This window comes from Silene latifolia, chromosome 7 (assembly GCF_048544455.1).
Source record: "Silene latifolia isolate original U9 population chromosome 7, ASM4854445v1, whole genome shotgun sequence".
Taxonomy (NCBI): domain Eukaryota; kingdom Viridiplantae; phylum Streptophyta; class Magnoliopsida; order Caryophyllales; family Caryophyllaceae; genus Silene; species Silene latifolia.
In genome coordinates, this window is record NC_133532.1 from 24,784,517 (window position 1) to 24,855,694 (window position 71,178).

General features: G+C 38.7%; 6 protein-coding genes and 1 long non-coding RNA gene across 9 annotated transcripts; 2 read left to right on the forward strand and 5 right to left on the reverse strand.

Moving 5' to 3' along the window:
• Positions 1–11,490: 11,490 nt before the first annotated feature.
• LOC141591981 (uncharacterized) lies at positions 11,491–13,858 on the reverse strand. The gene is made up of 2 exons (XM_074412510.1): positions 13,546–13,858; positions 11,491–12,190 (listed from the first exon to the last, which is right to left on the reverse strand). The coding sequence occupies exons 1-2, from the start codon at positions 13,726–13,728 to the stop codon at positions 11,648–11,650; spliced, it is 726 nt and encodes a 241-aa protein (XP_074268611.1). The 5' UTR covers positions 13,729–13,858; the 3' UTR covers positions 11,491–11,647.
• Positions 13,859–14,596: 738 nt separating this feature from the next.
• Positions 14,597–16,252, reverse strand: LOC141591982 (GATA transcription factor 16-like). The gene is made up of 3 exons (XM_074412511.1): positions 16,006–16,252; positions 15,750–15,914; positions 14,597–15,283 (listed from the first exon to the last, which is right to left on the reverse strand). Exons 1-3 carry the CDS (start codon positions 16,021–16,023, stop codon positions 15,014–15,016), a joined length of 453 nt encoding a protein of 150 aa, XP_074268612.1. The 5' UTR covers positions 16,024–16,252; the 3' UTR covers positions 14,597–15,013.
• Positions 16,253–31,266: 15,014 nt separating this feature from the next.
• On the reverse strand, positions 31,267–34,073 carry LOC141591984 (uncharacterized). Its single transcript, XM_074412513.1, has 3 exons — positions 33,259–34,073; positions 32,384–32,755; positions 31,267–31,975 (listed from the first exon to the last, which is right to left on the reverse strand). The coding sequence occupies exons 1-3, from the start codon at positions 33,671–33,673 to the stop codon at positions 31,614–31,616; spliced, it is 1,149 nt and encodes a 382-aa protein (XP_074268614.1). The 5' UTR covers positions 33,674–34,073; the 3' UTR covers positions 31,267–31,613.
• Positions 34,074–34,728: 655 nt separating this feature from the next.
• LOC141591983 (importin subunit alpha-1-like) lies at positions 34,729–40,293 on the reverse strand. Its single transcript, XM_074412512.1, has 11 exons — positions 39,859–40,293; positions 39,060–39,156; positions 38,207–38,298; positions 37,995–38,126; positions 37,400–37,585; positions 37,143–37,306; positions 36,985–37,063; positions 36,690–36,818; positions 36,421–36,548; positions 35,736–36,103; positions 34,729–35,149 (listed from the first exon to the last, which is right to left on the reverse strand). Exons 1-10 carry the CDS (start codon positions 40,060–40,062, stop codon positions 35,737–35,739), a joined length of 1,578 nt encoding a protein of 525 aa, XP_074268613.1. The 5' UTR covers positions 40,063–40,293; the 3' UTR covers positions 34,729–35,149; position 35,736.
• Positions 40,294–40,657: 364 nt separating this feature from the next.
• LOC141590984 (uncharacterized) lies at positions 40,658–43,272 on the forward strand. 3 transcript variants are annotated; one of them, XR_012520576.1, is made up of 6 exons: positions 40,658–41,193; positions 41,950–42,031; positions 42,113–42,185; positions 42,285–42,393; positions 42,676–42,773; positions 42,892–43,272. It is a non-coding gene; the product is annotated as an uncharacterized LOC141590984 (long non-coding RNA). The 3 variants fall into 3 exon arrangements; XR_012520575.1 differs by having other exon boundaries at positions 40,661–41,193; positions 41,950–42,005; XR_012520577.1 differs by lacking the exon at positions 41,950–42,031 and having other exon boundaries at positions 40,662–41,193.
• Positions 43,273–50,028: 6,756 nt separating this feature from the next.
• LOC141591985 (uncharacterized) lies at positions 50,029–55,238 on the forward strand. The gene is made up of 9 exons (XM_074412514.1): positions 50,029–50,114; positions 50,606–51,448; positions 52,090–52,281; positions 52,535–52,615; positions 52,716–52,868; positions 52,955–53,562; positions 53,754–53,894; positions 54,011–54,127; positions 54,231–55,238. The coding sequence occupies exons 2-9, from the start codon at positions 50,641–50,643 to the stop codon at positions 54,945–54,947; spliced, it is 2,817 nt and encodes a 938-aa protein (XP_074268615.1). The 5' UTR covers positions 50,029–50,114; positions 50,606–50,640; the 3' UTR covers positions 54,948–55,238.
• Positions 55,239–55,341: 103 nt separating this feature from the next.
• LOC141591987 (vacuolar protein sorting-associated protein 2 homolog 3-like) lies at positions 55,342–61,014 on the reverse strand. The gene is made up of 11 exons (XM_074412515.1): positions 60,722–61,014; positions 60,479–60,523; positions 58,293–58,327; positions 58,127–58,177; positions 57,867–57,971; positions 57,700–57,771; positions 57,234–57,305; positions 57,074–57,154; positions 56,563–56,598; positions 56,418–56,473; positions 55,342–55,744 (listed from the first exon to the last, which is right to left on the reverse strand). The coding sequence occupies exons 1-11, from the start codon at positions 60,753–60,755 to the stop codon at positions 55,693–55,695; spliced, it is 639 nt and encodes a 212-aa protein (XP_074268616.1). The 5' UTR covers positions 60,756–61,014; the 3' UTR covers positions 55,342–55,692.
• Positions 61,015–71,178: the final 10,164 nt, after the last annotated feature.

Below are 71,178 nucleotides of genomic sequence, written 5' to 3' on the forward strand. Positions count from 1 at the left end.
GAAATTGAAGAAGCTAGATCATAATGATCGGATCATTACACAACTGTTGGCATTCGTTGTAAAAAATCCTAGGAATCAAGAACATAAAGAATAAACACAAGTGAACATTAATAGCAATCATTAAACCAAAAAAAGAAATTATAAAAATGGTATTCCTGGGATCATTTCCTCTCGTTTCACTCTACCTTGATTAAACTCACAATAATCCCCAAGTTTGATTGACAATTACCTGAAACCAAAACACAAAAACAACGAAATAATCACATAAGCTAAAAGATAGCAATAACTACAGCGAAAAAGAGGTAAAAATAAACAAGCTAATACGTCAACAGTAACAAAGATAATTACTTACTCAACTCAAAAGAGGAAAACCTAGTAATAACAGCATATCGGCTCTGGCATTGAGGCTTTCCGCCGACTTTAACAGCCTGAAGTTTAGCAATCATATTAAGAGGAAGCTTGGAATATAGCCTAATCAGACAAACAGAACGAATTACAGGGAATCAATAGTAAAAAAAAAACAAATGAAGATTATGAAATAAAATAAACAAAATAAGAAAGATGGATGAATTGATGAAGTTAAAAGGGGAAAGGGTAGGAGGGGATACTAAAGAAACAAACACGGTAAGTGCAAAGCTCAACCTGCAGCCACACCAACAACAACAGTAGCAGCAACTACACGTCTAGACATAACAATCACGCATGGTTCCTAGAAAGTACTTCTGCAAAAGAGAGGTGATGCTGACTTGTCAAATTAAAACAAAATAGGAAAAAGCATAGCGAATGCGCTCACTCCACAGCACTGCAACAACGACATCGACAAGATAAAAATATATAAAAGTTTAAAGAAATCAAAGGAAGACAATAACTCAGATTACCTACTGCAGTCTGCCGCCAAAAACCCCAGGAATACAATAATAGATCGATGATGAGAGTGAGTGGATAGATCGATGATGACAGTGAGTGGATGAGAATAGGCTGGGTTTAGGAAAGGATGTTGGATAGATCGATGATGAGTTATTGAGGAGTGAGATGAGAGTGAGTGGATGAGAATAGGCAGAGAAGGTAAGGTTGTGAATTAAGGAGAAATGGAGGGAGAGGATTAAAAGAGAAACTCCAACGGTAGGAGGGAGACTTGGCTGTGCACTATTCATTGCTACAGTGCAGCCAAGTTCTCCCTTTTTAAGAAGTAAGGATTCGAATATTTCATCCGTCTTAATCAATTGTTTACATTTTATTATTCTTTGTTCGAGGTATTTTAATCAAAAGTAAATAAATAAATGAACCGAGGGAGTAATTTTTATTCAATTGTACATGAAGTTTTATGAAATATATCTAAACCATATAATATGATAGACGGAAATAGAACTCGTAAGCTATTTGATGAGATATATTGAGATATAATACGAGACGTCGAGACCGAGTAGATCAGTAGAACATTCACAAAATGCAATTAAAAGAAAAGAAGACTAATCAGCGATTTACATTGACGGTAATGTCAAGAGAGACTGATTGTTTTGGTAGTGGTAGGGATTTAACAATGTCAAGAGTATTTCATACGGAGTAATAACTTTCTTTTGGATGGGACGGAAAGCAATTATTAAATCGGTCCTTGAAAGACCATGAATATTTAAAAGGGGTTCGGTTGAATCTCTTGAAATGGATTTGATCGATTATTGCAATTCAATGTTTGGTTGGAATATTCTTCGTAATCCTTCATCTCTTCTTAGCCGTACTTTAGGAGTACAGTTGGGCCTTGATTGGTCTAAGTGCATCTTTGCGAAGAACATTTGCCTGGAATGTTGGTCCTGAGTCAAATATGAACGTCCGGAATACTCCTTGGGTGGATGGTTTGATCCCTATCCCGAAACACTATGACCTTTTTGCATATTGGTCTTTCTCCTTATAATTTGAGAGTCAAAGATCTTATTACTGCGAACAATACTTGGAATCTTGACATGGTGATGAGCTTCTTTGAGAATTCTTACATGTACTGCTAAAATATTGGCTATTCCAATTAGTCACGAGGTCAAAGAGGATTATGTTTTTTGGACTTCGTCGAAGAATGGTAACAACTATGTCAAAAAGGTTATTCTGAAGCTCGGCAAGATCATTGGAATTTAAGGATCTTTTTCGAACGTCTTCGGTTTGTAGGGTCTTTATTAAGAAATGTCTTTGGCACCTTTCTCGCCCTAAAAAATGGATTCTACTCCTTTGAAGAAATCTTACCTAGCTAGACAGCTAGTCTTTGCCTATTGGTCTTGAATTCAAAAGAGGGGTATTGAATTATGGATGATTGCTTTGTTTGTCACCTTTGTGGTAAGCAATATGTAGCGATGTTATCGTGTCGTGTTTTTCGTATGTAAAATGATTTTTGAACAAGAGTATCTTTAATCTTTGCATCGGGAACTTTATTAGCGTAATTCAAGAGTTGATGGTGCAGCATGCATGTAATCCTTTTTTTAGTTTACAAGTATTAATTAATTTGGTACCAAAGTGTGCAGAAGCTTCTTATTGTAAGACAAGAGACAGTAGGTTGAATGTATGAATGAAAGTTGTATTGAGAATGTGTAAAGGTACAGTTTATATAGTAGTCCTAGGTTAGCTATTTGAGGCAAATAATAGGAGCCTCTTGATATTAGAATATTACACTATACAATCATTCTATATTTACTAAGATTGTGCATCCTTGATTGATTTTCTTGATATGGAAGATATATGGTTAATACGCCCCCGCAAGATGGACGTTGAGGGAAGAAGTCCAATCTTGTCTCGTAGATCATGAAATCGATGCTTGAGTAGAGGTTTGGTGAGGGCATCCGCCAATTGATCATTGCTAGCAACATGCTGAATGCGGATGTGGCCAAGTTGAAGCTGCTCGCGAACAAAGTGGAAGGAAAGTGCCATGTGCTTCATTCTTGAGTGAAAGACTGGATTTTTAGCATATAGAATAGCCGACATGTTGTCACAGTAGATAGCTGGTGGCTTGGTAATGGTGATATGTAGCTCAGTGAGAAGATTCCGAAGCCAGAGTGTTTCAGTGGTAACTGATGCAACTGCACGAAATTCGGCCTCCGTTGTAGATAGGGCAAGGCCACGTTGTTTTTTGGAGGACCAGGATATTGGGTTTCGACCAAGGTAGAGAATATACCCAGTTATCGAGATGTAGTTATCTTTGTCTCCTGCGAAGTCGGCGTCACAGAATGCGTGGAGACATAATGGATTGTTAGAATAGAGTTGAATGTCGTGATGTTGAGTTCCTTGAAGGTAGCAAAGTAGACGTTTGAGTGCCGACCAGTGTGTAATGGTGGGGTGATGTAGAAATTGCGCTAGTCGGTTGATTGTAAAGGCAATATCAGGTCGAGTTAGGGACAAGTATTGTAGGCTGCCTACAATGGCGCGATAGTCCGAGTGATTATGGATAGGTTTGTTGTCTTCTCGGACAAGATGTATGTCAGGTGTTATCGGAGTGCTAATTGGTTTTGCATTAGACATGTTGTATTTGGTGAGCAAATCATGTATGTATTTGGATTGGTTTAAATGAAGGCCAAGTTTATTTGGTGTGACTTCAATTTCGAGAAAATAAGATAACTGTCCTAGGTCTTTTAAAGAGAATCGGTTAGATAAATTGTCTATGAAGCTTTGCAAATGGTTTTGATTTGGACCGGTAATAATAATATCATCAACGTAAATAAGCATGAAGATACGAGTGGTTGTGGTGTTGTAAATAAAGAGTGAAGAGTCCGAGATTGATTGCTTAAAACCGTATTGAGTAAGATATGTTTTAAGTTCCGTATACCAGGCGCGTGGAGCTTGTTTGAGGCCGTAAATGGCTTTGTTTAATTTACAAACATAATCGGGTTTTGCGCTGTCGACAAAGCCTTGTGGTTGACTCATAAAGACATTGTCATTGAGTGTCCCTTGAAGAAAGGCATTGTTGACATCAAGTTGTCGCAGATGCCATGAGTTGCTAACTACTAAGGATAAAATTAAACGAACAGTGGTTAGTTTTACAACCGGACTGAAGGTTTCTGTATAATCGATTCCGGGTCTTTGGTGGAAGCCTTTTGCAACAAGGCGAGCCTTGTGTTGCTTTAGAGAGCCATCGGGATTGTATTTAATCCGATAGACCCACTTGCATCCAATAATATTTTGTGAGGATTGTTTGGGAACTAGTGTCCACGTGAGGTTTCGTTCAAGGGCATCAAATTCATCTTGCATAGCGGTTCGCCATTGAGGAGAAAGGAGAGCTTGTTTGACGGTGGTAGGTAGAGAGTGTGGTGAGGCGGAAGTGTGAGCAAGGTTGGCATATCTTGGATTGGGTTTTCTAATATTGTTAGCTAAGCGAGTTACTACTTTGTCAGGTAATGGGTTTGAGGGGTTTAAGTTAGTTGATGGTTGGGTAATAGGCATGTTAGAGGTGGGTTGGTCAGATGTATCCGCTGTAGTGGTTTCAGGCTCGGGTGAGGGGTTCGAAGGGGTTGAGGCTGCAGTAGATGAACTGGGTGTGGAAGTAGGTTTGCGTCGTTGGTAGACTTGGGTGATTGGATGGCGTGATTGATGAGGAGGAGGGGGGTTCGAAGTGGTTGATGGTGGAGGAGTGGTAGTAGATGATAGTAAGGGAATAACGAGAGGACACCAATCATTAGGATCGGTGTTTGAATTGGTAGGAGAGGCGGTTTCGAGAAGACGTGTGTAAGGAAAATCATCTTCGATAAATTTAACATGTCTCGAGGTGTATATGCGTTTCGTTTTTGGTTTAAGACAATGAAAAGCGCTTTGAGTTGATGAATATCCAACAAAAATGCAAGGTATGGAACGATAATCTAGTTTGTGTTTGGTATATGGTCGGAGCCATGGGTAGCATAGGCATCCAAAATTATGTAATTTTGTATAATTAGGCGGTCGATTGTGCATTTTGAAATACGGGGTTTGACCTTGTAATGTTTTCGTAGGTAAACGGTTAATGAGATATGTAGCGGTGCTAAAAGCGAAGGGCCAAAGAGTAGTTGGTAATTTGGCATGGGCTAGAAGTGCTAGACCTGTTTCGACAATATGACGATGTCTCCGTTCGGCATATCCGTTATGTTCTGGGGTATGCGGGGGAGACGTAAAATGACTAATGCCATTGTCAAGTAGGGTGTTAGTCAATTTTTGGAATTCTCCACCATTATCGGAAAAGAATTGTCTTATTGGTTTTTGAAAATATTTCTCGACAAGGGCTTTGAATCTAATAAAAACTTGTGTTGTGTCGGATTTTCGTTTAAGTGGAAATAGCCATATGTATTTACTAAAATGGTCAACAAATATAACATAATATTTGTAGTGGTCATGAGAATAGACGGGACTAGTCCACAAATCCGAGTAAATTAGTTCGAGTGGTGCATTGGTTTGAAACGATGAGGTCGTAAATGGTAATTTCGTACTTTTGCTAATATTGCACGAATCACAAGATGAAAAATCGGAAATAACAAATGGTAAATTTTTATTCATTAGTCTCATTACATCAATGGTTGGGTGACCTAATTTATGGTGCAATGAGATAGGAGATGAGCCTTTCTTCATAACATATGCGGTTGGTTGCGACGGGCTCAATTCATAAATTCCATCCTTAGCTCGGCCCTGGAGTATCGTCGATCCCGTCAACATGTCCTTAATATAAAAAGAATTGGATGAGAAAACAACGTATGCATTATTGTCTCGACATAATTGCGAGATAGATAAAATATTACGCGAAATTTTCGGAACGTGTAACACATTATTTAATTTAAGAGACGATAATTGAAAGTTACCTATATTAGCGATGTCAAGGCCGGAACCATCGCCAATAATAAGGTCATCCTGACCGAAGTAGGGCGAGTGAAAGGCTAGGGTGTCTAGGTCATGAGTGACGTGGTTGGATGCCCCACTGTCAAGGAGGTAGTTAGGGTTTGGGTTGGGTTGGTCACGGCAGAGGTGGCGGTATGAGCGTGGGGTTGTTGATGGTGGCGGGTTGGAGGGTCAGGGAAGACTATGTTAGGAAACAGCTTCCGAAAGAGAGGGCAATCGGCTATGACGTGACCCACTTGACGGCACCACTGGCAGCGACCTTTGAAGGGCCGTGGGTTTGGGTTTGTGGTGTGTACGGGTTGCTGTTGGGTGGCCGAATTGGTGTAGGGAGTGGTGGTGTTGGGTTGGTATCGTTGGTTTGAGGTGTGGTGGGTCGAATAGGGTTGTCTTTGGTTGCCATAGTAGCCACGATTTTGGCGATAGGCGGCATGGACAGAGGGGTTGAACATGTCAGTTTCAGGTTGTTGTTTTATCAATAATTCATGTTGAAGGAGTTTTTCGTGCAATGCTTCAAATGTGATCGGGTTGTCACGGGCACGAACCGTGTCTATTACTGGTTTGAAGGTTTTGTAATCAAGACCTCGAAGGACTTTTGATATGACATCTTCGGGGTCGATAATTTTACCCATCAAGGCAAGTTGGTCGACACATGCCTTGAAGGTGTTCATATAATCGGCTATTGATTGATCGGAGGTTTTGACAACCGAATCAAGGCGGTCTTTTAATTGTAAAATATGAGCACGAGAAGGGTTTGCGTAGGTTCGTGCAAGGATATCCCACGCTTCTTTTGAGGTTTTTGCGCAGATGATGAGGGCTTGGACGGTTGATGAAAGAGTACCCATAAGAGCACCCAATATCAACCCGTCTTGTTTAAGCCATGTAAAGTACGAGGGGTTGGGTTTTTCGGTTTTGTCATCACCTACAATGGTTGGTGATGGTGCCGGGTGGGATCCATCAAGGAATCCAAGCAAACTAAAGCCAAAGAAAATGTTAGTTAACTGAAAATACCAAGACGTGTAGTTTGTCGGCGTGAGTTTCACGCAATGATTCAAATTCAGCGAGGTAAGAGGTGCGGCTGTTTCATGAGGGTTGGGTACGACGACAGTTTCTTGAGTGTTGTTCATGGTGGAGGCGGGTTTGGGTTGAGTGAAGGTGTGGCGTTTGAAGGTCGTTTTTCTGGGTTGAAGGAGGTGTTTTGCGGATCGTTTGGAGCTCTTTGATACCATGTAAGACAAGAGACAGTAGGTTGAATGTATGAATGAAAGTTGTATTGAGAATGTGCAAAGGTACAGTTTATATAGTAGTCCTAGGTTAGCTATTTGAGGCAAATAATAGGAGCCTCTTGATATTAGAATATTACACTATACAATCATTCTATAAGATTGTGCATCCTTGATTGATTTTCTTGATATGGAAGATATATAGTTAATACTTATCAGGTCAGTTTGACAAAATCACATACCAAAAAAAACATCCAAATTTTAGTTTATTGATCTCATTTACTTTACACACTGATTTCTCAAACGATACTTTGACCATCGTTTAATACGAAGTATAACCCTTTTTTATTGAAAAAAAATGTTTTTTTACGATAGATTTTCTTATAACAAATATAACTATGTGGTCCGTAAATAGTTGTTGTTGCTATAAATAAGGTGCATATATAACATAAGAGATAGAATCATAAGATAAAGTCGTCAAGACGACAACTACCCACAAGTTTAAGTTGAGTAATTGTGATGTTATCGATCATAAATATAAAAATTGCGAGAAAATCACTCCTTGTTTTCGTTTCAATTTAGTTCTAGAGCTTTTTGGAATATGACATGCTTTGAATTCTCAAGCATGCCAAACAAAACTCGTAACCTTATGTCTAATCTAGCTTCTTTTTGACAGCTTCGTCGTTCAGGCTCTGTTTAGATACAGACAATTAGGGAAAGGCATAGGAGAAACGTATAAATGGAGAAAAACGTTATCAATAATATTACATAGTCAATCAAAATACATTTGGAGAGCTGAAAATGAATGTACAAAAGAATATATTATCATTATACTTCAAATTTCGACACATTGAGATAAGTGCATAAATAAATTCGAATATACTCAGTTATATAGATGCCAGCTGAGCATACCAGTATACTTCAACCGATAATAATTTTAATTTAAACGTTCTTGTAGGTATAGTAGGTATACACAAATATATACTCCGTATTAATATAAATATATTTCCTTTGTTCTAATCATTTTAGACGGAATTTGTAAGTATCTGAACCAAATGATTTGGTTAACGGTTTGATTATTATGGAATATTGTTCCCATGTTTGACAACTTGGGTGTCGGGGTGGTCGAACTCACACCCGCAACAATATGCCTTTGGATTAAGCCCATCAGAGTTGTGACAAATACATTCTGGACAGAGCAACGTAGGCGGTGCTGCATTATTAAATTCACACAAACTTAATCAGTAAAAAAATAAAAAACATGATAGTACCATAGGATAAAATCAGAAAAGATTAATATATCGATCAAGCATCTTAAATTATACTCTATTTTTTTTTTGTCAATAACACATATAAGTATAAAATTATTATCCGATAATTAGGGGCGTTCTAAAACAAATGCAAGCTCTATGCACCACAAAAAAAGATGAGGCCTCAAGTATGAATGCACAACAGTACAAGTGTACTATATTTCGAGGGTTGTTTTGAATTTCATCAATAAAACATGTAAATTCGGTGATCAAAATCAAAGGTTTAGTTCCTGCGCCTGTGGCTGCACATGGCCTTGGAGGTTTGATTAAAATTAGTTTTTGGTTAGACCAATGACGTAGCCAAACAATTTCATGTGCGGGGTCTTGAATATAAAACTCGAGAACAATCAATAAAAGTCTGGTCTTTTGTAGCAATGGTTAAATTTTGTACTCAAAATTTGTATTTTAGCCCGCAAAACTCAAGAACACGTGGGGTTTGAAGACCCCACGCTCTTAGAAATACTTCCGCCATTGATGACCAGGGACGGAGCCAGAATTTTCGTTAGCGAGGCAAAAACTTTAAGAGCAAATTACCAACACTAAACAAGGTGAAGTAATCCCTCTACCTTGACCACTAGATAAGACCGTCTTATACTAATACAATATAATTCGACCGAACTCAGTTTTAATCCCACCTATAAACCCATTGAATCACCACATAAGAAGACTTTTACAATTGTAATAAAATTAGTTTTTGAAATAAACAAGCATTACGTGTTTAATAGAGATACCGTGATAACGCCTCGCGTCACACGTTAAAAGGACATAGATGATAACAAGTGAGATCATTAGGATTGCTTTAATGGATTTAAGCTTAATTGCCATTTCTGTAATTTGATTAGGGAAGTTTTGTTGTTGATTTCTAAGAGTAATACATCTGCTTTTTATAGTCTCAGTTAAGTATCCTGGTCGTAGTTCAGCACTTCAACCGTATTAATTAATTAATTAAGGCACATTCTATACGTCGATTGACAATTAGTGCATGAGTTGACTTCATCACGGTCAACTTATAAATGTTTCCAATTACGCCCTTTTCTTTTCGGCTTAATTTCAACTCACTTCAATTCAATTTATTTCAACTTTATTTATCTTAGTAAATTTTGATTCAGTTCAGTTCAGCTACATCCAACTCAAAAGAATAGGGCCAACAAGGAAAATGGAAAAAGAATACTTTTTCTATCTTATTAAATAATTTCTTTTCAATTTTACATGAATTTTTAATTTATGTGATCTAATGTACGTATTGGATACGATTGATAGAAGTGAAATACTCTGTTACTTAAGTTATACAGTACTTTGTAGTCCACTAGTCCGTATGATGAATTAGAATACGTAAACTATTTTATGAGATGTACCTACATATTATAGGAGACCGAGTAGATTAGTAGAATATTCACAGAATGTAATGGAAGTAATAAAGGAAAAGAAGACTCTAATAAGTGATTTACATTGACGACAATGTCTAAAAAGATTAGGTTGTTTTGGTCATGGTAGGGGATAACATTTGACAATGTCAAGAGTATTTCATACGGAGTATTAACTTTCTTTTGGATGGGATGTAAAGCAATTATCATATCTCGCCTTAAAAAGTATATTCTTCACCGACACTTCACTTAATTTGTCGTGCACACGTGTTTAATATCTACTTGTCTGATACCTGAAAGAAGATCAATGACTGCCTTTCTCATTAACAGAATAAGAGTATTTATACAAATTACAACCTCATATGAATGAGATATTCTAGGCTAATATTATGTAACTAATTATACACTAAATAAGGAAATGTAAATATTAACACATTTACATATATTCTAACACACCCCGCATAGCTTGGAACGGAGGACTTGAACGTTTAAACCGTCCCGAAAATCATCAAACAAAATCAAGGGAAGACCCTTAGTAAAAATATCGGCAATTTGATGACGGGACGGAATGTGACGAATACGAGCTTCGCCACGCTCTACTTTCTCACGGACGAAATGGATATCCATTTCTATGTGCTTTGTCCGTTGATGTTGAACCGGATTGCCAGAAAGATAGATAGCACTCACATTGTCGCAATAAACCAAAGTGGCTTTCGGCATTGGAATTTTCAAGTCCACGAGTAAATTTCGGAGCCAACAAGATTCGGAGACGACATTTGCAACGCCTCGATACTCAGCTTCAGCACTAGAGCGTGATAAGGTTGGCTGTCGTTTCGAGGCCCATGAAATAAGATTGTCTCCTAAAAAGACACAATATCCGGAAGTAGAACGACGTGTATCCGGGCAGCCACCCCAATCAGCGTCGGTATAAGCCGTGAGAGCAAGGGGAGGTGAAGGACGAGAATGACCCACAACGGGTACTGATCATTGTCCAACCCTAGTGTGACGGTGACGTGATTCTTGATGTTATTCACAGTAAGAGCGGGATGGAATGAAGATTTAGCATTCGCATCCGGAGCCATTTGTGTGTGACGAGAGGTCGAGAAAAAGAAGAGAGAAGAAGGAGAGGCGGAAGCGTATATTTGAATCGGATTAAAAACCCTAAGCAAATGATACCATGAAAGAAGATCAATGACTGCCTTTCTCATTAACAGAATAAGAGTATTTATACAAATTACAACCTCATATGAATGAGATATTCTAGGCTAATATTATGTAACTAATTATACACTAAATAAGGAAATGTAAATATTAACACATTTACATATATTCTAACAATACCTACGTGCCACGTCAACATTCATTTAAGACCAAAAAATTAAAAAATTCACACAAAATAGCCGTATCTAACACTCGACACGTCTCGAAGAGTCAAGGTAACACAGCTTGAAAGACTGTGAATATTTAAAGAGCGTTTGGACGGGTCTTTCAAAATGGATCAGGATATTCGGTTGGGGTATTTTTTTTTTTATTTTATATTAAGGTTTATAAAAGGAACATTAATAGTATCAAAATATAGTGTCGGTCTAATTAGGCAATTTTAGTTGAATAAACACGCTATAAAGCCGATTTTGAGTGATAATCGTTATATTTGCCGGCCAATCCACGTTGGTTGTAACTTGGATCGATTGAACTTGTTTTTGGTATTTGCATCTCAAGGTAGTTCAAGTGTTTCGTGTTGGTATGGTTAACAAGACGATCTTAATCTTACAAGATAATTGATGAAACTAGCACACATGACACAACGAATCACTCGAATACAAAGAGCTCGTCTTAAGCTTAATACGTCTCAAATAAGATTTTACGTTCCACAAACTATACCCAAGTACACAACATCAACGACACGGTGGAAAATTGGTTAAAGTCACCAAGATTCACCACAAAGTTGCCTAAGAACCCTACCATGAGGAGAATCAGGGTCACCCCTCATTTTATTCCACTTCCATATTTCAGCAGCCCTCAACAACGCTTCCTCCGCGGTATCCTGTTGTTCCTCTTTAAACACTATTACTCCCTCACTCGTGTTAGTATCCGTCGCTTGTGTTATCGGCTTTCTTGTATCTGCAAACTCTATTTCCGACAATGGTGACGCCTTATGGTCTTTGAAGTACTCCTTGTTGTCCTCCTCTTGCGCTTTATTTTGGGCCTTCAGGTTTTCTTCATTGTCGGGCCATGGGTCTAAGACAGGCCCACTGCATATGATCTCGGTCACGGGTTCAGGCGGGGTTTGGGTCTGGGCTGATTGGCTGGATGATTTGCGTTTTTGGTGAGTGTTGGGCTTTGAGGATAGGCCCACTTCTGTGTGCTCCAGCTTTGGTGATGAGGCGATTGGTGGTTTAGGTGGAGTGAATGGTTCGGATTCAGTTTGGGTTGTTTTATGTGGGTCTGACCCATTTTTGACCTCAACCTGTTCACACGGATAATTAATAAGCACGTAACTAACACTAGGAAAATGTGACAACATTCAATAAGGTTAGGCATCGAAAATCTGATATATAGGCTCAATTAATATCAAGAATTGATCAACAAATCTTGGATTTATTATCGAGTCAACAATTTCGAACATCAAGTCTTTTGATCGTTTCATGTAAATTACTCCGTACCATTATTGAAGAGGATGTTTTTTTTTTTCGGTTGAACAAAGCTTAGTCGCATTACAGTAAGAGGAGGGGGGAATCGAACCTGAGACCTATTGTTCATAATAGTTCCGTCTTAACCACTAGACTAACACATTTTCGGTATAAATCTATTTTACAAAATTTTTATGTTAAGGCCGTTATAAAATTCGGAAGTAAGGCCACCTCGACCTCACCCAAGTAGTGGTATTTAGACTTGGCAAATCGGGAATGGGTTGGGCCAATTCGGGTCGGGTTATTTTGGGTCTCTAAAATATTCGGGTTAGTTCGGGTTGGGTCATTTCGGGTTTTTCAAGTCTTTTGGGGCCAATTAAAGTTATGTTTTATCGGGTCATTTTCGGGTTGGATTTTTTCGGGTCGGGTCATTTCGAGTCAGGTTAAAACGGGTCTATAAAAGATCGGGTCGGGTTAATTCGGGTTTCGGGTGTCATTCGGGTGCGGCTGTTCGGGTCAATTTCATGTCTCGGGTCGGGTTGATTTTGCCAGGTCTAATTGGTATTCTTTGAAAGTACAGCTTGGATCTTGGTTGGACCAAATCAGCTTTATAGCTGGATAGTTCCAGAGTTCAGAGCGGTCACTTCTGTTCTTAACAAGTACAATGGCCTAATGGGCCCATTAAGGTTCAAATTTATGAAACAAGATAGATCTAATTAAATTCAATTTCTGATTATATTCACGTTATTTTGTACCGGTTAATAATGAACCTTACTTCATCCGCAACCCATCAAGTCATCAACTAGTACCTCCTTATATCTCGATTATTTATTTATCTCGGTTAAAATCATCCAAAACTAGATGGCATCCATGGGTGAAACAGGCTCGTTACCCGGGTAATTTTTCTCAAAATAGATAACCATAATTAGAAATATAAGTAAGATTATCGCCCCCAGGTAACATTTGATCCTAGCTTCGTCTTTGGTATCTTAGAGTACAATCCTCTTATAACTAAGACAAATCCTCATTTGTGACGCATCACAACTCATAAGCTTATAACATCTCACAACTGATTCAAATAACGTTAAAAAGGGAAGATGATTGTGAGATACTGAAATGTAACAAGTCACTTTTCATCACAAGTAAGAATAGATGTATGATTTAAGCGGAAAAAGAAGATATAAATGCATACCTGAGGATCACTAGAATGAATAGCAGGATCAGCAGTACGATTAGTAGGAATAGGAACATAACCTTGTGTATCACCACTTCCTTGACTTGCTGAATAACCTCTTTTTATTAATATTCCCAAATTACCACCACCACTTCCCTTAATCCTTCCACTACTAACTCTTAACAAACTTGTTTTCCACATCTTAATTACCTTCAATGCTGTAATTATGTGTTAATCAATGTATAATAATGTAACTACCGCCATTGAAGCTAGGTTGGTCCATAATATAATATGTAGAGTATCGACGTGGAATATTGTTCGAGCGATTTCTGGAATTTTGACTACGTGTTACGTGTCTCTTTTTTCTGCCTTTTTTGGGTGTTTTGGGCTCTGGATCAATTATTTGGGCCTTTTTTCAGGTCTATTGACTATTATGAAGCTTATCTAAATTTGAGCCGATTCCGAGTTTAGTAAGGCTCGATTTATTCAGGACATATATAACCCATTCGGCCTAATTTATCTTAATTCAGAACTGTTGAAGCCGGTTATCTAATTCGTAATATAACCAATTCGAATTCGTAATACCAATACGCAATTCGCTCAAAATTGAGCATAATTCGATAAAATTATAACCAAACACCATAATTCGATGTAATTCGCAATTTGCAGTCTGGTTGAGCGAATTAGGTAATCTTGGTCGAAGCCATATTGAGAGATGTTAATGTCATCATGTATTATGCCCAAATCCGTTAAATTCCAATCGTAAAGAATGAATGACTTGTAATGAGTCGCTTTCACAATTGCCTCCCTAACCGTCTAACACTAATATTATTAATCAATATAAGCAACTACGTGACCATAACTCTATGAATTACATCGCACATTACTGGTACAACGATAGTACACCGAGTTCAGATTTCTATTCTAGTTTCATGTTTCACCTTATATCACACACGTCATTAGAACGATTACGAAATATAAGATGAAACACGTAAATGAAACACATGAACTAACAAACGTTACCGCCATTGAAATAACGCAACAAATGAAATTTAAATTTCAAAAAAAGTAACAAAAATGGGGCAACGCATTTGATTAAGAAAACTCAATTGGTCCGGTCCCTACATAAGTTAGAAATATCGGCTACTATCTACTCTTGCCTCTTAGGCTTTTGACTACTATTCCAAATTACAACCATGCCCTAGTTAGAACACCCTTCTAAAGGCCAAAACTGTTAAAACCCTAAAATTAACAAGGGCAAAACTGTAAAATCTCAAACCAAACCAAAAATACAGCTGCGCACTACTCCATCAGTACATCGAACAAATAAATTAAAGGATAGGAGAAGAAAACGGTAATATTGTGTGTTGTCGTTGTCGATGCAGGGGCAAAACTGGAAACTCAATATATTCTCTCAAATCATCTTCATCTCCATAATCATGATTCACCGATTCTTGTTTAAGACCGTCTTAACTTAAAGACGTGATTAAGCATAAACAGAGCCATAAGACAGCGCCATTAATAACAAAGCAGCTTGTTCAACTTCACCAAATTTATTATTCGTACCGCTTTTTCGGATACCAGATTGCATTACTTTAATCTTTAATGGCATACCAATATTATTGTTGTTATCATTATTGTTTTTGATAATAGTCTTCTTCTTCAATTTGTTGCTGTCGTCTTTTTGTTGCTTGTTTATTCCCAAAAGTGCCCTTCTCTTTTTGTGGAATTTTATCCCGCATGCGTTGCATAATGTCTGACACATAAAATTAAATTAAATTAATTACCCCGAGAATGTGCAAATTCAAACACAAATTAATTAAACTATTGAATAAAACAGTCTTATACTTCATTCGTCCTAATTATTTATTTATATAAAGTTTAAATGATCAAAATAGATAAACAAATAATTGGAACGAAAAGAGTATATAAAAGGATAAGACGGGTTTACACAATAATTACTCAAATTCAAATGATCAAAAGTGAAATGGCCAAAATGGGTCTGGTGGGTAAAAAATATAAAAAGTTCTATACTTTTTCAGTCTCAATCATTTGTTTATCTTTTGATTAAATATAAGATAAATAAATGATAGGAACGGAGAAGGGTTTACAAAAAAAGAGAAAGGGTTACACAATAATTACTGAAATTTAAATGATCAAAAGTGAAATGACGAAAATGGGTCTGGTGGGTAAAAAAAGTTGAAAAAATAGAAAAAAATTACCTTGGGACCAGCAGGACCGCCTCTCCAAAGTGGGGTAGTAGTAGTTTGACAGTCAGAACATTTTTTAACTTCACCATTGTTGTTAATGTTACTGTTTGAGTTACCATTACTGTTTGAGTTACTGTGGTTGCTGCTGCTGCTTTGAGAATCAGATGGAGAAGCACACTGAAAAACACCAAACCAAATCAAACATTAGAAAACGGAGTCGACTAACATGAATCATCATTTGAAACACGAATAAACAAAGAATACTTACATCTTCAATGAGATCCATGAGTTAAGAGGGATTAGAGAAGAAGGGTAAGATTGGAAAATAAATGTGTGATCAAAGAAAGAAGAGAATGATCAAAATATTTGGCGGGATAAAGAGAGGGAGAGAAGAAGAAGGAAGGAGAAGAATAGGTTGCGGCGGGTTGAAAGGAGGAATTGAAAAAAGAGGGAAGAGAAATCAGGGTATTTAAAGTAAAGGGTATAGTGTGATGTGTGTTTGTGTTTTGCGCTTCTTTTTTCAAGGGTTGGATGTTTTAAGAGACTTTGATCGCCGAACCCTAGTATGTTTTGGGCTTACATTTTGGAATTACTTAAATACCCTTGGACCTTTGTTGATTTATAGGAGTATTTTTATTTTTATTTTTGAAAAATATCTTGAAAGTATTTGTTTCTTTGGAGCAAATATGGTATTTTTATCTCTAGAATATTATAAAAAATAAAAAAAATACGTGGTTTATAGCATGCAATACTAAAACGAAGATAATACTCTGTATTTTGTGGAGTTGCGGATTTGTGGCTGAATATGTCAAATTTGTAACGTCTGTATACACGTATTATATCTTTTAGAATCGTGAATCGGATTGACAGGGAAATCATGTGTTATATGCATTGAATCTTGCATTAGAACTTAGAAGATCCGTGTGTATGAGCACGTTGTTTTCACATTTGCTCCTTATTTGGTAATAGCGTTGACCTAGATAATTCTGTTTCACAATTTATCTTGTGTAAAACTTCGTCATATATACTTGAGCCTTTATTGGTTATTTAAAAGATTTTAATAATAAAATGCAAGACACATTAAATATATTATTAATGGATTTACATAATTATTAAATAAATTTGAAAATATAAATTATACTTGAGAAAATGTCTTTGATTATGTAATTAAATATAAATTATACATAGATGTGAAGACAATAGAGTAGATTCTAATTTTATGGCTTTGGGAATTTGTATGCTTAGACAAATACTAGCCATTTAGTTTTGTAGTAATGATTGATTGATTTTTTTCCTCCTCCATTGAAATGCCAAAAAAAAATTGTCGTTATTATCAGCATGTGATAGTATTTGACCCGTTTTAAGATTTAAGACGGATATTCCGTTTCAAACTAAGACTTGCTATTACTTAAAAAAAATGTCCTTAAACCTTTGACATTTTCTTAGATATATTGTTACATTCATATTCACATTGTAAATGCAACTACAAAACTAGAAATAGCCATATGTAATATCTTAGGTAGGGGTAATTTAGTCATTTGAAATATAAATACAAATGTTGATTTGTGTTAGGGGACTTGGCACTATGGCAGTCAGGAAACTAAACAAACAACAGTCAAATGTAAAGTTTGACCAATTTAATTAGGGTTAGGTTAGCATGAGTTTTACATGTTTTCTATTCATTTTTTTCCTTGGAATTGATGATCGAAATGTTAAGGGTATCCCCTTAAACGAAAAGGCAGAGCCATAATAAATAAAATACAGAGTACAATGTCGTAAGTAGGTGATGCAGAGTATTTTTCTTAGATTTTCATCTTCGAATAATTGCTTTCACATTTATTAATCATACATTGATTGATTGCAGTAACTAAAAATCATTCGTAATAATCCGTGATATGATTCATTTCATTTAATTATACTCGGGGTAGTAAATAGTAATTGCATTGGATTAGTGAAATAGAACACTCCCTATAATCTACTATAAGTCTATAACAATTTGTCAATTTGTGTCGATGATAAATAAGCGAATAGAGTAACGGCTTCGGTATGTTTCATTTTGTCTTAATCATTTATTTACTTTTATATTGTGAAATAAAGGGAGTAAAGAAGTGACTGAAATAGTGCATTAAATCACGAACACGGCACGAGATTTAATTAGTCGCGACTTTTTCATGATCCTCTATCACATTTATTATTTTTAAAATTTCCAAAATATTACATGAGACGAAAACACGAAACAAACCCAACACGAAATTAATAGGTTTGAATTGAGGCTTGATAACTCATTTATGTAAGTGAGTCGACACAAGATTTAATTGGGCCGGCTTTAGATTGAAGGGTTCATGAGCTTCTTACATGTGACCTGAACATAAACACAAACTCAACACGACTCAATCTATTTGCGCGGTCAAATGCACGTGGTAAATCGAACGCAATTAGAATTTAGAAATGTAAATAACTTTATCTTATCGCTAAAATTATGCGTTAGAGAGTTGCATTTGACTTTTAAATAAGAATATTACTTTTGAGTGAAAGATTTTAATTTTGCGTAAGTTTTGCCTTTTTACTTTTTGTTTTTCCTTTTATGTTCTGCTTTTGTTGTATGAGCTAGTTTTTATCAAACTTTGATTCTTCATCAAAATCATCACATACTCCACTTTTTATGTATTCTATCACCAGGGAAAGCAAAAATTGCTCAAATTAATGATCTTATCACATTGGAACTTCATATTGAAGTTTTAAGTTAGGTATTGGAAATAATCCAAAGCTTATGAGTTATGAATAGTAAAATATGAGGGGAGTAGAGAGTCTCTTATGTTAACATCATGTTGTAAAAATTTTTCCCGTGTCTGAGTATCGGCTTGGGAATAAAGTGGAGTAATATAATAGTCTAAATTAGTCCTTTAAATAAATTATAAAATTATTCAAGAACAGTTTGATGATAAACACATCCTTATATTAGTTACAGTGTAGGTTTTTCTACATTAGTTTACTATCTACGTTACCACTAATAATCTGCTTATTAGTTAGGTACACGAGAATATACCATACTATCGTATACTCTAATCAATGAGACTGCATTATATTAATAACTACCCAAGTATGTCTTCACGAAGAATGAAACGAAACTCCATTGGTGAATAATTTAAAATGGTGAGAATTGTGCTTGAATCAACCTCACGGTTGGCAAGCCTCTAAGTACGCTCTAACTTAATCGTCCATTCCTCGCCCTGATGAGATCCTTACATTGTTTGCTTATCGATACGGAGTTACTTAGCTCTTCTGGATTGGCGAGTAAAGCGAGGAACTCAACCCTCATTGAAGTACAAAGTGACAAAATTACGTTACCGGGTCTAAGCCGTACTTATACATACGAACATTACTGCGGCTGGGCCGCACCCATACATACGGAACACAAACATGTCTTCTGATACCATGACAAGATTACGTTACCAGGGCTAGGCCGAACCCATATACGGAGAGGAGAGTCAAGTTCATAAGTCTAAGAATGTTTCATTCCAAAAACAATTGGCAATAGGAGAAGTATGTCTTTGGTCTATAAACTAGATAACTCTCTCGTCTTTTTCCAATGTGGGACTCACATGTGACATTTATACAAGATGGGCTCTCTAGTTTTATGTTCACACCGAGAACAAGAGAAATAAAATGCAGAAATGAACTTATCCGTCTAGTCCCTAAGTATAGAGGGCTGATTTTCATCGACGACGTTTTCATTCCAAAAGACGATAATGCCTATTGCACAATGACATTACTTTCTCTCTCTACACTATTTTCTCTTCAATTCAAGTAAAACCAATTGAATTATAAAAAACAAACAACAATTGGCATGATGAAACCTGAATCAGCGGTACGTTAACAACTTAATCGCATTATTAATTTCGTTAATTTTTTTTCCCGAATCGTTTATTCATTTCTTTACTTGAATTACGTCACGTATTTACTAAATTGGAGTAAACATTGCGAGTTTTTTGCGTACATAAGAAATTATACAACCCATGGACTGAAAGTCGAGACTCAACAATGAGTCCATGGACAAAACTTGAAACCCAACGTTCAACCATGGGCTGAATGTTGAATCTCAACGTTTGGCCATGGCTGAACGTTGAGTCTCAATGTTTGACCATGGTTGAACGACCTTAAGATTCAACGTTTGAATTAGCTCATTCCCTCTTGGTAACACGAGTGCTTCCATCGATCTTGGTAACACGGCAACTTCCCGTGTTAAATCAGCCCATTCCCTATTGAAGGCTTGGTTGAAAAGTAGTCATCTGACACTTGATACCATGTGATCCCGTATCCACTCCATGCTCGAAGGTCAACATTCCAAAATTAGAAAAGAGCTCGAAGATTCAAGGAGTAGACCAAGGATAACATCTCGTACTTTCTCCTTGTTGCATGGGATCGTGTCTAATAGTAGGGTCATAGAGATAATGGAGAAAGAACTTATGAGGGGACTTGGTTTGGTTATCGGGTTGGAGGATCGATGTGGGCACGTGCTACGAACGACTCATGGAGTACCTTGTGCATGCAACTTGGTTTCTCTGAAGAGTAGAGGTAAGAGGGTCCATCTTGAGGATGTTCATGTCTTTTGGAAGACATTGGTGTACGACAGCCCTGAATAAATGCCGAAAAATGATAATGATATGTTTGAGGAACTGGTTGATGGTGACCCGGTTTACCGAAGGGCAGCCATCGACTTGTTGCGTGATTTTCAACACCCGGAGGACGAAAATCTTTTGCCACCGCTAGTAATGAGCATCCGAAAGGCCGTTCCAAAGCTAAGGTTCTACAACGAGAAAGAACTCGGGTTTCGAGCATAGCCAAAGGAAGTTCGGGACATCAAGCACTGACGGTTCAACAAATGCACAACAAAGAGTTTGTGACTTTCCTTCAGGGTTCAACAAATGCACAACAAAGAGTTACCTGTCGGACCAGTATTACCCTTATAAAGAGTCTTGCTTATGACGGTCTCTTCAAATAGACTTCTCACAACCCCTCCCCACTTACCCTTTCATTTAACCCTTTGTTTCACGTCTCTTCAAAGTGATGAATTTTGTCCATTATAAATGAGAATTTATGTTACCCTTAGAGGGGCCATCCATTTAGAGCATAATATTGTTGACATTAGACAACTCTTCCGGGGTTTAGTGAACTTACTTCATAAAGCAAAACTAATTGTTTACAAGTACTTCCTCCATTCAACTCCACTCTATCTATTTCACTTTTGTACACTATTCACAATTGTGTATTCAATCTCGATTCTCTCTCGATAGGTAAGTGGAAATATATTTATGTGGGATCTTGTTTGATTCGTCTTTACGAGTACATTAAAAATATCTAACTTTTATAATTTTTGCAAATACGTAGCTAACGATATTTAGCGCGTAAAACACGCATTGACAAACGTGAAAAAGGAAAGTGGTAGAGTGGAGTTGAATGGAGGAAGTATAAAACATAATGTAACAGTTGCAATTATGTATATAATCATTGACCAAAATAAATGAAAGAAAAGGTAGTTGCACGAGTGACATAAACATCTGTCTAGATTCTATATGATTAGAGCATGATTAAGACATTGATTCGTTAATATACTGTAGTAGATTATAAATATATTCAGGTACCCGACACTGATTAGTTGTCCTCTACAATTCCTTTCCAACTTAAATTGTCCTAGCTAGTGATCACAAAAGGCCTTCAAGTTTCAAGTGTACTCTTCACAATTTTTCAAAACGTCTCTTACTAACTAATTAAGGGTGTGAGTATCCTGAGAGAGTGACCGAGAGCTATGAAAAAACGGATTTATTTATATTAGTATTATTGAAAAACCGTCTTATAATTATTTTTTGGTAAAAAAAACCCGTATTATATGAGAATTAACAATGGGATATTCTACATGGTACCCTTCAATTTTTTGACTTTCTACATGGTACCCCTACACTTTTTCCTACACTTTTTAAAACATACATGGTACCCCTAATTTTTGTCATTATCACTAAGTGTACCTCTAAACTTTATTTTCCGTCAATTAAATTTAGTTTTAGGCGTTAAGTGATTACTTAGACGCGTAACCAAGCTTGTCTTTTATCATTCCCATGACATAAGGACTCTATTAGGCTCACTATCTATCTTTAGACGTGATAATTTGGTAGGGAATCAATAAATTTTCCGTCAAATTTTTTTAGCCCATATATATCAATAAATATTAGGATCAAGATTGATATTGAGCATAATAGAGTCCTTATGTCATGGGATAATAAATGACATGTTTGGTTACGCATCCAAGTCATCATTTAACGCCTAAAACTGAGTTTTATTGACGAATAATAAAGTTTAGGGGTACACTTAGTGATAATGACAACAATTAGGGGTATCGTGTATGTTTTAAAAAGTATAGGGATACCATGTAGAAAGTCGAAAAATTAAGGGGTACCATGTAGGATATTCCATTAATGATTAATCATAGTGTACATGAGGTCATGAGTACAAAACTATTATAGACATCCAGTTAGTCTTCCTTACTATCGATGTATTTATCTTACCAAGAGTGTTCTAAAATTAATGGAGGTCTGGCATACATCACAAAAAAAATAAGACTCTAAATATAAATGTATAAGTGTACTATACTTTGAAATATTAAATTTTATCAATAAATTTGTTATATTACCTATGCCATATCTCAACAAGAAGCATGTCATGATGTAAAAGTATTAAGGAAATTAAAAGGTAATTACTATATGAAGAAAATTAACAAATAGAATAAAAAATTGTGAAAAGAAAAAAGCATAGAATGATAAAGGAAAAAGTAGAGGAAAAAGTAGAACAAAAGAGAGACAAAATCCGGGCCACAATATCTGGTGGTGCTGATGGAGCGACACACTTGTATTTTTAAATTGCCAATTTTGTCCTATGCTACTAGACAACCTGGTCTCCATATACACTATATCACTACACAAAATCTCATTTGTGACGGCAGATATCCGTCACTCTTGAATGACGGATACCATTTTACCTCACAAAGTACCCACTTTTTCTCTCTCTGTAACACTATTCATGTGGTCCCCTTTCTCCACTAACCCATTTTGTTACCATTTTAACTCACAAAATATCCGCTACAAATAGTAACCCGTCACAAGGGAGACCAATTGATATCACTAATCTTCAAATATTTCCCATTTAAATCCTATTTTCCAATCTTCCCTATAGCCAAAAATAATGGCCTATAAGAAACTGATGGGGCATATTCTGCACCGCAGACCAAGTCAACACATTGAGCAAGGTCAAAGATATCCACAGCAAAGTCAACGACTTAGGCAGATCTAGCCGTCAACCCATCGGCTGTCACTGGGTCTCGGCCGGCAAGGCGGCCGCCCGGGGCACATATCCGCGTACTCACATCCAAGACCCTCGTAGGCACGACATGGGTCCATCGGTCGAGGGGTAGAACGGTCTTTCCACCCTTTAGCCACTTGGCCACTACGTGACAAAAGGTGAAAGTCTATAAATACTCCTCAACCTTCATTGAGGAAAGCATCCACAATTTAACCTAAGAATCACTATTCATCTGGTAATATCTTCCTTATCTCTCTACAATACATCCTTAGCCAAGTAACAACAACTTACCTCTCTAAGTTTACTGACTTGAGCGTCGGAGTGAGTACGCTTGGCCAAAGCCGAGCCCTCAGTTTGTTCATCGTTTCAGGAGACCGCGAGGAGGATTCAAGCAAAGACGTCATTCTACAAGCCACGGGTGGTAACAATACTTGCTCTGGAATTACACCCGGAACAATTTGGTCGCGTCGGATGGTACAGTGTGCAAATGGAGCCGGGTTATGTCTCCGTTGATAAACTTTCTTCCTGCAAAGACTGGAAAGGTCGGTGGGTGTATGTTGAGGTGCCAAATGACTATCCGCTGCCCCGGTCTTTCCAGCACCAAGTTAATTTGCGGTGCGAGACTAAGGCGGAGCATGATAGATGGGTCTCCCGGAAAAAGCTTAAGATGGACGCCAGCAAGGTTCCTCTTAAGGCGGATGAGAAGCTGGCGATGAGGCTTTTTGAGGCGGACAAGAGTGGGGTGCCGAAAAGATGGATTCCCCCAACGCAGATCATTCTTCAGGATGAGCCGCTCTGCCATGTCGGCCTCATACCGGCCCTAGCGCAGGGTGAGTGGGGTCGGTGTGAGGCCCATCTCTGCTCTCAACGTTTCTGTTTGAACTTCGATTTATTTCTTCTTCATAACTCTTGCCTTGTTTCCTTTGCAGACCATTTTGGACCGGACCTGTCGAAGGATATCCTTCGGAGAATGGGGCTGAACAAGGATAAGACCGTTGCTGATTTGCACCCTAAGGCTTTAACCCGTGACCGCAGAACGTCGCCGAATGATCTCATGGATCAACAACTGAAGGGCTTGGATATGGAGGCGGCCCAGGCGAAGGTTGTTAGTAGCATGGCGCGTCGGACGCGGAAAACAAAGTCTTCGGTGGCGACGGCGTCGACACCGGTTCCGCCTCCCATCCCCCCCTTAAGAAGGAGACGGTAGAGATCGTTGATATTACCGATGGGGGGGACTCTGATGCGGAGGAATCTCCCCTTGTCCGTAAGAGGAAGGAGCCGGCTACTACTGAAACTGCTGCCAGCAAGGAAATGCGTCCTCCGGCCAAGAAGGCCAAGCACGGTACGTATCTATCCCGTGGCCCAGATTTAACCGGTTTAAGGTGGTGAAGACGACGGAATAAATTAACCGTTGAAGCCTCTCCCTTGAAGAGACAGAGCCAGACAAAGCCGACTATGGTCCTAATGGCCAACGGGTGCAGTTGGGCCACGGCGAAGTTCATGGCCCTAATAATGGCCATAACGTATTCATTCAGCGGAAACCGTAGCCCGTACTCCAAGTGCCGCATGTATACGCCAATGCAACCCGGTGGAGGGCAACAAACGGCCTGACCCTCCTCAGGGACAACAATTTTGTATCCCCTGCCGAAGTGGAAATGGCCCTCGAAAAATGTCTCGCCGGAACAACTGGCGAACTTATGAGTCCAAGCACGGTCAAGGCGGACCTTACAGGCGTCCCCGTGATCCATGACGTACTGCCTCCTCTCATTAGGATGAGCCCTTCCAGCATCATCACTGAAATCATCATCATCTTCCTCCCATTCCTCCAAAATTTGAGGATCAACTTCAGGAGAAGGAGACCTAGGGCCCCCAGACTTTATCGGGATGACATCTAGTATCCCCCCCTCATCAAGACGCGACGGGGAACCCCCCGGCGCAGAAGTGCTAGTCCCGGCATCGGCAAAAGACATGTTCACGACAGTTACTTAACAAAATAAAAGAAAGTTTGTTTGTTTACCTTGAAGAAAAACACTCGCCGGAGTAACAACTCTGAAAATTAGAAGACAAAGAAGCCCTTGAAAGTTTAGAGGGATGAAAATTTCGGAGAAAAATTTGAGAAAATGAAATTGGTAGCCAAATTCACGGAACAACTGCCCTATTTATAGGGAAAAGCCCATGAAGAAGGACCAATCAGGGAACAGCCCATGAAGCGTCAGCCAATCAGCGAACAAACACGTGTCAGACATGCAAACACGGAATGTCAATCGTTGCAACAGTTGAACGTCAATCAATGCAACAGTGACCAAGCGTCTTCAACACACCCCTTCATATCTCTTTGCCTATTCATCTTCCTCAACAAATTCCTAGGTATCTGCTCTCCGCCGGCCACATGATCAACCAAGCTAGGAAGCACCGGCCTGGGGGCACTCAAAAACAACCGGCACTCTCAACCCTGGTCTCGGCCAGCGTCACTTTCTTTTCCACATCGGAAGCCCTTTACACATCCATGTGGAGGGGGGATATGGTACGGCCTAAGCAGAACCAGACCGAGGTAGAAGAAGCCGATACAGGAAAAGTTTCAGAAATTACTTGCGCAGAATATACGCTCAACACACATCGGAGCCCATACCACGGCATAGACTACGCTTGGGGCAAATTGATGGGGCATATTCTGCACCGCTGACCAAGTCAACACATTGAGCAAGGTCAAAGATATCCACAGCAAAGTCAACGACTTAGACAGTCTAGCCGATGCAACCCATCTACTGTCACCTGGGTCTCGGCCGGCAGGCGGCCGGCCCGGGGCACATATCCGCGTACTCACATCCAAGACCCTCGGCCGGCCTGACATGGGTCCATCGGTCGAGGGTAGAACGGTCTTTCCACCTGCTAGCCACTTGGCCACTACGTGACAAAAGGTGAAAGTCTATAAATACTCCTCAACCTTCATTGAGGAAAGCATCCACAATTTAACCTAAGAATCACTATTCATCTGGTAATATCTTCCTTATCTCTCTACAATACATCCTTAGCCAAGTAACAACAACTTACCTCTCTAAGTTTACTGACTTGAGCGTCGGAGTGAGTACGCTCGGCCAAAGCCGAGCCCTCAGTTTGTTCATCGTTTCAGGAGACCGCGAGGAGGATTCAAGCAAAGACGTCATTCTACAAGCCACGGGTGGTAACAATACTTGCTCTGGAATTACACCCGGAACAGAAACAATGACGGAGCCTTGGGAGGGATAGTAAGAGCGCTCGTCCATATCGAATAAATAAAAATTGCAATGTATTTAGTTAATTTTTTCGCTAATTTTTCAAGTTTATGTTATACTATTGCCCATTTGCCCCTGCAGAAACCGCCTTTGCTAAGTTAAAACCTTGGCTCCCGCTAACAACTACAAACTTACAAAGTACCCATAATGTGTGTGCACGCAAAATAGAAAAATCAATAAGTCTTGCTTGTGATCTCTCAGAATCTCTCTTGCATTTATTTTCCCACTTGTTCGGCTACTTGAAGTTTGTGAGAGGTCACAAACTTCTAACAAAAAGTATCCGTCACAAATGAGAATTTGTGTAGAAAAATTGAACGTATTTGATTATAGGTTGCGGGTTTGAACTAGAGCTGGCAAATAATGACACGACACGAAAACACGACACGAACCCGACACGAAAGTAACGGGTTTGGGTTGAGGCTTAATGACCCATTTATGTAAGTGGGTCGACACGAACACGACACGATAATTAATTGGGTTGGATTTGGGTTGAGCTCTCTAAATACGAACCCGACATGAATGACCTGTTTACTAAATTAATCCTAACTAGTGTAGATCCCGCGCAAATGCGCGGTAAATACAGGCCTTTTAATTTTTAATGTATTAGTTATAGATTTTAGATTTATATCTTGCGAATTTTTATAAAAAATAACTAATATTAAAATTAATCAAAAGAATTGAATAATTCCATAAATTGTGTTTTTTATGAAAAAATTTTAACTGCATCAATTTTTTTAAAAAAATCTTTTTTTCGTCACGAAGTTAATAATAGGAGATACAGTTTTTATGTATAGATTATTTTAAATGAAAAATTAGTTTTATACATGAAAATCTAATTTGTTTCCATATAAAAGTTTGAGCACTTTGGAGGGGAAACTTTAGAGAAGTTATATTCTCTTAGTATATAAGAGGATTTATACTTTTAAAATTTGCACATCACTAATATTTATCAGTTCACTCTCCATTGTATTTTGATATGAAACAAAAAAAAATTGAAATGGAAACATAATAAAAAAATTTATTTAAGTTGTGATTTTTTTTTTGTCACAAAGCTAATAGTAAGCATGTGTCAAGTTATTCTCTACGGTAATAATTATTGTATTACTGAAAAATTTAGCAACTTATATTTTATAATTTAATATCAATTTTATTTTATTTTAATGAAAAAAATCATAATTATGAATTTATTTAAAAAATTAGAGTTTATTTATAAGAATTTATTTACAGAATTTATTTTCGCAGTACATTTTTTACTCATTATAGTACATTTTGCACCAAATTTTCCATTTGTCTGCCCCTGACTAAATATTCCAAACCTAATTCTCTCTACTCTTTCTCTATTGTTGAATCCTTAACCTCTTTCAAACTCCATCTAATTCTTCAATTATTTGAATTCAAGTATATAGCAGTACTTAATTCATTAATCCATTATTATCAATTGAATTGACTCTCTGTTATAGGTTTTTTATCTTTTAATTTCTAATTAGGGTTATGTTGAAATTAATTAAGGGCTAATTGGGGTGCGATGGTGACGGTATTAGTGTAATTGGATGTTGTCGGCGACATGAGTAAGCCCCGCCGACAAAAAGGACGACAGAGGTAATCGCCATAACCGTTCAACGGAGTCAAGTACTGCATTTAAAGAAAAATAGCACTAAATGTCGTAGTAGAGCAATTAACAATAGTCTTCAACATAGTAATGTCCACGTAGTACAACAATAAAATAGCCTTCCTGCCCACTTAAACCCATAGTGCAACCCCACAGTCGGCGACCTAATCGGTCGGCAAACCACCTCCCTCTAACGTCGACAACAATTATTATGGTGTGGGTGCGTAAAATAGGAGGAAAATGGGTGTGTGAAATTAAGATGATAGATTAGAGAGAAATTAGAGAGGGAAAATGGGAGGGGGAAATGAGAAGGGTATTATTGTCAACAGTGTACTGTAATGAGTAAAATTTGTACTGCGAAAATCAACACCCTATATTTATTGAAAAGATAATAATGTAATGAAAGAAAATTTTATTTATTACCTTATTTAGCTAGATGCTTTTTGGAGGGAAAATTAAGAGAATTTTTATTCTCTTAGTAGTAGGGGGATTTTTCTTGATTCTCCATCACATAAATATACTTAAACTTTCCAAATATGGGCATGACACGAAAACACGACACGAACACGACACGAAATTAACGGGTTAGGGCTGAGGCTTGATGACCCATTTATGTAAGTGGGTCGACGCGAACACGACACGAGATTTAATTGGGCCGGGTTTGAGTTGGAAGGTTTGTGACCCGTTTACATATGACACGAACACGAACCCGACACGACCCGATCTGTTTGCCAGGTCTAGTTTGAACTTTATTTGAAATATTTAATATTTTTATTTATTTTTTAAAAAATTTATTTGTTTTTTTCGGATTTATGATACATTTTTATCAACAACTTTCTTATATATTAATAATTGGTTCACTTTTAAGGTATTCCGGACCCTTAACTTTTACTTCGGTTTTCAAAATCGTTTTAATCTTTATTATCGATTTTTTAGGGTTTTTTTTGTCTAACACCACCTTATAAAAAAAGTGTTTGCAAAACACCACCTTTAATAAATTTTCCGGCATTTTGGTACCTTTAAAAAAATAAAATTGTAGAACCCAACCAATTGGCCGGAAACTGGCTATTATATTAAAAACTCCGGCGGTGAATAATTTCATGCGTACGAAATATTGTTTCCCACCATTTTTTCTGCCTTATAGTCTAACCATTAATCCCCCCTTTCCCCTCTTCACCCTCCCATGTCTTCTCTTTCCTGTCTCCTCTCGATCTCCTCTTCTCTCTTTTCGCCTTTCTTTTCTATCCTCTCACTTTCCACTTACAACAACTTCCTTTGGCGGCTAATAGTTCACATTCCTATCTTCCCTATCCAAAAATAATGGCCTCTAAGAAACAATGACGGAACCAGGGGAGGGTTAGTAAGAGCGCTCATCCTGCGGGTTTGAACTTTAATTGTTTTTACGATAATCATAATCATATATAATTATAACGCATTAGTAAATTTTGTAAAATTATAAACAATATAAATTTTGAATTTAGATATATGAGAGCAATCAGAAAATGGTTGTTCTTAGCTTCGTTTGGTCCATGGAATGTCATCCCAAAGAACATTAATACCAATAGCAACTCTCAATTTAAGATTAGCCAAGTATATTCTCAAATAAAGGAGTTGTTTTTTCGTTTTTTGGCGATGCAAAAATGTGGCAGAGAAACATCGTAATTAATATGGTTTCAAGACTTCACATGTTTCTCGTCTAGTAATGTTTTGTCTTTGCTAATTTTACTTTCATTTAGATTCTCTACTGATGAGACGGTTTTAATATGTATTAAGAGGGTTGAATTGGTGAAGTTCTGGTGTCAAAAGCGGTACTTTGTGAGTTATATCGTGTAACTACCGAATACACTTGTTCTTTAGTTATTTGATAGAGTTTGTAATGGAATTTGAGAAACCGGTGCCGAGTTGAAGTAACAATGGCAGAACTTGGATATTCCAAAATAGAAGATGAAGTTTGGAAACGATGAAGAAGAGCCTGTGGATCGGTTTTGTGTGTCACAGATGGAGTCCAAGTCCGAGGATAGGTGGGCCGGGAAACCTATGAAGTTACATTGATTTGCGCGCTATTCATGCGCGCATACGAAAGAGAAGAGGAGCTTGGCAGCACCGAGGCGCGACTGAAGCGTGGCAGAAGCGCGACAGACATTTGACACGTGTTTGTGCTTTGGTCGTGTAATTCAGCATCGTTAGACTCGTGTTTGTTTCTTTATTTTACTCGGTTTGTTCCGATTATTATTATTATTATTATTATTATTATTATTATTATTATTAGTCGTACTTTATTTCCTAATCTAGTTATTTTACCTTATTACTATGTAACTTATTATTTGAGTTTTAGAAAAGACTTACGCAGCCTTTTAGAGAAGAACCCTATTATTGTTATTTTCAGACGATGTGCAACTAATCTTTCTTCTTGGATTCAAGCAATTGAAACATTCTAAATGCGATTATGAGTTTGAATGTTTTAATTCCTCTTCTTTATTATTGTGAATTTTTTAGTTATTAATTTTATGAATGTTGATTGATAATTGCTAGGTGTACAACTAGTAACTGATTTTTCGATTCTATTGTTAGTATTGTTAATTGAATAGGATTTATTGATTAGCTTTACGCTAGTAACAACTAGGAATTAATATTGAACGGGATACGTTGATATTAGTACTTAAGAGCGATTCACATAAATATCTAAAGTACAATTGGATTGTATGCACTATTTATTATTTTATTCTCTATCAAATTCTCTAAATTAAAATGTTGCTGTTGAATTAAACCTTAAACTGGATTGTTATGATTAAGAACGGGATTCGTTTTAATTAACTATTCATAAGGAGAATTAGAATTTGTCACGATAGAGTAATCAAGATTAGTAATTGAAACCGTCTTACAATGATCAATTGTTAATGAGTGTGGATATATGCTTGACTCTAAGTCGTTTTAAATCATCTGAATTCGTCTATTTTATTAGTATTTGCTTAGCCTTAGTATTTAGATTTATAATCAAACTAAATCAAATTCACTCCTAAACTGGTTACTTTACTCTCTACTCTTAGGCACGTTAATTAATTTAGTCATTCCTTGTGGGTTCGACTCTTACTTTCGCTATTTTACTGTTTTAGTAGTTAGTAAGTAAGTGATTATAAATAGGCATACGACTTTCAGCCCGTCATCTACCGATTTATTTCTATACGTAAATACGTGTTTAATACGGAGTATATGTAACTTTGAACAAATGTAAAAATGACGAGCATAAAGCGAGTAAATAAAAGTAAAAAGTTTTCAACATTTCTAGCACGGCATCGTCTCCAATTGAACATTAAAACATATTATTAGTTGAAAAGCTACACAATCTTTGACATGATCTTTCAACAGGGATGAAGTTGCTGCATACATCTGAACTTCCCGTCATCGCCTAAAGATCGAACACTAACATTAGAAATCTTACAAACACAATGTTAAAACACAACACCTCACAGTGCATCGGTGTTGAAACTTAAGAGGGAGAGCTATTACGCCATGTGATCCCTCTAGGCTCTAGTCCTACTCGACCTGAATTTAAATTAAAACAGGTACAAACCCAACAAAGGAAAAAAAAAGTTACACTTCACAAACTCGACATAAATCAATCAGCAATCGACTTTATCAGTTTTATCACTTCATACGATTAAATTTCTGGCTTGGACCGTTGAAGATCTTTGCAAGGAAGGCAAAGAAAACACCGATCCAGTAAAGCAACCAAGTGATCCAGTCGATTGCTTTGTCTTTGAAGTTAAGTTTAGGGCGGTGGCTCATGTCTGAGATTAGTAGCGCCCTGTAAACAGCTTCGGTTAAAGCGTATGATGTTACAGGGTCGCATTCTTCAGGTGCAACACCGTGTTCAGTCATGCAAACTATGTCATATGCTCCACTTGTTTCTGATACTCCCAGATATTCACAGATTTTAGCCCGAGCATTGATTCTGTCCGATGCTTCTAGCTTGTCCCCGTGTGTTAGAATCAATATCGGGTTCTGATCTGTGGAAAAAAAAACACTGTCATTTTGACTGCAATCTTTATTCAAACTTCAAACTACATTGTTCCAATGTTTCAGAAGTTTCTGTTAATCCGAGGTTCTGAGGTTTAAATTTGAGCGATCTTACCCTTGTGTAAAGCTGTCAAGGCCGTTTCCAGACGACTCACAGTGAAAATAAATTGTGTTGAGAATTGTATCAAACTTTATCAGAACTTACCATAGTAGAAAACACAAACTAGTTGTTTCCGAACAATTTATTTTTCTGAGTTCACGGTATAAGAGCAGACGGGTTATAAGGCCATTTTGTTTATTACTCCGTATATGTTTATATTAGACTCGAAAATCAAAGAATAGAAAATCTTTTAACATAAGCGCGACAAAAAGACGATTATGCAAACAAGTGAACTTACTTCCTCTCTTCAAACCCTGATAGCTGAAAACTTCTTTGGTTGTCTCCAAAAGCTTAAATCCGCCATTTTTCTTCATATCCTCATAAATCTCTGCCATGTTAGCAACTACCATGGCACAGTTCACTTGTCTCTTAGCAAATTTCGATGATGAACCAACGCTCACATAATCTGGCCCATCTCCTGATCTTCGGCACATTTGGTTGTGTCTCACTCCACTGCCGGTCCATTCAGACAGCTCACCGAGGTTATCGCTGTGTCGATCAGCGTACTCAAAACCCCTGGAATCATACACGCAGAATCCAGCCCTCATTGACCTTGTAACATTATGTTCCTCTAACACCATTGTTGTTGACCCGGAAGTCGATGAACTCCCTACATTAGTTGAAATCGACAAAATTAAAAGCGTCAAATTTTAATTAGCATTTGATGATCTACAATATTAAGTGGGAATTAACATCAATCATACAAAGAACTCTATAACATGCATTCATACACCTTTATTTACTCCCTCAGTTCAATCATTTCCATACATTTGCGAAATTTACGTGAGTCGTATTTTAATCAAATGCATGGAATTCGGTTGAACGGAGAGACAATTACATGGTATGAATAAATCAATAAAACAATACAAACCCCAATACATATTTGTGTTGAAAATTGCTTTTAGAGATCAAGACGATTTTGATGCAGACGGGATTTGAACCCAGGTCAGGACTCGGGAGCACAACCTCTCATACTTTACCAACTAAGCTGGTTAACATTTGCGTAATTTTTTTTGCAAATGTGACTAGAGAAAAATGCAATATAAGCGACAATTAAATACGGAAGAAGATTAATGTTGCGCGAGACTGTTTCGTATAAGTTTGTATATTTACCTGATGTCTGAGCAAAGGGTATGATCCCAGCTCGTCCAAGTACACTATACATAAGATTGACCAAAGAGCTCTTCCCAGAACCAGCAAACCCAACCAACAGAATTGTAACTTGAGGAGGAATATTCATCCCCTCCTTCGAAACCCCTCCAACCGGGACCCACAAGTCGCCAGCTCTATACGCCACAAGCCTATGTCGAAGATCATCTAGCCCATCAGGTGCCACCATAGCTAACCTTTCCAATTCTCTCATCACTTTAAGCCTTGGAGTCAACTCACCGACATCAGCGACACAATTGATCTTCAATGTCGACAATTCTTCGCTGGTAGCGCATGCCCGCCACCAGTGACAGTCAGGGTCCGGAATGCTGGAATCATCATCTCCCTCGCCGACAGCGTATTGTTGTTGGTTTTTCATTTTAGTCTGTTATTACAAAGACATTGTATGAAATGTGAGTAATATTTTTATATATTGAAGATAAGGACAAGAATTATTCAAGGAAAAGAGGACTTGTTCATAATAATGATGAAAAAAACAAACAAAAGCAAATGTGTATAATGTTCAACGAAGGTCACTCAAGTTGTCTTTTGAGTAAGGTTAAAGACAGGACAGGTTTATGCAGGACAGCATCAATCAAGCTACATTAACATTGTCACGAGGTCGCTTCCGACCCTATCCCTGACCCGGAACTAGGAAATGCCCTCTCAAAGCTCTCATAAATCATTTTCGATAAGGGTAATGTTGTCATTTAACACTCAACGGATAGTTGGGTGTTGCCACTTTATCATCATTATCTTTTCCATTAATTTGAGCTCACAGTTTCTTGGGTAGAATGCAACAAACAAGTAAGCAACTTGGTGGCAGTCCCATCCTAAACTTTTACAAGTGGCAAACGGTTCACTCGAGTCGGGTCAATTTTGGGTCTGCAGACTTTGGGTTTGGGTCGGGTCATTTTGGGTTCAGGTCATTTTCGGGTCCACTATTATCAAGTTATTTGTGGATAATAATCAATTTGCAACAATAAACATTCGGGTCGAGTTATTCGGATTAGGTCAAGTTCGGGAGGTTCTCATTTTCGGGTCAACTATTATCAAGTTATTTGTGGATAACAATCAGCTCGCAACCATAAACATTCGGGTCGGGTTATTCCGGTTCGGTCAAGTACGGGTGTCGGGTCAGGTCAATTTTACCAGGTCTAAGTGGCAGTGTGGCACTCGGCAATAATGACATGCAAATATGCTGAAGGATGTTTTGGATGTTTTGGATGGGATTTGAACTTGCCAAACACTTATTCCGATAAGTTAAATCTTCGCGCTACTGTAGTGTAAAACTGTTTTACCCGCGTTTTTCCCAGAAGTACTCGAGTAAATATTCACAAGTGAAATCAACCCACATACAATATAAAACTCACTAAACTGAAATATGCAAGTCAATATAAACAATAAACATATCAAACTTAAATGAGCGGCAAATAATAAATCGGGATTTCATTATGCAAGGCGACAGTACAAGACTCAATAACAGACAGACACTCACATCCTTCAGCATGCATATATCCTCAAGATGAGGGATTTTCATGCAATTCACCAAAACTTAATGATGTATAAGACGATATAGTATATTTGCGACATCCCTTTAACTCCGACTCTAAAAAAAAGGCATGATTTTGTAGGACTCTATGACTACATTTCTGTGTTGAACTGACAGACACCGGAAAGAATGATTCCAGGCGGTGGATTGTTACAATCATTGACTCATTGAGGTGCTTAGCGAGCATCCCGATTATGGCTGACAGCGTACCCGACAAGACCAACAGCAACCTTGACATCAACAACTCGACCTTCAGACTTGGGAACTTCACTCGACCTTCACACTTGACATCAACTGCACATCCTGTAAGTTGGTATTAAGCACATGTTACTGATAAAGACACTCCTTGGCTTCAAAAGTAGGTTCTTTCTATGATACCCAACACATAAAGCGAAACAATTAATTACATCGTAAAATCCTCAAGACAGACTGACTAGAATCTCGGTAATAATGCAAGCCATATGTACAATTAATCCTTCAGCTTGACCAAACTACAGGAATACCCACCTCACTACAAAAGACATCTGCTACCGAATTACAAGTATTTCCGACAGACCATAATTAGTAAAATCCTACAGCTTTACACTCAATTGTCACACGATTTCTGCCACTTACGAATTTTGCATGTTATTTAACCCCTAACAAATGGCCATGACATATAAAACCAATTTCAACCTAAAAAGCGCTAGTAATCCATGATACCTGATAACTTCAAAATAACGCCATAATTCGGAACCTCTTACGTTACATGACTTACATCCGTAACACCCAATACCAAAAGATCACCCAACCTGTTTGATTCTCGTAAGAGAGTCTGAATACAACCCCTTAAAAAAGAAACAATTAAAAGTCAAAAAATGTAAAACACGGGATCAGTTAGAGTATATACCTTAACCAAACTTGAATCCACCTTGAGGAACATCTCCTCCAAGTTGAAACCCATTTTGAGAGGCATCAGCTGAAGGCAATGCTTCCTCTTCGTCGTCTTCAATCCAGTATGTCTCCAGCAATTTAACGGACTTCTCATAGATCTCATTGTTGTCATGACTCTGCAAGTTCTCAATCTTCTCTAAACCATCAGCTTCTTCAATTGCTGAAGCAAATAAATTCACATCTCCAGTGCTTCCTAGATTTTTCTCAGCTTCCCCGACCTTCAGTATATTCTCAAGACCTTCCAAGCAGACCGTAACAATCCTTGGATCGGGACAAGCGAGCAAATCACATAGTGGCTTGATACATCCTTGGCTTACCAAGAACCTGAGTGGCAGAGACACATTTTAGTTGTTGTCACCGGCACAATCCTTTATTTATTGTCCTCATTTGACTTCGCTGATCAGTCGATATAATGTGATAACATCCATTTGTAACCAGGAAAAAATATCCCAAGTTTCCAATGAATTTGTCTATTAGTTGGTGTCACGTTTTAAAATATGACATTTAAAAATTATTGTTTCAATATCATAATTTCTAGAAATAAATAAGTAGCTACTGTATATTGTGTGAAAACAATTCATCAAGACTTTTAACCAGCAAAATGGGGATATCTGTTAACAGTAAAAATAACAGCAGCATACTTAATTTGGTCGTGAGAGCCTCCAGAAGTAGCATTTGAAATAGCCCAAGCAGCTTCTTTCTTAATATCAAACTCCGCGTCTTGCAGCAGCTGGACAATAGGACCTATTATGCCAGCAGAAATAACAGCCTGCAATTTTTCCGGGAAATGAACAGTGTGTCGTGAGTTAGATCACAAAACGTAACAGGAGAAAGATGGGGAAGGAGTGACTTTGTCTTTATTGTTAACAGATAAAGGTAAGGAAACTAATATTATTAGAAAACTGCTTGCCTGTATCTGATCCTTAGTCCCAGCGGTGATGTTTGAAATGGTCCAGCAGGCTTCTTTCTTTATGCTTTTCTTGTGATTTTGAGTCAGTAAATTGAGGAGGCGAGGAAGTGACTGATGATCAATGAGACACTGGAGATGACACATTCAGACAAGGGAAGTTCAATGAATGTTATTAAACCCTCAAATGTGAGGGAAAAGCAAAAGAAAAATCATAAGAACAATCTTGAACAAAAAAATATGGTTGATGTGAGCCAAACGTTGTTATAATAAAATAGAAAAGCAGACGGAGCACTACCTGAGTCTGGATGTCATCACCAGTGACAATGTTTCCAACTGTTCGAAGAGCGGGTATAAGAACGGATGGAGAAGGATGACTGCAAGTTCAACAGCGTGGTAAGACAATGAGGTTCAACAAACAAATAAAACGCAACAAGTAATGTATGTAACCCTTACAGTAAAAGCTCCACCAGTCGAGGGACTACATTGGCATCAATTACCGACTGGATCTTGTCATTAGGACCGTCAGAGAGATATGACAATGCCCAGCAAGCATCTGTAAGGACTTCATCATCATTTGAATGGATAAGCCGCTCAAGGACTGGAAGTGCAGGACTTGTCTGCAAAATACATAAGAAAAGTTAGCTCTATCAGTCATTTCAACATGGGGACACAAAATGGAGATTCGCCCCAGAAAAGCTAAAGAGGGAAACCTGTTCAAACGATGGTTGTGGCTTGCCTCTGCAGAAGTTCGACAAGGTCCATGTGGCATTTCGCAACATAGATAGTTTGGCATGCTCATTGAACAGAGCCAATAATGGCAGCAATGCACCTGAAGAAAGGACAAGATCACGGCATTTTGGTGAATCCCCAGCAGTATTACCTAACGCCCAGACAGCCTGAAGTGACAAAGAAGCTAGTCAAGCACAAACGACATATAGATAATCAAGTAAGTAGTAAACACAGTAATAAGCAAAAGTGCAAACTAGGTAGTAGTTAGTTTGTCATATCCAACAACAAAAGAAATTAAAAAGGACTAGCTAAGAAAAATTCAAACAGCACATATCCAGCATCAATATTACAAGGACCAATGCTTAAATTTCATGGTTAACTACACGTCACAGCCCCCATATACTAGAGGATTATGATATGCTTTTAATATTCTGAAATGTAAGACAAACCACCAATTCTTAAATTTCATGGTTAACTACACGTCACAGCCCCCATATACTAGAGGATTATGATATGCTTTTAATATTCTGAAATGTAAGACAAACCGTATGTATGCAAGCAAGCATTAAACCATACCTGCTCACGAACATCGTCACTCGGTGAACTAAGAAGCCTGACAAAAAGAGGTACAGCTCCATGATTAATGACCGTCTGGGTGTTCTCAGACGTTCCAGAAGCAATGTTTGTAAGCGCCCAAGCTGCCTCAAACTGAACAGAGCAAGTAATCAGCGGAATTGTCATTGAATTTCAGTCACAGGAATCTAGCAGCAGTGGTCAATAAAACAAACCTGAAGTTGAGGGTAATCATCTCTGCTCAAAAACTCAACAAGACGAGGAACCACTCCAGATTGAACAACTTCCTCAATAGGAGGATTGCGTTCTGTAACAGAAGCAATCTATGTTAGACTGTGACCAATTTCCCCAGAATTCAATATTAATATCAACTTAAAATGATCAATCATCATGAAGTAGCGTGTCTTCCACGCTACACAAAAACAAGGTATAAACTATAATGTTACTTTCAGTTAAACAAAAAGGAAGATATTCATCAGCACTTGATACTATATTGAAAAACTAACTTAGTCTAAGGGGGCATATACCAAGTCAAAAAAACAAAAAGGTGCTATTGGTAAATCAATAATTCATTATGTATCAAAAATCAAAAATCAATATTATTCGCTTAATTAGAAATACTCGACCCCCGTGTTTGCCTTTGATCTAATCAACAAATTAAGAAACCAACCAATCATATAACCCGTCAAACAAACTAATTCCAATCCCAATATCCAAACAAAATGGTGTGTTGAGTAAGGTCAACAAACTTGCAGAAGCACACAGATCAATCACGCAACTATTAGGTTTATCAAATCAAATTAATCATTAAAATAACAAAAAAAAAATCATTTCCCAATTAGTTTGACCAATCCAAATTTAACAGATTATCGCAATAAACCAACACTCACAAACACTATAAATCATGTCCTCCTCACACATATATTCCATTTTTCAAATTCTATTCATTCTCGGAAACATGAAGATCATCATAAGCTTAACTGTTCAAAAATGCTCCATATAATACTTGGAACAGCACTAAATAGCTTCACATTTAATATTATAGTACAGAAAATGGCGGAAGCAAACCTATAGAGAGCAGTTTGCGGAAGTGAGAAGTAAACTCGAGTTGTGAAGATGGATCATCAGAATAAACACCAGCAACCATCTGTTGGATGTTATCTATCTGCAAAATTCATCACAAAAACCCTAACAATCATCCAAACAATCCTCAAACAAATATAACTCACCGAAATCAAACCCTAACAAACAACGAACCAAATAATCACTGAGCTAACAATCATCCAAACAATCCTACGAAATTAAACCACCAATCTAAAACCCTAACAATCAAACAAATAAAACACGCCGAAATCAAACCGTAACAAACAAATGAACCAATTAATCACAGAACTAACAATCATCCAAACCACCAATCTAAAACCCTAACAATCAGTTAATTAATATCTACAGAACAAATTACCGTCCAAACAATCCTACATCAAAACAAAATAATCCTATAGCTAACAATCATCTAAACAATCCTAAACCACAACTAAACACCAAAATTAATTAATTACAGAGGTGATTATCATCTGAAAATCCTAAATCAAAATAAATCGCCGAAATCAAACTCAAACAAACTAATCAGAGAACTAACAATCATCTAACCTATCTTAAACCACAAATAAACCATCAAAATCAAACCCTAACAAACAATCAATCAACTAATTAAAAAACTAACAATCATCCAAAACAATCCTAGAACAAAACCAATCAACAAAATTAAGCACAAACAAACTAACAATTATCCAAATAATCCTAAAACAAAGTAAGTATCAAAATCAAACACTAAAAAAAAAAAATCAAAGAACTAATAATGAACTACCTTCTTGTCAAAAGCGGTGGTGGCAGCGGCAGCGGCAGAACCTTGAAGACCTTCACGACGCTTCTTCTGCAAGTTTTCTTCGCGACGGTTTCTGCGAATCTCAACCATATTATCCTCTCTCCGTCGCCGTCCTTCATCGGCGTCGACGGCCACCTTGTAAGTGCTGCGGCGTGCCTCTAACCTTGCGTTTGGCCTAAGCGACATCGTTTCGAGAAATTAGAAACCCTAGAAAGAGAAAGAGGAGATTTTGCGGCGATGATCGGACAAGTTAAGAAGGAGAAGAAATGAATGAAAGAGTGAATGGAGAATGAGTAAATTTATAGTACAACTCTCTCAAGTATGGTTGGTGATAGTGAGATGATTTGAATTTTGGAGGAGGTTTTGTTTTGTGGGCTTTTTCCAACTCATTTTTTTAATTTTGTTACCGTTGGCTTTGCGTCTGCCGTTTGATCTACACAAATCTTTAACCTACAAATATTTTTATTTAAAAATGTTTTAACTTGATTTATTATCTATATAAAAGAAGAATGTAAAACCGCTGAGGTGGCACAATCTCCTTTGAGTATTAAGGTAATGCAGCCCTCACATTCAACCTCACAAAATCAGTTTTGTTTGAGCCAATCACGGTTTTGCAATATGGCTACATCAGCACACACACACAAAAAAAAAAAAATCAAAGTCCAATTAAATCTGACGTACCTTTAACCTAACCCTTTGTCATTCTCAAGTTTGTCATTCTCAATGCTACTTGAGAATGACAATGAACAATTACCTGTTAATTTTTCAGTAGAGAAACATAGGGTAAAATTGTCCATTACTTCACCACTATCACTACATTCTACATCAACTCCCAACAAAAAATTCATTTTCCAAAAAAAGTGTGCGTAGTCTCTCACACTTTTCTCCCTCTCGCCATTATTACTGAACAAATCAATTTATCGTCTCATCCAACATAATCCCTCACGAACCTATGCAACATCAAATCAATTTATCGTCTTACCACCAGAGGTCAAGTTGAACGGTGGACCGTAGTGGTCGACCTGAACAAGATAGTTTAGTTCAAACTCTGCGGATAGCACTTGAAAATCAAGAACAAGGTTGTTTCTTTTCTGTAATACCCAAAATTTACACTTTGATTATAATGTTTAAGCAATTATTAGTTGAGGATTGGGAATATTGTTGTTTTGTTTTTGTGATTTCTGAAGTTTAATTACTTGGTAAAGAACTAAATTTTTGCTCATTGTTTTCTGGGTTTATTGGTTGCTTTGGCTATTTTGTCATCGTTGGCGAGTTTGAGGCCTTTGAATGAACAATCAAGTTCCTGGGGGTGATGAGGTTAGTCCCTGAAGTTTTTCATTTACATAAATAATTTCTTTTAAATATTATCTTTGTGAAATTTAATGAAGTTTGTGGGTTTGTGTAATATTTTTGTGTAATATTATCTTTATGTAATATTTTTTTTCTTGAACAAGTAAGGCGGAGGATGGAACATGAGACCATTTTAGTGAAATAAAAACTTGCTTTAAATGGCAGATACATAGAGGGGATTGTCGGATTGATCATGTTTCATTCCTATTGCATTTCATTTTCTATGACATTTCTATCTTATTGATAGCAACTTTGTCTTGGTTACTATCACTCCTGAGTAAAAGTATGACATTTTGTTTTCAAATTTTTCATGTGGGAATGATTATTAAAAAGCTAGGTAGGGTGAGTAGTTAAAACAACAACGCTACAGATGTGCCAAAATGTCTTGTGGCACCTTAGCTGCATCTTTTGCATAAGGTGACTATTGAGGCACATTGCAATGCAAATAGCTCTATCGATGTTACTACTTCTCACGAATAAAACTAACACGTGTTACCTGAGAGTTCGGCGCTTTTGTCTCCATGTCTTCTCCTCTAATGTTTTATCTAAATTTTGATAACTACAGGCCGCAATGTTGCAATTTTATCCAAAGTTAACACGTATATTGATGACGGGAGACTTTGTTAAATTATCCATTTAGCAAAGTCATATACTTGAGTTTTCATTTTTCATCACTCGAACATTCATTCTAATAATATTATTCTAAATGTTGATTTTTGGCAGGATATTCACATATTATTGGAATAGAGTGATCATAGTATAAGATGATTCCTTCTTAGGTATAATGTTTTGAGACTCTTAATTTGTGAGTACTCCACATTTTGGATTAATTGATTTATTGATATATTTGGACTCTCCATTTGTATATTTTGTCGAACATTTTCAGTTTTTTGGGGAAAGATAAAGCACACATCCAAGAACAAACCAAAGACGAGCTTTTCTCACTATTATTCTTTCTGGTGCGTTAGTTATTTCTCACTTCGCTTAAAGAAACGGAACCTTGATCAATTCTCTATATTACCAATGCAATTTTTGATGTTTTTTATTTATTAATTCAGAATGTTGGCTCACATTTTGAGATGTCGAATGCCAGTGTTCTTGGTCCCGTCTTGCTTAGTCGTCTGAATGAAGGAAAGAGACTTGACGTGGCATAAATGGTCCTATAAGGTTATTCTCCTTGCAATTTTCTTATACACTAGCCATTCTGAATGCATTTGTTCCATTTACGCTGGTGAAGATATAAAATATACTCCCTCCGTCTCAATAACTGGTTTACCTTTGATTGATATATCTCTGACAAAAAAATATAAAAAGGTAAACAAATGATTTGTACGGAGTGAGTAAAATTTATCACATTTGATTTGAGGCCGCATTTTTTCTATCATCATTTCTGACTTGCCAAAATAGGATGAGATGGAGGGAGTTCTGAAATTCCTTGATTTTGTACAGATTGGTATTAGAGGTGAGTTCCTGGGTCTGGAATTCTTGATTCTCCAATGTCGAGTGGGTTCAGGGAGACTCAAAAACAACCCGTGACTTGGGACAAAGTAAGTATCTATAGCTCCGACCTGCTCATTTGATTTCTTCTTCAGAAATATAATTTGGCAAAAAGAAGTTAAGGCTGATAAGTTACTTTATGTGTCCAAACTATGTTCTATCCACCAGGAAACGAACAACTTGCTTTTATGTGTCCAAATTGCAAGTCTGCTACTATGCTATTGTTCTGAGAAGAAATGCTTAAAGTATTTGGGAGATACTTCTTAAAGATGGTGGTTGAAGGCAGAGACCCGGGGCCATGGTGGTTGAAGGGAACATGATGAGTATCAATATTGGATCTGATATCTGAAAAATTCGAATACGTATATATCCAATCCAACTTATTTCTCGAAACGGATTTGAATCGGTTCAGATGATTAGATATACGTTTTGGTTTGGAGTTCTTATCTGGTAATGAAATTTGTCAAAAGCAATAACATATGATGTTCGGTATTATTTAAGTCAACAAAAAATACGAGTATTATCTTAATGCAATTGAACCTTGGTGAATTAGGACAAACAAGAGTAACACAAAGTTAATTTTTTAAATTAAATTATTTACTCAATTTGTAAGAATATGTAGATATCCAATTTTAAGATACTCATCTATAAATAATATTAAAAGGGTAAACCTTAAAAGCCACGTAGACAATGTCACCTAGCATTACAAAATGCCACCTTGCATAACCAAAATTCCACGCCAATTATAGAAAGCCACGTCATTATTTCTTATTTAAAAAGAAAAATAATTGAACCATTAAATGTAAATAGCATAACAAACATTAACTTTGGCTTTTTTAATTTTTAGATAAATTAAACGACCATTAAAAATAAATTCATACTAAATTTAAAATTTTTACGTTTATTGTTAGAATATTTTAAGCAACAAATAAATATCACATAATTATACACCATTTATAAAATAATAAATAATTTGTAAATATTAAGAGCAAATAATAATATAGTTAACATTAAACATTAATATTTTAATTTTTAAAACTAGAATAGGTTAAACGAAAAATTAAAAATTTACATCACTCTAATTTTAAACTGTTTATATGTGCAACTCCCTCTTAAATCTTATTGAAATAAACTTGTTCAATTTTGTTAAATTTGATAAATAAATAAATCTATAAATATAAATTATAAATAAAAGGCAAGGCAAAATATCCACCTCTTTTATTTTCGTAAGATAACTCCCTAAACAATTCTCATGTAATGTGAATTTTGTAAAAAAAAAAAAAAAAAAAAAAATTACATTTCTTTCTATTTACTCTATATTTATGTCTATAATAAATATGCTAATAATGAAAACGAATACTCAAAAGTCATGAAATATTTCTACATATTTATGTATATATTAACTTTGATAATAATAATAAAAAAAAGTCTAAAAGTCATAAAATGCATCCTCATTTGGCTATATAAATGTTTTATGAAAGGTAACATTTGTGAGCCAAAATTCAAGCCAAAATTGTTTTTACCCCTATTGCCAAAAGAATTGTATATATGTGTCAATAATCTTTCTTATCATTATATCAACATCAAGGTAAGTATATTAAGGTTTTTAAATTAATAATTTATTTATTTATTTTTAAGTTCGATTGGTTTGAAGTAATCTTCACATTTTTAACCCTAATATACATGTAATTTCGTTTTCATTTAGAGACTATTAAGATTTGTGGAGTTGAACTATTCAAAGGTAAATATACTTATATCTTTATAATCCAATGCCTATTTCTTACCTTATTTAAGAGAAAACTTAAATTAATAACGATAATGTTAATATTACATCAAATTCCACCATTTTATTTGTTATTAATCACTCTGTGGATTTTTCTTTGTATGGATAGTTAATTGGAGAAAAAAGACTATATGAAGAAGAGAAATACTATAATTGCTTAAGCAAATACCCCCCCCCCCCCCCCCCCTCATTACACTCAATACTATGTTATAACTAATTACAAGATTGACAACATGAATGTGAATGAGTAATTGTTTTTAGGTTAATAATTTTTTTTTATTATTTCAGAAACTTTCAACTATATGTTTTATTTAGGTATGTGTTATTTTTTTATTCATCATTTTTTCTTTAAAAAATAGCTCTCATAGAATGAAATTGGAGTTGCGAGGATCTCAATCTTATTAACAAGTTGGACAAAAAAATCTCTTTTGGTTTTGATAATAGCTAAATGTAAATTATTGTCTAATACTTATGCGTACATGTCATATTATCTTGTGTGTATGTCTTATAACACAAATGAGATTGCAATGAGATTTGTAGTAGGCTATCATTTAACTCATTTTATCTTTTATGCAAAATTTAAAATTTAGGATTTTTGATAAATTGATATAAACGATATATTAAGATTATCATTTATTAAACTTCATAATTATGCTACTATTAGAAAATATGATTTATGAGAATTAAAAGATTGAGAAGATAAAAAGTCCTATAATTATATATCTTCTTAACTCCTTAAATTTCGAGATTTATTATTCTCAAAAAAAAAGAAGGAAAAAAAGGATCAATAATTTAATATTATGGATTAATTTACTCTTTCGTCTTCACGTACTAACTTTATTGGCCTAAATGACAAAGGGACATTCAAGCTTTCACATAGAAAATTTAGTACATAATCTATACAATCTAATTAAAAGGTAATCTTAAGCATTTATCATGAATTACTGGACTTATTAAAGGTAATTTTTTTTTTAAGACCACATGTTATTAATATATTAATAAAAAAAACAACTAAAGTACAATATATAGTTTTGAAAATAAACCAAAATTGTCAAAGAAATAAGACACTAACCGACTAACTTTTATGTATTCCAAGACTATATTTTTTAAATGGATCAACTAATTGCTCAGACAAGTATAAATAAAAAGATAAAAATAACAAAATTAAAACAGATAAACCCGTGAATTTCACGGGTCACAAACCTAGTTATAACTTAAAAGCACAAAGTTGATATACCAAGTAACACAAACAAGAAATTATAAATACAACATTGAAACTCATGTTAATACAACAATTTATCATACGACGTGCTCCACTATTAACGATGTTGAGAAACACAAAGCGGGATGTCAACTATCATAATTGTAATATTCATTTTACAAATTTTGTAAATAATTTTATTTAAAAAATTTAAAAAACAATCCCGTGAATTTTCACGGGTGTTACACTAGTTTTATCTGTCCCGGTCAATTGTTGTCATTTGCTTTTGGTACAAAGACCAAGGAAATAGGAGGAGGTCAATCACTAAATGACAAGTGGACCTGATTGGGTGTGAATGATTAAATTGGTCATCAAATTCATTCTTAAAATATAGAGTAAATGACAACAATTGATCGAGACACCCAAAAATAGAATAAGACAACAAATGTCTGGAATAGAGGTAGTATATGAATAGTCTTTTTTGTTTGTTTTTTTGCGGCTGTAAAATAAATTCTTATACAGATGACATATGAGTATCTGACTCATTTGGTAAAATGTATTTATTTGAGTAAAACCGTAAACTAAGACAACAAAGTAACTATATCGGGTCACTAAAGCGTGTTTATGGCGTACAGATGGCTGAACACGAAGACCAATTTCAACATCCACTATGTTCTTGGAGGAACGATCATAGCTGGCCAAATAATCGAACATGTCATTACTCATCTTAATCGACTGAGTTTCAGAGAAACATTTGCAACGAGACACAAAGATGTTTCTCCCTTTGGTTGTGATACACATCGTCTGGAAACCAACGAGACCCATGGTCAAACGAGAGAGAGATAGAGAGAGAGAGAGAGAGAAGTGCATGATATGAATAGTCAAGTAACTCTTTTATAAAACGCTCTTTCGATAGATTATTGTAAGGCTGTTTATGAAAGATGAGCTATGTTAAATTATGTATTGATATTATAAAACTGGTTGTTAATTTAAAATTAAAGTGTCGGCAATATCATTAAATAAAAGAGGTACGAAAAAAAAAAGTGTCACATTTTTTTATGAATTAACGTGGTTAATTGTAAAGACTTACATGTAAGTCTTACTGTGAGGTAGTTTCGCATTAAAATACTGTTATATTGGAAATGGCAATCCGGGTCGGCCAGCTTGGGCAACACGAGTCCGGCACGGCACCGCCCGACTCGGAGTGAATATTAACCTAGGCACGAGCACGACACGAGTGGGCTGAAGTCGGGCCGCGACGCGGAATTTGGAAAAACTCCGTGCTTTGGCACAGCATGGCACGAGCCGAGTGGCACGAGCACGCACCTAGCACGGGGGGCCTGGCACGGCACGACATGCGAAATGGCATGTAGGGGAAGAACACTAACTGTTTATGGTTGTTTTACTTAAGATCTAGCCGTCTTTTTTAATATCGGTTCTTAATTCTTTAACTAAATCGAGTACTTAAAATATACAATTAATCAAGTACATTAATATTTAATAAAGTATTTAAATCATTGATATTCATCGATTACTAGACAAAAAATACTAAAAATATAACATTTTTTAAAATAAGAAAAAAACTGAAAGGCCATGAGCGGGTCCACGTGCAAGGCGCGATTAGCCCATGGGCCAGGCACGGCCCGAGCACGAAAATAGGCGTGCCAGGAGCGGGCTGCGGTGGGGACTGGGTGAATGGGTCTGGCACGACACGACCCGAGAAGCCCAATATCCGTGCCTGGGCCAGTCCAAATTTCGAGGGAAGCACGATAGGCCGGCACACGGGCCGACCCATCATTGTGGTGGTTTGGTGAATCGACCCAGCACGCGGGTCGACCCAGCATTTGACCTAGTTTCCTTTCCTTATCAAGAAAAAAAACAGGAGCTTTGGTAATCGTGTCTTATAGGATTGTGGTGGTTATTGGTGAATAGAGTTATGACATACTTGACATTCATTATTAATCATGTGGAATTAGCATACCTGGTAATCTTTGTGTATGAGAAAGCATCATGCTTGGCATATTTTGTGAATATTGTGTTATTACTTGTGAATGTTGGTGGATATTGGTGGAGATTGGTGGTGTTGTGGTTGTGTTGTTGTTGAGGAGACGTAAAGCGGTTCGAGAAACCGTTTTACGCTTCGGTCGCTCTTTGGAGTTTTCCACTCCAAAGAGGACGTGCACTTTATGGCTTGAGTACGGAGGGATTCGTGTGGCGTCACGAATCTGGAAGGGTCCAGTTAGCGTCCGGGCTCGGTATTCCGTGTGCGTTGCGGGTACATTTATGGACTGCGGTCCGGCTGCCGGTGGCGTGTTGTGATGCCGTCACCGGACTTAGTTGAAGGTGAGTGATGATTGGAGATCGTTTGTGACTTTTACACTTCACTCTTGCATGTCATTATTACATTTCATATCTTTATATATCCGTATTATATAGTGAGCACTTGTATTATTGAGACTCACCTTTAATGTTTTCAAAATCTGTGGTGATCCATATGATATTTTCCGTCATATGGGGAGCAGTGGATTGACAGGTTAGCATTTGTGCATGTTTGCGGGTCGAAGATGCGGAGCAGTCATTCACTTAGAGTTTTCATTTGTTTATAGTAGTCCCGAGACATTAGTTCTGCTTTTTGAGTAGTTGATTTGTATCATTTAACATTTGATTTTGGAGACTTGTCTTTATAATTTCGTAAACGTTTAAACTTAATTAAATATTACTTTCCTAATTTGTTGTCTCATACACATTTCCTCGGGAAACCAAGATGTATAGCACCTTCATTAGCTAGAAAGGCCTTGCTAAAGGCTTCCTAATTAATGGGGATGTTACAAAATTCATTCATGTGAGAGAAAACTCTGCTAATTGATTGATCATAATTTCGATCAACCTAATTTTCTTTCCCTTTAAAGAATTTTATATACGATTATTAGTCTGTTTATCTTGATGTAATTTCTACTTTGATAATCTCATACGTAGTAAATGTTTTAATACTACTTAAACTTTAAAATAAAAAATGATCACAAATAGTAAAACATGTATAGTCACGGTTACTGATAAATTGGACACCCCTAATATGAAAATAAGTACGAAAAGAAATTACTTTTGATCATTAGCAACAATACAAGAACCATAAAACACAATAAAAAAAACTGTATAAAAAATGTCTTTTAATAATTTAATGAGAAATCAACAATCAAACGTCCTTCCAAAGTTTTTCGGATTTCTGCATGGATGTAAAGGTGGCAAATGAGTCAACTGGATCAGATATAGATTAGCTCAGTTTGGGTCGAGTCATTTCAGATCTGTGATACATTTCGTCTTTCGGATCAGGTTGGGTTGGGTGAGGTCATTTAGATTCAGGTAGAGGTGTACAAAATGGCGGGCTAGCCCAACCCTGCCCGGCCCGGGCCGGTATGTGGGCCGAAAAAGGTGGGCCGATCAGCCCACGGCCCAACCCGGCCATCTCCTAGTGTCGGGCTAGTACCACAACTTCCTCAGCCCGGCCCGATCCAAACACAAAATAAGAAAAAAATAGAGAGGCCCGACCCGGCCCGGTACTAGCCCGTTACTGAGTAGGCCGGTTTAGTGCCAGACAAAACTGTCCCGACCCAGCCCGGTCTCATTTAGTGTCGGGTTAGTGCCGCACCACCCAGCCCAGCCCGCCCCTTGGCCCGACCCAGCCGACCTGTTGTCAGGTCATTTTCAGCTATGGCCTATGGGTCATTTTGGGCCGGGTGGCTTTCAGGTTAATAGATAAGACACTTTAGTTAATACTATTTTAATTAACAAATATTATTTTGCAAGTTTAACTATTTATTAGGGATGATTGTGACCAATAAAACCTTATTATTTAAACTCATTACTTGTTTTGTTGGGCCATTTTGAGTTACATTAAGTCTTATTGGATCAAGTACATGTCGACATCTTGGGTCGGATCAACATTGGATCAATCAAGCTTCAAGTCAGGTCTAGGTCGGGTCAATTCAGAAATCGAGTCATATTCGGGTTAAGCAAGCTCGGATTATTTTCGGGTCTTCAGTTAACCTTATCGAATCAAGTTATTCGGATCGGTCAACTTTAGCAGAACTAGTTGGATGTTACCCAACGGCCCAGCATCGTCAATTTGACGCATTAAAAAGGAGAAAGCAGGGACAAAACGCGGGAAATTGTATTATAGTCTAATTTAGGCAGTTGCTGAGAGTAGAGCGTTGTGAAGACGCAGAAGATGATTTCAAGAAACCTTAAAAAATACATGCACAGCTTCAGTTCAACGCTACAATCTCCCCTCTATATATACTCATTCATCCTGTCTTTTCCATGTCAATTCACACCTACTTTTCGATCATCTCTTTCCCTATACCAAACCTATCAATCTTATTCATAATATTGATTGATTGATTTCTCAAGGTAATTGTGTTTTGTTAATCTTTATTTCACTTTTCATATTTTAATTCTTTTTAATTTGTCAGGTCAAATTATGTATGTTCTGCGAGGTTATAATTTATCAATAATTATTGTGTGAGACGGATTTATTAGGTGAAACGATTTTATTATATAAAACCACGCATTTATTTATTTATATTGATTGATTGATTGATTGATTGATTGATTGATATTAGTATTTAATCAATAATATGACCGTCTATTCTTCTGATATTTTATTAGGGTTTATTTAGTTGCAACGATTGAAGTAGAAAACTGTTATCTAACGTTCTTTAGAGTATAAGTTAAGGATTTTACCGTGATCAATGGCGTAACCAAGATTTTATTGTTACCGGGCGAAAATTCTGAGGGGCTGAATTACCAGGGAAATAAATAAATCAAAAGTTTAACTTGAAACTTCAAATTGTTTAGGTATTCTGACACATGTACTGATGTTGTTTGTTTCTGTGTGACAGTGTTTGGACGATCTGCTTCTGGATTTTCAGTGACGATGTGGAATTCCGGGGATAAGACCAACTCGACTCATAATCCATTTGCTGTTAATACTACTGGCAATGCATCAATGTCGGGCTTTGGGAATCCAAATAACTCGGCTCCCAATCCTTTTGCTGTTAATACGACTGGCAATGCATCAATGTCGGGCCTTGGGAATCCAAATAACTCGGCTCCCAATCCTTTTGCTTTAAATACGACTAGCAATGCATCAACGACAGTTTTTGGAAATATGACCAATTCGACTCATAATCCATTTGCTGTTAATACGTCTAGCAATGCATCAATGTCGGTTTCTGGGATTCCAAACAACTCGAGTTCTAATCCTTTTGCCAATAATACAAATGGCAATGCATCATTGTCAACCTTTGGAAATATGACTAATGCGACTCATAATCCATTTGCTGTTAATACGACTGGCAATGCTTCAGTGTCAGTCTTTGGGAATCCAAGCAACCCAGCTCCTAATCCTTTTGGTGTTAATGCAAATGGCAACACATCAATGTCGACCCTTGGAAACCCAAGCAACCCTACTCCCAATCCTTTCGCATTAAACACAAATGGCAATTCGACCTTTAGGAATCCAAGCAACCCACCTCCTAATCCTTTTGCTGTTAAACCACCTGAGAATTCGCCTATGCCAATCTATGGGAATACAAACAACTCAACTTGTAATCCTTTTGCCGGTAACACATTTAGCAACACAACTTCCCCAAGTTTTCCATTTCGGGGAATCACTTTTGATGGAACTTCAACTGGACAATTTGGAGCACAGCCATCAGTTCTAACATCTCCTTTGACCTTCGGTATGATCTCTTTTTGGTTCTTTTACAGGGTCTGTTGGGAATGGGGCCGTGTTGAGATGCCTGTGGTTTCTGTGTAGCTTTTATTTGAACTAGAAATGCCATTTAGTACCTAATAATGCGGATACAACCAAAAGGTAAATCTTCTCTTTACACAGAGAAGATGCAGGTTCAATTCCTGCTGTCCGCTCCATTTGATTATACGACATGTATCTTTCTGTATCTTTTGCCCATTCAGCCGTATGTTAATTGTGATTAACAGTGTTATTGCAATAGAGAGCTCGGCAATCATGAATGTATAGATAGATAGATAGATTTCCATGCTTGCAATTCTTCTCACTTCCGTAGCTTCTTACTAATCATTCGAGCTCTCTGAATCTGTTAATTTTCATGTTTTGCATCAAGACTGCACCACGGCTCAAAATGGGGTCGGTTACTCCTCTTTTCCTACTTTCCTGTACTACTGTATTAGTAATTTAGCATGTATACCTGTATTTGCCTATTCGGCATTGTTAAAAATCTCAATGTGGCTTTCACATTGTTTATAACTTTATACGCGTGTTAGGTACAAACACATCATGATTGCTAATATATATTGACTCATCATAATATCAATATTGTTCTTTTAAATTTTATTATCATAGGAGTTCCAGCTGCCCCCGCAGAAACTTCTGGTACACCTGCAGCATTCACCAACCATATGCGTAACAATGCCTTTGGTTGGGGGCCTGGTGGAAGTGCACCTTCGTCTTTTTCACAGTCGTCAGGATTAAAGTTTGGGCCGTCTTCAAATTCTCTCTTTGGTACTAAAGGGCTTATGACATCAACATCTGCTGGTAAGTCTATTGAGTTTCGATTGACTGTTTTGCTATAATTAGTAGATTAGGTTTTTTTGTACTGTTTTCATGTGCTGAACGTATTTCTGCTTTCATTTACGGCTACATTTACCTGCACAGCCTAGGAAATACATAGCCTAATACCACAACTTTTACGCTACATGCCTGGTATAAAAACGCGGTATTGATTGATATTTCAGATTCAACATAGAACTATTATGGAAATTTAATTGTGTTTTCTAATTTCTTGTAGGTACAAACATATCTGTTTCAAATGCTGGATCATTTAGTCTTGGTTCTACGAAACCTTGCAGTAATCCGCAATTTTCATTTGGTGAGTATACATCATATCTTAGTCTGTTGGCAGTAGGCACTACTTGAGATTTGTAGTGTTATTTTTTTGCCTGCAAATTGTTTTACACAAGCTTCTACAGGTCTGAATAAAGGAAGTAAGATCAAACCGTATGCAGCCACCAAGAATCCAGAGGATAGCAAAGAACAATTCCTTTCAATCTCTAGTATGCCCGTTTATCAAAGTAAATGTCATGAAGAATTGAGATGGGAGGATTATGAGCTTAAATCAGGAGGTATGTATCCTTGATTCAGATTTCTTTTACTCTATATTTCGTTTAATTCAGATGCTGATTATTCCTTTCTTCTTCTTCAATCACAGGCACTCCTACTACTGTTTCGACAGGGTCATTTCCCTGTCCGGTTTCTCAGTTTCCGATATCAAACATAACTCCTACTGCTTTGAACCCTTTCTCCCCAAGTCCAATTCCGTCATTGAATTTCACTCCATCTAATCCTACTACTGCAGCTTCACTGTCAAATTCTGCCCCATCTAGCACCACAACACCAGTATTCACTCTCCCTTTATCGCCTTTTCAAACCCCTTCCTTTCCCAAACAAGATCCATCATCAAACTCAACTCCATCTACCAACATAACATCGGTGTTCAATCAACCCCCATCTTCTGTTCTGAATACTTCCTTTACTAGTCTAACCCCATTATCAAATTCAAATCCATGGCCGTTCACTCAGCTATCAACACTCAACTCCATCCCGGCTAACCCTCTTAATCTAATTCCGCCCTCAACGTCAACTTCTAGCTTCACTAAACCCACCGACAGTGGAAATTCTGTTCCCAATACTTCCTTTCCTACTCCAAACCCATCATTCAATTTTACAGCACCATCACTCATCCAACCCTCAACTTCAAATCCATGGGCGTTAACTCAGCCATCAACACTCACTGAAACTGGAAAGAGCCAAATAAATGTAAGTGGAATTACTTCAACTCGTAAAACCTCCACTTGTTGCTCACTAGTCATCATTTCTGAATTCACAACAAGTGTTCTTCTTTGTTTCTTTATTTTTCATAATTCATTTTTGTTTCTCGTTTATACTCCACAATATTCTCTTCTTAAGTTTAATTTCTGTCTGACTTCCCCCTTGTTCTTCCTCTTCAGCCAGCACCATCGACTGACAAGGCGGTTGACTGCATTATAGCTGTTAAAGATCCTTTCGGGCCTCAATCTGCATCCTCTCACTCTTTGATAGACCATCGCATCTGCTCTCCACTGATTCAAAATGGAATATCTGGCATGCCTGTAAGTAACTTTTTACTAGTCCCGATTTGTTTGCACATAGTATGCCTGTATCCAGGTCTTGGACAATACCTAGTATGCGAATATCTCTTATGAGCTTTGTTCATCATGCAAAACAGGTGATTGATAAACCAGCAACAACCAGAATTTCATCTCTCGTTACCTCAAGACATATCCCTCAACGACCATTGACAGTGCGTGCCAGGAAATACAATCCCAAACGTGATGGGCCGAAGGTGAGGAATTATATAATATCCAGAGTTTATTATTTCCAAATTTCCATCACCTTTAGTTGCTCTTAGTTAACAATCTTAAATTATTTGTCTGTTACCATTTCAGGTCCCGTTCTTTGATCACATTGATGAAACACCAGGCACTCAAAAGGAGTCTACTTTTATTATTCCAAGGGAGAATCCCAGGTCGGTGTTTGAGGCTACCCCTAAGCAGTCCGGTGTCAGCTGTGCCAAAGCCGACGTCACTGATGCATCTACTTCGCTACATGATCTTAGACTCAAATCTAAGACAGACGAAGCTAGCAGTTCCACGCCCTGCAAGTTGGAGTGTCAAAAATTAGTTAACCAGAAACTTCAACAGGCCAATCCATCAGCATCAGTGCCAAAGCTCCAACGAACTGATTATTACACACAGCCATCAATCCAGGAACTACTATCAGCTGAAAGCAACGACCCAGGTTTTTGCAGTCATGTACAGGATTTTGTGGTGGGCCGACATGGGTATGGAGAGGTTAAGTTCAAAGGGGAGACAGATGTACGTGGGCTGGACCTTGATGCTCTTGTATCCTTCAATAAGCGGGAGGTCATCGTCTACGAGGACGAGCATGAGAAGCCTGAGATTGGAGAAGGCCTTAACAAGCAGGCCGAGGTTACTCTCCTGAACGTAAAATGCAGTGACAAGACAGGAAAAGAATATAAGAGTGGGAAGATGGTTGATAAGTTTTTAGAGAAGCTGAAGAAAGTGGCTGAAGACCAAGGAGCTGAGTTTGTGTCCTATGATGCTGTTAATGGGGTGTGGAAGTTTCAGGTTCAGCATTTCTAGTCAGTATGGGATAGAATTACTTAATTACCTGTTCAGTTAGGTTAGTTAAGATTTTGCAAAGTAAAAATTTTGGTTTAGGTAAATAAGAGCTGGGTAATTCAGCTAATCTGATGTAAGGGTGCAGTCTTTTAGGTTTTTACTGTCTCAGTAACATTTGTTCATCAGCGTCTGTTTGCTACAGTAGTTCAGAACAAAGGTGAAGTAATATACTAGTGATTGGAAAAGTTCTGTTTAAGCAAATTTTTGTAAGCATTTTTCAATAATGTTAATAAACGTTTGTGTTTTTAGCCAGTTTACATGATCATAAGTTAATAAAAGTTTTTTTTTTTCAGTCGCAATTATCTAGTGAACTTTTTTGCATCGTTGATGACGATTTTAGAATTTCTCTAATCGATTTTGCATTCGGACACATAAACTTCACCGAGTGAAGCCATTCCATTCCGCTAATAAAGCAAAGAAGGTTTCATGTTTACTGTACACAAGACGAGAATGGTTCACTGATTACATTGGTATATCAAATATGACTAGATCAGAAAGCTGGTTAAAGATCAGCAAGACTCGATGTCTCAATGATTTATATGAAATTTACAACAAATTCGGTGAATTAACACGAACACAATTAAGCTCAAATACCACTTCTCAATCACCATGCTGCACATCCACGACAAACCAGGGAAGGCATTTGGCACTACCAAAGAGCTTCGCCTAATGAGTAATGATCACCAACATCGGCTCTCTAAAAGCCTTATGTACCCCGAAGTGCTGCTAATCTCTCTTCAAGGTCATCAATGCCCGATCTGGTAAAGAGAAAAAAAAAAAAGTCACCACTTAATGAGTACCACTGTCAAGGACATATGTGATGCAATCATGCACGAATGAGTCTTGTATGAGACGGTCTCATAAGTGAGAAATAACTTTTTGACAGTTTTGCAAGAGAAAACGACTTATAATCATGAATCATTGATGGTTCTAAAACCGCTAAGCCTACTTCAGGAGATTTCTTTTCATTTATCATTTAGCTTTAATTTAGGTTTTTTTGTAAAATGAAATATAAATATATAAAATTAATTTAATAATAAATAAGGAAAGGAAGGAGTCTTTATGTCGCGTTACCGAGGACTGGGCGCCACAAACCACCTAGTGACCAAGTTATCAAGGTTCTAAATTTTAAGCACTCACACTAGCAGTATTTGTTGAACTATGGCGCAAACGATTGAGAACAGGCTTAACAACTGCTTAGAAAATAATTTGGGTTCAGCGAACATGAATCATCATTCGAGCCCGCTTAGGCAGGAGTCCAGTAATGAAAAAAATATTAAAAAAAAGGATTGAAGTGTGAAGCTAGCAACGCGTAAAATTATGTTGACTGAGACAATAGAAACTATACACACTAACACACGTCAACATAAAGGATTACAATATGATAATGAAAACTATAAAAGATGACAGGAGAAAGTGATGATCACTTACGTGCTCGCTTCCTCGGTTTTCTTTCCAGCAATTTTTCCCTTTGGAGCGGTAGACAACTGCAAGAATTATCCAAGAACAACAATTTTAAGCTTGTCTCAACATAGTAAGAATGAGAGTGTATAGAAAACATTCTCCTTGTACTAACCTGTGAAGCGACATCAACTCCAATTTCATCAAGCACCTGAGTAACGATACAAAAACTATCAGAACAAAAGCTAAAAGACTGAGACACAGTAGCACTTAAGTAATGAAATTCGATTACTTTCACATGGATATCACAGGGTATTATAAAATTTTCACTGAAGAAAACCCTTGTTTAAATAATTTAAGTTCTTCTCTAGAGCTGATGTGACCTTGTACACACACTCGCTTTTGTGGTTCACTGGCTCAAAAAACTCTACGCATGTTCAGTCTAATTTGTTCAGAGGTTTACAAGTTATTATAGGTATTAGTGAGAAACTGAAAAGTTGTATTTTAGGGCAAGCCAGCGCTTGCATCAACTATTAGTGAGACCATACCACAAACTTCAAGTACAATAGAAAGCGTCATATACTTTTAAAAATGCCACCATGATTGCCTTTCTTCGTAGTATGAATGATGAAACAGCACTAAAAAAAAAGGAAGCAAGTACTCGGTGGTTAGAAAAAGTAGTAGACCTGATTCGTCAAATCGTCTGTTTCCTCTTCGGCCTCATCATTGTCCAAAGCATCATCAATCGCATCAGACATCATTTCAGTCTGAAAGGTGAAGAAAATTGTCTCGACTTAGATATCAAGAAGCTAAGAACTTATTATTGGTAAAATCGGAAAAACTTACTGCCATGTCCATTTGTGCAGACTCTCTCTGAAACTTTTTCAATATTTCCATTTGCTTTGCCGGTGCCATTGTCTGCCAAAATAAGATGAAAGGCAAAAAAGGCGAAGCAAATTCAGAAACCAAATTTTGGCAAAGAATAGCATTCACCGAGTCAAGGGCTTAAGCAGCATTAATATAAACCCTCTATTTCAGCCAACTATCCTCATCTGTTCTTTTTATCGAAGTCACAAATGTGGCTAAATACTGAAATGGAAGGAGAATCTAGAAAGTTTGACAGATACAACAGCAACAACCCTTAATCCCAAATTGTTTGGAATTCGCTAACATGAATCATCATTTAATACTTAATTCCAGGTAGAGTAATAAAATAGGGGAAAGGGAAAAAAGTAAACACGATAACTAGTCAATATAGAAATATCTGACAGAAAAAGCGATGAATCCACCAAACGCAAATCTTACGACAAACCTTATTCATTGTAGCCATTGCTGTTGTGGCACCCTTCAATCCAGAGGCAACAGAAGATTGAGCATGGATAGCCTGGCGAAAGACAATGAGATTTAAACATAGAAATCCTAGAAAAACAGGAACCTATAGCCAATTGGATCTAAAAAAATGAGAGTTCCAAGGTGCACCTGTGTATGGGTCGATATACCTCTCATTTGAGCTCGGCTGCCTTGCAAATTAGTAATTTGTTTTCTAAGTCTTATTAGTTGACGGGCAAGAATCTTAGTTGCTGCCTGCAATGTTATTAAGAAAGTGATACTTGAGTACACTGACCACATAAATGCCTAAAATGATTCACAAAACCTTTAGCATGTACAACGAACACGACCAACACTTGGTCACGTAAAAACTGTCAGTTATCCTCGGCTTTAGGGGAGCGGAATGCTACCTCATTGCCTGTTTTTGCAGTCTTTTTTATTTCAGCAACCAACCTCTTTTCCTGTCAGCACAGCATATTACAGTCAAATATAAGTGTATTCAAGAACCTTGATGAAAACAAACAACTTCCAACAAGGAATGAAGGAATGAAGGAAATGCTTATTTGCTCAACATACTTCTACTTGCAGTGATGAAATTTCTTTCTCAATACCTGAAACAAAATAAACAATTAAGTTATAATTCTTTCAGTCCGTCCTTTTTTTCAATCTCCAGAACTTATACGAGCTCTAAACAAGTGGATTCAAATTAACTACAAAATCTTTTTCAGTATTTAAACCCAACTTTAGAAGAACATAATTGCGACATCAGCAAAGTACCCAATGGCACAAAAGAAGGTCCAACTCTACCGGGGTAAGGCGATTCATATGAACGCAAACTAACATTATTGGCATTCCCTAATAGCACAAATAGTTATACATGATAGTCTCACGTGTGAGACCAACCCATTAACCTTATAACTAAATGAGGAATATCTAGCACGTGATATTGTCTCATAAGAGACAAATATTGTAGTAATGACCCTAAAAAAATTGAGGATCTTTAGCTAGAACATTTGGTGCTCTTTGGCTGCAGGATATGGTATGAAATAACATTAATGATTCCCTTTCTTCATATTTGCCGTTCCCTTACCTCACTAACCCAACCACCAACACCCACAGGCCACAAATTTTCTCCCCAACACCCACCAGGCCACCACCACATTCCCTCACCAATACAAATAGGGAAATTAGGGAGTAATCCCTTTCCCTTACCACATCAAAAGCCATAAACCACTGGCCAAAGCACTACAAAAACAAAAGCGCACCCTTAGCGCGCGTTTGGATAAGGGGTATTAGGATGAACACGAAGGGGAGGACGGACAGGGGGAGGTAATTTCCATTTTGGCTAGCAAAATTGATGTGGAGAGATTTGGAGGGGAGGGAAAACTCTCCATATTTCCTTTCCCTTTCCCTTCCCCCCTTCCCCCCTCTTTCACTACCCAAACAAAGATAAAAAATGGTAGGGTAAGGTAAGAGAGGAGAGAGAGAATGAGGAGGGGAGAGGGAAGGAGTTTCCCTCCAAATATCTCCTTTGTTAGAGGTATTTTAATTGGCCTTGTAGGAGGAAATTGAGGGATTGATTTTCCCTCCGCTCCAAATCCCTCCATATTCATTTTGCTAACCAAAGGATATTACCTTCCTTTTAATCCCTCCCCTTCTTTCCCCTCAAAATCTCCCTATGCAAACACAAGTTACACAACCCTAGTTCCAAATCGAAATTCCTCTTTATATATCACCTGTACTCTATACTTACCATAGTTACCATTCTTACCAAAAATCTTTTAGAGTGTGTTTGGATTGAGTGATTTGGAAGGAAAAGAAAGGGAGGGAGAATAAGGGGTTTAAAATCCCTCATTTGGATAGCAAATGAGGATGGAGGGAAATGGAGGGGGAGAGATTTAGAGGGATCAAATTTCCCTCCACCAAACCTTATCAAAATCTCTCCACAATAGGCAAGATTTGGAGGGAAATTATATCCAAACACCCACACCCCATTCTCCCTCCCCTTCCCTTCTCTCCCTTTCCCTTCCCTCTTTTCCTCTCCCCTCCCTTTCCCTCCACTTTTGCTATCCAAACACACCCTTAGGAGCTAGGACCATCCCACCTAAGTCTCATGGTATATTGGCATCCCCGCAAGTCGAGAGCATGACTAGCTAAGATCTAACCTTAGGGTGTGTTTGGATACCATTTTAGGAAGGAAAGGGAGGGGAGGGGGAGTGAGGGGAAGGAAAGGTAGGGGAGGGGAGGGGAGGGGAGGGAAAATAAATTATGGTTGTTTGGATAACAAAAATGATGAGAGGGTGATGGAAGGGGAGGAAGAAGGAGATGGTAGAGTGGATGGAGGATGATGATGAAATGAGAGTCAAAAAAAGTTTTCCTTCCAAATCTTGCCAATGATGGAAAGATTTTAGTTTGGTCTAAAGGAGGGAAATTAAATCCTCTCATTCCCCTCCCCTTCCATTTCCCTCCTTCCATATATTGTAACCAAACAAAGGAAATTAAACCCCTCCCTTTCCCTCCCCTCCCTTTCCCTCTAATTCTCTCAATCCAAACACACCCTTAAGGTTTTGCCTCTTTCCTAAGGACTCAGTGTGGCTATTTCGTCGCCCCGAAATGTACCATACAAAATTTATCAATAAACTATTAATACAAATACAAATTTGTAAAACACCATCTTATCATAAAACTTTGTTGATTACATCAACATTATCCAACAAAAGAAAATGCAAGATGATAAAAAGCTGAATTTTTTGAAAGCATACCTCTTGTAGCATTGGTCATTTCTCTCTTACTCTCCCGAAGAGCCTCTGATATTACAAAATAACATCAATTACATACAAATCAGTACAAAATCAGAAATACCCCACCAAAATCAACAGAATTCAAAGTTGAAACTACTTCCCAATTGCATAAATATGATTAAAAGACCAAAACTTTATGAAATTTAAGCTGCAATAAGCTATAATAAAACAAAGTAAAATTAAGGGTAGCAAGAAATAATGAACCTTTGGCAGTTGGGGTTTTCTTGAAGATGTTCATGGTGGTAATGTTTGTTTGATTTGCAGGGTTTATTTGGGAGATTGACGAACTGAGTATTACGATGGTGGTGTTTAATTGAAACAGAATGAGGTGAGGTGATGAAAGTTGAGGACTTTTTGTTGAGTTTTTCTGGGTAGTTTACTTTATGTGTCCTTCCCCTGATCTTCTAAGAGTAATAACAATAGAAGAACTCTACATTAAGTTCTTCTTATGCCATATTATATCTTATTAGTTCCAATGTTTAAGAACTTTTGTCCACAATAGATGACCATTTTTATAAAGTTCTTAAATAAAAAATAAAAAAAAGAATCCTCTCATATGTGACCGTCCACATGGTATGACGGGACTTTAATAAAGCACAAGTAGCCCAATAAAAATCAAAAATATAATCAAAAGCCTTCATCTCTTTCCAAATTTGCAGAAACAAAACCAAAGCTCCTTAAACCACTTCCATTGCCGCCACTATGGTCCATACCCACACCATCTCTGCTACCACTTATTCCACCATCTTTTCAATCACGACACTATGCCTCTCCTTCCACCAATCATTTAGGCAAAAATAAGAATGTCAACCACCAACAAGCCGGTCGAGTCCAATAGTCCATCACTCCGTTGAAAATCCGATCTCGGAACCTTCATATCTCAAGACTCCGAGATGCAATCCGTCACATCTTGAATAGTCAAGGTTTTATGTTGATAACTCTGATCAATAAGTTCAAACATATGGATTTTGATTTTACCCAAATTTGGGGTATACTTATGTGGCTCATGAATTTAGTTTAGTAACTAAGAGTTTTCACTTCATACCTTACAATTTTATTTTGAAATTTGCACTAAGTTGTAACTTGTAAGCTCATACATCTGCACTATTCTTGTAAGGTAGGATTTTAGTTTGATAAAGGGTAGTTTTAATTAGTTAACTTCAATTTTTAAGACTCCTTGTTTCATGTTTTATAAGTATGAAGTTTATGTTTGATGACAAGTAGTTTTAATTTGACAACATAGCAGATACAATTATAAACCCACAGTTTTTTGGTGAATACATATGTGGAGGTGCTCTCATCGGGGTAGAATCGACATCTATGGGAGAACCTGATCGTTACCGATGATAATTGAATAAATCAATCCGGTGACCTATAGCGGTGGTGTTGGCTTGTGAATTGTAATCGACCATGGCGGGACTGCGGGAGGTAGTAAGAGACTAGGAGGGGACAAGGGGAGTGAAAAAACTGGAAAGCGTGAGAGAGACGAGGGGAGTTTGGGCCTAATGTTTATTGGGCTGGTCTTAAGGTAAGATCAGTCTTATAGAACAATTAGTGAAATAAAAAATAAGTAATTGGTCTTCCACATTTTTCAAAGTATGCTTATTGGTTCTCAAATTCCCATGTATATACAACAAAGTTCTTATTTTGGAACTTAATTTTTAAAATTAAGAACAACCTTCTACTTGCAATAGAAGAACTTTTTATTTTGGGTTCTTAGTGATCACCCCAAGACTAAGAACCACTATTGCTATTGCTCATTCTGTCACCGTCATTTATTTATTTTTTATTTTGACTCAAAAGACCAAGAAAATGAAAAATAATCGGTAAATAGATCATAATGGAGGTTTATGATCAAATTTATCAATAAAAAAACTTTTCTAATATAAAAAAAGCTACTTGTACCCCTCTCATATGAGCTAATCTTACTTGTACCCCTACTTTTCATAAAAGCCCACTTGTACCCTCCAACTTCCTAGTCATTCTCACATATTCCTTAACATCATACGTAAGGGTACTTAACACTTCTTCCCCGCTTCATAATGACAAGCGAGAGAGTTCATTTAACGTTTTAGTTGTTGGTGCTTAGTATTATGATGTTGGAATGTGAACTTTCCTTAAAAGTAAGGGTACAAATGAGACTAGTTATATTTGAGGGGTATAAATGAAAATCTATATCTATCTATATTAATAAAGGAAGCTGATGGGGCATATTCTGCACCCGCTGACCGAGTCAACATATTGACTAAGGTCAAAGCTAAAAGACAACAAGTCAAAGAAAAAACATCCTAGCCGACGAAGCCTGCCGGCCTGTCACTTGGGTCTCGGCTCGGCAACTAGCCGGCCGAGAGACATATCCGTGTACTCACATCCAGTCCCCTCGGCATGGAGTCAACCAGACCTGCCGGCCTGTCATGGGTCCCTCGGCCGAGGGTAAGACAGTCTTTCCACCTGCTACGCCACTTGGCCACTTGGCCACTATGTGACAAAAGGTGAAAGTCTATAAATACTCCACATCTCTCATTGAGAAACTTAACTAGAAATCCAATAATCTGGTATAAACTCCCTTATCTCTCTACAATATACTTTGCCAAGTTAACACACAACTTATCTCTCTAAGTTTACTGACTTGAGCGTCGGAGTGAGTACGTTCGGCCCCAAGCCGAGCCCTCAGTTTGTTCATTTTTACAGGAGAGAGTAAAAGGAAGAGACGAGCAACGACATCATTCTACAAGCTCAAGTGGTCACAATCCTGCTTCGGAATTACACCCGGAACAATTGGCGCCGTCTGTGGGGACACGTACTAAAAGCTAGTCACCTCCATCACCAAAACAAAAACACAAAAAACACCATTCAGCGAGCTAAGAAGATGTCAAAGCAACTAGAAACTGTGAGTGAAGGAACTACATTCTTCCAGGATGACACGTTCCCTAATTCTGAGATCGGGCAGTCCCCCATCGGCCGAGTCATTGAACCGGCGTATGGGATGCCGAAAGAACCAGAAACACCGCTGCCTACCGACCAAGTCACTGTCATGGGACATGTGGTCGATGCAGCCAAGTTGAAGCTATTCCTGGACCTGATGGGTAGTACGCCGGTAACCCCTGTCATGACGACGGGGAAGGCAGCGCATCCACAGGTGACCAGGGCCCATAGAGAGAACCCAAAAAACTTGTCCGGAGCGATGCAAGGAGTTGGGCATGCTAGGACGCCGGCAGAGCCCGTGGTGCCAGTGGCAGACCTGAGTCCTTCCCCCACTCGCGGGAGGACAGCGTCGCCGCGGCAACAACGAGGCCAGCCCCGAAGGAATGAAAGTAGTCCGACTCACCAAAGTCGGACAAGAAGCCCTTCCCGCCAGAGGGAGGTAAGCCGGACTAAGGGTGCGAGGAGCCGATCTCCGCGTGTCATTCGACACGTGGTCAGACAGCCGCTCAGTCCCTATGTCCTAGAGGTCCCTGTGCCGACTAAGCTGAAGCTGCCGCCCTTATCATACAAAGGGGATAGCGACCCGACCGACCATACCGAGGCTTTCGAGTCGTACATGTCGGTATGGGAGCAGCCCGATGAGGTGTGGTGCCGAGTCTTCCCAACGACCCTGCATGGGATGGCTCAAAGTTGGTACAAGGGGCTACCTAATGGCTCGGTATACTGTTATGCCGACCTGAGAGACAATTTCATAGCCCAGTATGCTTGCAACAAGAGAAGGGCCGTGGAAACATCAGATCTCTTAACTATCCGACAGGGGGAGGACGAGTCCCTCCAAAGCTACGTCAAAAGATTCGACGCTAAGGTTCAGCAGATCCGTGAGCTGAACACCGAACTGGCCTGGCGGCCTTCGCGCTGATGAAAGGCCTCCCGAAAGGCGAATTCAAAAACGAGCTGATCAAGTGCGAAGACCTCAACTTAGACTCCGCCAGAAAAATGGCCGACCGAGCCGTAAAGGTGGAAGACTATCACAAAACCTGGGTAGGCCACAGTGAAGCTGGGCACCCAGAGAGGAAGAGCCGCCGGGAGAACATCGATGAAGGTCGCCGTGACGGGAATAGGTCACGGCCTGAGAGATTTAATAGGAAACAGAACTCGGCGGGCGCCGGGGGGAGTTCGGGACCATACTACCAGAAGCGGTACAGTAGTCTCACCCCCCTGGTCGCCTCTATAGCCGAGGTCTTTACCCTAAGCAAGAATGATGGACAGAAGTGGGCAAGGCCCCCAAAGGCGAGGGGCGACGGTGACACGAGCCAGTACTGCGAGTACCACTGCCACACCGGTCATAAAACTGACAACTGCCGGCATCTAAGAAACGCCATCAAAGAGCTAATCCGAAAGGGGAGCCTCAGCAAGTATGTAGCTGGAGGCCCAGAAACAAGCGCCGACGGGGCGAATAGAAAATCCGTTTTTCAACGGATGGGAGTAATCCAGGTTGTCATAGGGGGAAACGAGAACGGTGGGTCAGCTAATGGGCACAAACGGCACCTGAATGAGTTGTACCAAGCCATCAACTTTGTGCCCAAAATAGCCATCCCCGATATAACCATTGGAAAGAAGGACTACGAGGGAGTCGTCGCCCCGCACAGCGACCCACTTGTAGTCCACCTGGATATAGCCAACCACTTGGTCAAAAGGTGCCTGATTGACACAGGCGCCTACACGAACATCATGTTCAGGGAGTGCTTTCTTAATCTCGGTCTGAAGATTGGAGACCTGAGCCCCTGCACCAACCCGCTATACAACTTCTCGGGGCCGGCTACTGGTACCCCGGGGTCAATCGGGATCCGGTGATGTTCGACCAAGCGGATGCGGCTAAAAATGTCTTATCTGAGTTCGTGGTTATTGATGGTTCGTCTGCCTACAATGTTCTCATAGGCCGGGTCACTTTGAGTGAGGCCGATGCAGTGATGTCCATCCGGGCCCTGACATTGATGTACGTCTCGGACCGGGGGGAAGCACAAAAGCTCGTCTCAAAGGACGAGAATGATGAAATGGTCAATATCCAAGTATCTGCCAGGGGGTGCAACATGCAATCCCTCAAAGTGGCGAAGAAATCAGAGAAAGGGAAGAGCCCATCCTTACAGCAGGAGGGCGATCCGATGAATACTAATGTCGGCATGGTCGAAGGAGCCGAGACCGAAGAAGTGGAAATTGACCCAGGGCGCACCGTAGAATCGTCGGTGCCGACACCGGAGCCAAAATTCGGGCTGATCTCCTAGACCTACTGAGGAAGAACAAAGATGTCTTCGCATACTTAGCCGCCGAGATGCCAGGCGTGAGCCGGGAGGTGATCGTTCACAAGCTGAACGTACTCTCCACCGCTCGGCCGGTCAAGCAGAAGATGAGGAACTCCTCGGCCGAGAAGAAATGAGGCCGGGGACATACCGGCTGACAGACATGGAGGGTGTGCCTCTAATGAGCCATTGGAACACAGACAACCTTAGGAAATACTTCGTATAGCGGCGGAGGTGTCCGAGACTGCCGTGGGCACCCCAGCGCATGATTATATCTTATGAAGAGTGATCCAAGTTTTCCATCAAGATGCTTGTCCCCTCCGTAGTCGTACCAAAGTAGACGCCACGGCCAAAGCCGGGCAATCACTACAAAGTAGACGCCGCGGCCAAAGCCGGGCAGTCACTACAAATGCAGTTGATACTCGTGAAAGCGACCAACATGCCCAATGCAGTTGATACTCGCGAAAGCGACCAACATGCTTAGGAACGTATAAGTACAGTTGAGACGCAAATCTAGTCGCCTCGGCCAATCCGGGAGTGGCAGACGAAGCGATCAATATGTCTACAGATACGAATGCAGTCGAGCCGTAACCTCGATTACCTCGGCCAAAGCCGGGAGCGACGGGGAAACGACCGATATGCTAACATGTTTACAACAGCAGTTGGGAAGCGCAAATCTGACCGCCTCGGCAAGACCGGGAGTGAAGGAGGAAGAGACCGACATGCCAACATGTTAAAAAACGTTTAAGTACAATTGAGATACGCAATCTAACTGCCTCGGCCAAGCCGAAGGTAAAAACGAAAAAAAAAAGCGCTCAATATGTTAAAAACGTAAGAAGACAACTAAATTGAGGATCAAAGCCTCGGCCAAGCCGAAGGCAAATAAAAAAACTTCATTAAAAATGTTTTACAAGTGAGACAAAGTTGACGGCCGTCCCCATTGGGATAGCCTAAACACAACCTACCAAAGTTTAACAAAAAAGAAGGAACAACAAAAAGGACCACATTAAGACATGAAGCGCCAAAAGGATGGCAGGGAGGAAAGGCTCAAAAGTTGGCCCCCGAACAGCTGAAGCTGTCCGAAATGCCAGGTGAGTCTGGTGACGACCGCCCGTCTCCCTATGCTTGTTGCTGCTCGCCACCGGCAGCAGTAGCAACATTACCATCAGTGGGCGGCCCAGGGGACGACTTGGCAGTTTCACCTGCCTTTGCCCTCTCAGCCTCCTCCCTAGCCTCCTTCACCTTAGCAGCATGGGCCGCCTTGGTCGCAGCTTCCTGAGCAGCCTTCGCCGCCTTCGCCTCGGCCACGGCCTTGGCCTCCGCAGCAGCCGCCTTCTCATCCAGAAGCCTGTCAAAATCCTGCCACGGAAAAGTGCCTTCAGGAAGGAGCTCCTTAATCGCATCCCTTGTGGCATCCTCAGCTTGGTCCCTGTACCGAGCACACATGTCAGGGATGATGACAGTTTTTAGCATCTCAATATCCTTCTCCCTCTGAGCAAGGATAGCCTTTGTGCTCTTGTGCTCCTTCGCCTCGACGCCATGCAGGGCCTTCCATCTCTCCTTCTGCTCAACCATGGCCTTATAGCCGCCCTCAAATTTGTCTTTCTCCTCCCGCAGCTTAGCGGCGTCAGCCAACGCAGACTCAACCTTAGCCCTCTCGGCCAGGACCACCTTCTCAGCTTCCTCCTTAAGCTTTCGCTCAGCGAGGAAGTCCTTCATGGTGGCCAGGAAGTCCTTCTTCGTCCTCTCGACCTCCTTCCTAGAAGCGGCAAGCTCAAGCCTAAGCCGTTCAAGCGTAGGGGCAGTTTGAGCCACGAGCTTTTCTTGCTCGATCATATGAGTGTCGGCAGCTTCAGCCCACTTCATCAGCCTTTTGGCCAACCTTATGCCGTCCGCCCTGATCTGAACGGAGGAAGCCTTCTGGGATGACGCGTCGGCGGAGACACTTTTGTCGCCCGTCTGCACAGGCTGTTTCTCCAATTGCCGTTCGGTGAGAACAACAGCTGGCGACGGCTGATCTACAAAAAACCCAGACAAGGCATCCATGTCAACATTCATCGACATATCAGAAAGCCTGTCATCAGGAATGCACAAGGAACCTGCTAAATCCGAGCCATGGGTTAGATCCGTACCAGCCTTGGCCTTCTTGGATAGAGGGTCGGCTGACCCTTTCTCTTTCCCTGCCTCGGTAACAGCAGGAGCTGGCGTTGTTTCTTTCCTCTTCTTTGAAGGAGGAGGACCCTCCAGAACGGTGACGTCCTCATCAACATTGACGACCACCTTCTCCTTTTGGACTACGGGGATCGGAGATCGGGTCGGAGTTGACGTCGTAGCCGCCGAAGACATTGCTTTTGGTTTTCGGCGCGGCACGTTACCGCCAATCTCTGCCTGAGTCGCCCCCATATCCATTGCCTTCAACGCCTGCTCCATGAGTTCGTGAGGGGCCTGCTTGCGATCACGCGACGCGGCTTTAGGGTGCAGCTCAACAACTCTCATGTCCTGTTCAAGTCCCAACTTGCGAAGGATGGAGACAGAGAGATCCTGGCCAAATCGATCTGCAAAAGAAGCAAAGCAGGAGTTAAGAAAAAGAAGTAAACCGGGGCTAAAACATCGAAGCATAAAAGCAAAGAGGGGCCTCACACCGACCCTACTCACCCTGGCTGAGGGCCGGTATGAGGCCGACGTGGCAAAGCGGCTCGTCTTGAAGGACGATCTGCGTCGGAGGCATCCATCCCTTCGGTGTGCCATCCTTCGTCGCCTCCAACATGCTCATGGCCCGCACTTCGTCGTCCGTAAGATAGACCTTCTTGGCGTCCATCTTAATCTTATTACGGGAGACATATCTGTCATGCTCCCCCTGACTCTCACACCGCAAATTGACGCGGCGCTGGAAGGACCGTGGCAGTGGATAGTCCTCCGGCACATCGACATATACCCACCGCCCCTTCCAGTCCTTGCAAGATGTCAGCTTGGAGACGGTCACATAACCCGGCTCGCCCTGCACGCTGTACCACCCCGTGCCGCCTAGGGTAGTCTGCCGAAGATGGTGGAGCCGGCGGAAAAGGTTCACCGTTGGGGCCTCTCTCTTAAAGAGACAGAACCATACGAAGCCAATAATCGTCCTGATGGCCAACGGATGCAGTTGTGCCACGGCGACATTCATGGCCTTAATTATGGCCGCGACGTGTTCATTAAGAGGAAATCGGAGCCCATACTCCAGGTGTCTAATATACACGCCGATACAACCTTCGGGAGAGTAACAGACTGCCTGATCACCCTCAGGGACAACAATTCTATACCCCCTGCCGAAGGAGTAATGGTCTTCAAAAAGTTAAGACCCGGAGACACTAGCGAACTTGTTCGTCCAAACACGATCGGGTTTAATCGAGCAGGCTTCGCCGTGCCACAAGTAATGCGGCCTCTCGCCATCAGATTGGGTCTTTTCATCATCGTCATCATCAAAATCCTCCAAAAATTTCTCATCAATTTCAGGAGAAGGCGACTTGGGACCCCCGAACCCTACCGGGGTGACAACCAAATGGCTCCTGTTCGGGGATGCGGTTCGCCCCGGGGATGAGGTACTAGGTGGAGCGTCGCCAGCAGACATTGTATTTGAATACTTAACAAATAAAAGATTGGGGAAGAATTTGTGTTTACCTTGAAAGAAAGTGTTACGCCGAGTAACGCTCAAGAATAGAGAGAAAACTCTTTGAAAACTAGAAAGAAGAAATTTTTTGAGAAAATGAAGTTTGCTGGTCAAAATGAGGGGCATACTGCTCTATTTATAGAGCAAAGCCCATTCAGTGGACCAATCAGAGCAAAGCCCATGAAGCATCCACCAATCAAAACCAGGCCACGTGTCAAGCATGCTGCCACGGAATGTCAATCGACATAACAGTAACCAATCTTCTTTGACACGCTCCTTGGTATCTACTTTTGCAAACGGCCGGTGACGACCAACCAAGCTTGGTAGCACGCCGGGGCAATCAAAAGCACACAAAGACTCTCAACCTTGGTCTCGGCCGAGCGCCATTTCCCTTTCCACATTTGATGTCCATTACACAACAATGTGGAGGGGGGATATGGTACGGCCTGAACAGAACCAAGCCGAGGAAGAAGTTCGACATGCGCAGAATACGCTCAACACGCATCGGAGTCCATACCACGGCATAGACTACGCTGGGGGCAAATTGATAGGGCATATTCTGCACCCGCTGACCGAGTCAACATATTGACCAAGGTCAAAGCTAAAAGACAACAAGTCAAAGAAAACACATCCTAGCCGACGAAGCCTGCCGGCCTGTCACTTGGGTCTCGGCTCGGCAACTAGCCGGCCGAGAGACATATCCGTGTACTCACATCCAGTCCCTTCGGCATGGAGTCAACCAGGCCTGCCGGCCTGTTATGGGTCCCTCGGCCGAGGGTAAGACAGTCTTTCCACCTGCTACGCCACTTGGCCACTACGTGACAAAAGGTGAAAGTCTATAAATACTCCACATCTCTCATTGAGAAACTTAACTAGAAATCCAATAATCTGGTATAAACTCCCTTATCTCTCTACAATATACTTTGCCAAGTTAACACACAACTTATCTCTCTAAGTTTACTGACTTGAGCATCGGAGTGAGTACGTTCGGCCCCAAGCCGAGCCCTCAGTTTGTTCATCTTTACAGGAGAGAGTAAAAGGAAGAGACGAGCAACGACATCATTCTACAAGCTCAAGTGGTCACAATCCTGCTTCGGAATTACACCCGGAACAGAAGCTTTTTTCGAGCGATTACAGAGACCCCAAATTTTCGAAACTACCTAAACTAATTTGTTTTATTTAGAGATAATATTTTCATTTAGAGATAATAATCAAGTTGTAAATTAATTATATTATATATGGAAGAAGAACAAATTTTATCACATCATGATCATAACTAAGCGTATAGAAATTGTAAAGCTAATAAAATTCTATACAAGCTAAATTGATTAGAATTAGAACTAGAAAATATTAGTATATAAACCAAGGATGAATTTCTGCCATCAGCCGTTTAATATCCCCATTCCCGTTTAATATCCCCATTCCCATAGATTAATCAGAAGTTGACATGATCTTAATTTCTGTTTGTGATGTACGTTAACTTTGTTACATGCACCTAATATACTTTTATTCTATGAAATCTAATTATATATTGTCTTTTTTTATGATTTTTCAGGAAACAGGAAGAAAAGATCGATTTGGATGATTTGCAACATCAATAAAGATTACACGGCTTTCTATTCCGAAATTTTTCACGTACGAAGAATGTGTTTGCAACAAATAGTTTTTCAAGTGTTGTGCGGTGGGTTTCCTTTCCAACAAACATGGTTGCCTAATTTGATAAGGAACCATTTATCCATCGGCGACCAAACATAGTTCGAGAGGCCCTGAATATGTAATTTGTGAATCACTTC

Excerpts from the sequence above, each read along its gene's own strand:
- LOC141591987 (XM_074412515.1), bottom strand. The coding sequence starts at position 60,755 with ATGAACATCTTCAAGAAAACCCCAACTGCCAAAG. Across the intron at positions 60,524-60,721 it reads GAAAACCCCAACTGCCAAAG|AGGCTCTTCGGGAGAGTAAG; the intron begins GTTCATTATTTC and ends TTGTAATATCAG. Across the intron at positions 57,155-57,233 it reads CTGCACAAATGGACATGGCA|ACTGAAATGATGTCTGATGC; the intron begins GTAAGTTTTTCC and ends TTCACCTTTCAG.
- LOC141591982 (XM_074412511.1), bottom strand. Across the intron at positions 15,284-15,749 it reads GCGGTCCTGCTGGTCCCAAG|ACATTATGCAACGCATGCGG; the intron begins GTAATTTTTTTC and ends TTTATGTGTCAG.
- LOC141591981 (XM_074412510.1), bottom strand. The coding sequence starts at position 13,728 with ATGTGGAAAACAAGTTTGTTAAGAGTTAGTAGTGGAAGGATTAAGGGA. Across the intron at positions 12,191-13,545 it reads TTCATTCTAGTGATCCTCAG|GTTGAGGTCAAAAATGGGTC; the intron begins GTATGCATTTAT and ends CCGTGTGAACAG.
- LOC141591985 (XM_074412514.1), top strand. The coding sequence starts at position 50,641 with ATGTGGAATTCCGGGGATAAGACCAACTCGACTCATAATCCATTTGCT. Across the intron at positions 52,869-52,954 it reads TTATGAGCTTAAATCAGGAG|GCACTCCTACTACTGTTTCG; the intron begins GTATGTATCCTT and ends CTTCAATCACAG. Across the intron at positions 53,895-54,010 it reads ATGGAATATCTGGCATGCCT|GTGATTGATAAACCAGCAAC; the intron begins GTAAGTAACTTT and ends CATGCAAAACAG.
- LOC141591983 (XM_074412512.1), bottom strand. The coding sequence starts at position 40,062 with ATGTCGCTTAGGCCAAACGCAAGGTTAGAGGCACGCCGCAGCACTTAC. Across the intron at positions 38,299-39,059 it reads CCGCAAACTGCTCTCTATAG|AACGCAATCCTCCTATTGAG; the intron begins GTTTGCTTCCGC and ends CTTCTGTTACAG. Across the intron at positions 36,819-36,984 it reads GTGATGACATCCAGACTCAG|TGTCTCATTGATCATCAGTC; the intron begins GTAGTGCTCCGT and ends TGTCATCTCCAG.
- LOC141591984 (XM_074412513.1), bottom strand. The coding sequence starts at position 33,673 with ATGAAAAACCAACAACAATACGCTGTCGGCGAGGGAGATGATGATTCC. Across the intron at positions 32,756-33,258 it reads ACCCTTTGCTCAGACATCAG|GGAGTTCATCGACTTCCGGG; the intron begins GTAAATATACAA and ends CAACTAATGTAG. Across the intron at positions 31,976-32,383 it reads TCAGGGTTTGAAGAGAGGAA|ATCAGAACCCGATATTGATT; the intron begins GTAAGTTCACTT and ends TTTTTTCCACAG.